At 48.0% G+C, this 57,573-nt stretch overlaps 5 protein-coding genes and 1 non-coding gene across 13 annotated transcripts; 3 read left to right on the plus strand and 3 right to left on the minus strand.

Annotated features, from left to right (window-relative positions):
- The first annotated feature begins 14,111 nt into the window (after positions 1 to 14,111).
- On the plus strand, positions 14,112 to 17,141 carry LOC120690941 (putative clathrin assembly protein At2g25430). The gene is made up of 2 exons (XM_039973859.1): positions 14,112 to 14,527; positions 14,904 to 17,141. Exon 2 carries the CDS (start codon positions 14,991 to 14,993, stop codon positions 16,902 to 16,904), a length of 1,914 nt encoding a protein of 637 aa, XP_039829793.1. The 5' UTR covers positions 14,112 to 14,527; positions 14,904 to 14,990; the 3' UTR covers positions 16,905 to 17,141.
- A 1,825-nt stretch (positions 17,142 to 18,966) lies between these two features.
- On the minus strand, positions 18,967 to 21,426 carry LOC120690942 (vegetative cell wall protein gp1-like). Of its 3 annotated transcripts, none has more exons than XR_005682051.1 (3): positions 20,260 to 21,426; positions 19,576 to 19,678; positions 18,967 to 19,493 (listed from the first exon to the last, which is right to left on the minus strand). XR_005682051.1 is itself a non-coding variant. In XM_039973860.1 (3 exons), the coding sequence occupies exons 1-3, from the start codon at positions 21,274 to 21,276 to the stop codon at positions 19,442 to 19,444; spliced, it is 1,179 nt and encodes a 392-aa protein (XP_039829794.1). In that variant the 5' UTR covers positions 21,277 to 21,413; the 3' UTR covers positions 18,967 to 19,441. The 3 variants fall into 3 exon arrangements, 2 of the variants coding, with proteins under 2 accessions (XP_039829794.1, XP_039829795.1); XM_039973860.1 differs by having other exon boundaries at positions 20,253 to 21,413; XM_039973861.1 differs by having other exon boundaries at positions 20,307 to 21,393.
- A 67-nt stretch (positions 21,427 to 21,493) lies between these two features.
- On the minus strand, positions 21,494 to 26,843 carry LOC120690943 (palmitoyltransferase ZDHHC12-A-like). 6 transcript variants are annotated; one of them, XM_039973863.1, is made up of 11 exons: positions 26,416 to 26,841; positions 26,184 to 26,318; positions 24,756 to 24,822; positions 24,504 to 24,600; positions 24,315 to 24,408; positions 24,135 to 24,218; positions 23,897 to 23,937; positions 23,301 to 23,366; positions 22,125 to 22,184; positions 21,975 to 22,026; positions 21,494 to 21,886 (listed from the first exon to the last, which is right to left on the minus strand). In XM_039973863.1, the coding sequence occupies exons 1-11, from the start codon at positions 26,588 to 26,590 to the stop codon at positions 21,810 to 21,812; spliced, it is 948 nt and encodes a 315-aa protein (XP_039829797.1). In that variant the 5' UTR covers positions 26,591 to 26,841; the 3' UTR covers positions 21,494 to 21,809. The 6 variants fall into 6 exon arrangements, 5 of the variants coding, with proteins under 5 accessions (XP_039829797.1, XP_039829796.1, XP_039829800.1 ...); XM_039973862.1 differs by having other exon boundaries at positions 24,315 to 24,411; positions 26,416 to 26,840; XR_005682052.1 differs by having other exon boundaries at positions 21,975 to 22,184; positions 26,416 to 26,837.
- A 2,922-nt stretch (positions 26,844 to 29,765) lies between these two features.
- Positions 29,766 to 29,904, plus strand: LOC120693656. Its single transcript, XR_005683113.1, has one exon. It is a non-coding gene; the product is annotated as a small nucleolar RNA Z247 (small nucleolar RNA).
- A 6,408-nt stretch (positions 29,905 to 36,312) lies between these two features.
- On the plus strand, positions 36,313 to 39,483 carry LOC120692577 (E3 ubiquitin-protein ligase XB3-like). The gene is made up of 8 exons (XM_039975929.1): positions 36,313 to 36,575; positions 36,713 to 36,772; positions 36,867 to 36,938; positions 37,047 to 37,168; positions 37,261 to 37,401; positions 37,527 to 37,634; positions 37,790 to 38,054; positions 38,669 to 39,483. The coding sequence occupies exons 1-8, from the start codon at positions 36,393 to 36,395 to the stop codon at positions 39,059 to 39,061; spliced, it is 1,344 nt and encodes a 447-aa protein (XP_039831863.1). The 5' UTR covers positions 36,313 to 36,392; the 3' UTR covers positions 39,062 to 39,483.
- Positions 39,484 to 48,874: 9,391 nt separating this feature from the next.
- LOC120692576 (probable protein phosphatase 2C 31) lies at positions 48,875 to 51,747 on the minus strand. The gene is made up of 4 exons (XM_039975928.1): positions 50,327 to 51,747; positions 49,947 to 50,060; positions 49,334 to 49,598; positions 48,875 to 49,252 (listed from the first exon to the last, which is right to left on the minus strand). Exons 1-4 carry the CDS (start codon positions 51,695 to 51,697, stop codon positions 49,137 to 49,139), a joined length of 1,866 nt encoding a protein of 621 aa, XP_039831862.1. The 5' UTR covers positions 51,698 to 51,747; the 3' UTR covers positions 48,875 to 49,136.
- Between the last annotated feature and the right edge of the window lie 5,826 nt (positions 51,748 to 57,573).

Consider the following 57,573-nt stretch of genomic DNA (forward strand, 5'->3'; position numbering starts at 1 on the left):
TTGATTAACAGGTAATCTGGGATACGATCTATGGTCAAGGTATCACTGATAGCAACATATATATTGTCGCATATGAACACAAAAAAAGAAATGTTTGGAAATTACGTCATGAGTATCAGATAATAGTGGACTTAGATTATCACAGTTGAAATTTATATATTGTACTACTGTATAAATTTCATACGTGATGATAGTGATTTCTCATTAAAATCTACTGACAAACAATACGAATAAAGGCATTGTTTTGCTTCTTCTTTTTGACTACATGCATAGAAGACATATCTAACCTATATAAAAGCTTACAATATCAACATTTTTGGTATTTCAAGTCATATCAACTTGTAGAGGGAGCTTTCATGTGATCGAAAGGACAGCCGGCATGAAAGTATATCTGGTAGCAAGTGCTATGTTTCTTTACCAAAAGTAGAGTGAACACTTGGGCCAAACAAGGCATTATTTACTCCAGATGTTTCACTAGATCAATGATGAAAACCGAGCTGTATTTATGAAAAAGTACTTCGGCTAGGTTTTCTGTAATCTAGCATCCTTTCTCCGGCAAAGACACTCACGGATTTTTTGCCTGTTCCGTATCCTGCCGGCGTTCCTAAAGATTCGTCATTCTATACTTTGCTGCATCCGCAATCATGCAAACCTTTTGCCGGCGCCCCTTGTAATCGCCGAGATATGCTCCTTCCTTGCAGGCAGGCACGCTCCCCTGTCGCCGAGCTGTATCCGCCGGCTCACAGGCAGGCACGCAGCTTATCGCGCACCCAGGCTCACTCTGCCAGGCTCGGCTCGGCCTCCCACTTGCGGCTGGCCGCGGCGCTCCCAGCCGCGGGCCGTGGGCCCAATCCCGCACATGGACTGACGTGTTCCCCGAGGGATCCCGGGCCCACTTGCCAACCACCAGGCGCGTAGGCGGAGGCTCGTCCGGGGGCGGATCCCGGCCGTCCAGCCCAGATCCCACGGGCCAGAGGAGAAAGCCGAGGCCTCGCGAGGATCCGCCGCGGGCGCGCGACGCCTGTGCGGCTGTGCTGGTCCGCCCGCGCGGCGGCGGCGGGACCAGGGTTCGAGGGGCGGGGTGGGGCCGTGGGCCCCACGGGCGCATGTGACCGTGGGGGTGGCGGAGACCGCAGAAAGCGCGAGTCATCGGCGCGGACGGACTCGCCGCTCGCGTCCAGCGTGCGCGGGTCCCGTGCGGCGCCGGCCCCACGCCTGGAAGGGCGCCGCCGCCGCCACCACCCACCGGGTCGGTCGACGAGTGTCGTGTCTCGGTGTCCGCGGTGCGCGCCGGGCCGGCCGTAGCCGTACCCTGTGGCGGCGTGGCCGCAGGCGGCAGAGGTGACGTCGGCTGGTCCAGTTGCCGAGCCAGAGGGCAAGCACACGGCAGGAGCGGCGATCTCGATGCGTCCTTGGACGATGGTCGATGGAAGCAGGGTACTCCACCACAGGTCCACAGCACCACTTTCTCAAGAATAGTTCTCTCTTCGTTTCCTTGCGACGAAGAATAGTTTGTTTCTTTGTCAGGGCTCAGGAGCACTGTGCTTGTTTCCACTGTTTGAGCAGCCGTTGAGCCTTTTCAGCATGGGCCTCGTCAGCAGCACACGAGCATGAGAATCACATTGGATCGGCCCGGTCCTCACGCACAGCTGAGAAGAGAGAAGTGAACCCAATTTGCTCGAGATAACAAAACCAAGTCCAAGTATCCTAATCACAAGCTGTTACCGACCATAACGTGAGTGTCGGGCTATGTTTTTTTTTTTTTTGACAACGGGCTATGGTACTTTTGTTTGGTGAAGCGAGCTTTTCCGGCCGGGGTAGCCGGGTACCGTTGCCGTGGCGGCATGTACTGGCATGAGTTTGGCAGGCCGGTGGGTGTGCGAAAGCCGAGGACGAGCCAGGGGCCCAGGAGGCATTCCTAGCGCCCGTCTGGCCGTCCACGAACTCAGAGCCCAGTTTTGCACGGTCGGAGCGGCCCGTGAGCTGAAGCGCTGGACTGCGGTCCAGTTGGAATTTGGAACAATGCGGAGTGGGCCGTCTCTTTGACCTCAGCAGCTGTAATTTCTTTTTAAAAAAATTGCGGGAGCTCCGCTTTGTCGTTTAATCAGGGAGAAAAGAGCAAGGTTCAAAGTGCTTGCAATGACGATATCACATCAATAAAGAAGTTCTCGATATCTAGAAAAGCGAAACTAATCATCAAAAGAAGATAACTCCGATCTTCCGCGGGCTATATTCATGCACTGTATCTCGAATTCGATCTCCTGAATCTCCTCCACTGATGTTGTTTTTTTTGCTAAAAAAAACCTGCTTGTTTCTCGTCTTCCGGATATTTCATGCGCTATAGATCATCAAAGTCGCCTTGAGTTGTCGAGCCTTCTTTGATAGGTGCGTTGATTTCTTCTCCCACTAATCCATCACTTCGATTCCTTGAGCCGCTTCTTGATGATAAATTGTGTCCAATTTTCCATTCTGTCCCAAACTTGCTGAGCAGAAGTGCAATGTAGGTGTGGTGCTGACTCTGGTTCTTAATTACGGAGTGTGCAAATTAGGTTGCATGGCCATTGCCTAGCCAGTAGCTTATGTGCTGTCAGGATCTTGCATTGGAGAAGCCAAGCAAAGAACTTGTCCTTCCTTCAGTTTATGCTCGCCAAATGTTCTCCCCACGAAAGTGCTATAAGACCCATGCAACTGTAATTTGTTACACTTCAGTTCCTCTCAAAATAGTCGCAAAAAAAAGTTCCTCTCAAAATAACTGAATAACAATAAAATACGGAGTAGATGATAGACCGAAGGAGTAGAGTATATATTTAATAATTTATTTTAATCCTCTGCACGAGACTTGTATGATTTTCGGTCATCATTGTGACGACAACAAAAGATCCGACTAAGTTGCCAAAACATGAACCTGAACTAGAATATGAATCATTGGACATACAGTAATTTTTATTTCTGGAACAGGGGGTGACACTGCGCGTCATCCGTACTGCACCAGCAGCTTCTAATCCAAAAGTTTACTGCCACTGGATGCAATCTGCACGGTTCATGGAAGCCCTTCGACGGGGAGGCGAGCGGCAGGCCCCGATTTTTTAACCCAACTCGAGCAACAGCAATGGAGGAAAGTGGCTAGCTGACGTATGCAGGTCATATGGCGCACCTGGTCGCAGTAGGTTGCCGACTTGCAGCAGCACGGCGTGGAAGCTTTTAATACTGTTAAAATAATAGTATTACTGAAAGATGTTAATGCTTAACCCGGTGTCATGCAGCACATGTAGGCATCATTGGTCTGTTAGCCTCCGCGCTGTCGCTCCCACCTGCTCTGCTCCGTCAATGCGCCTCGCGTCGTCCATAGTTTTTTTTTTTGAAAGGGCGTCGTCCATAGTTGGATCCAGCCAACCATCGCGCCCGGCCTTCTCTTCTCCTCCACGGCTTTAGAAATTGGTAGCCACAGGCTACGGTGGGAGGCTGTTTTTCTATGCCGAAATGCAGGGTGGGCACACGTCACGCCGGTACACCGTGCTTTGATTATGCACTTGCTAACACGCACACCGTGTGTCTACATGAGGCCAAACATTCTGTAAACAATGCAAAAGCTTTGGATTGGAACGGATAGGCTGACAGTGCAGAAAACGGTTAGGTTGGGTGGCCGTACTTTTTGCATTTTTGGTCTTTTTCTTCTAAAGATTTTCACATTCGATCTTTAGGGAAAAGCATAAAAAATGCAAAGTATGGGTTAGGCCATGCCGCCGCGGCCGCCGTGTCTAGCCTATAATTGAGGAGGATCGCTTTCCCGACATCGTATAGAGAGCATTTTCCACACTCGATGTGGACACTGGACAATGACATTTTTTTTACTGCTAGTGAGGGTGGAGACCAATTGACTAGCGAGCAGGCTCAGCTGCCACTTCCAGAGGCGGGCCAAGTATTTGCATGGGTATTCAACTAAATATCCTAAAATTTGTATATAACATATATATGTATCAAAAATAGAAAACAACATATGTATTTCGATCTCATATTGCCTTTTGGGCTCAAATAGTTTACTTCTCACTCTTATTTTGGTATTTAATTATATGCTATAAATCTATACTTTATGCTGTCAAAAAAAAATTCACCCGCTGAAATTTTTGAATACCAAGACTCCAAATCCTGACCATTTCTGTAGTACAAAGTGTATGCTTCTCGTGGAGGTGGAATAGATCGCGTCAGGGTCAGCTCGGCAAGGTTAGTAAAATAGTAGTAATTGGATTTGTTGTGCAGAAAATGGAACTCCCCAGTCCCCAGTACGTGTAGATAATTGGCGTGTCGCGATCGGGTCATGCATGCTTCGTCCATACCAATTAAATCCTGTCTTGCACGTGTCGAGTGGATGAGCTTGCATATATTGCTTTTTGTTACAAGAGAAAACTGCAGATAATGCTGCTTTTTTAAAGTGAGGGTAGTACAGTACCCTCGTGAGTCGTAAGCCCACAAAAGGATAATATTGCATACTCACGGAATGAATCTCTTACATGCTGTCACGGCTCACGGCCAAGGATAACGGTATGGATAAAACTCATCTGTAGATTTTTGCTGTTTCGGTAAAACCAGTTAATATGGTTTCGCTTCAACTTCAAGTGGAAGAACTATCAGCTCTTACAAAACTCTCGTGGATTCTTTTTAAGTGGCACGAAATGGGCCTGCACTCCTCTACACTTTTGAGGGAATTACAATCAATAATATAGGAGCACGCACTTGTAAAGAAAAAGGAGAACCACTTTTTTTAAGAATATATGGCTTCCTACTTTGCGAAGCCACCTGAGGTATCTTTTCTGCGATGATAAAGCAACTAAGAGCGTACCAATGTGGCCATTTTGCTTACTGGCTAAGAGATGCCATCCCTCTCGGCCACGAACACGATTGATTCATGGTCCAAGGACCCCCCACACTCCGGACTCCACTACTCCATCGCTTCCCCTCGGCCACGCACTAGCTTCAGGGGCCGATCAAGAACACGATGCCTCGCGCCCTCGCCTCGCCTTTTTCGTCGAGCGTCCTTGTCCGTCCCTACGCCAAGGCGCAGCCCTTTATTCATGGCCGTGTTTGGTTTGATTGTGAAAAAAATTTGGTGAAACTTTTCGCAACTTTGACCACTAATTAGAGGTATTAAATAAAGTATAACTACAAAACCACTTCGCAACCATAGTAATGTAGCATTTACTGTATCTAATGAGGCCTTTAACCGTACGATTAGAGAATGATTAGAGTATAATTATTGTAGTATTACTGTATCTAATCATTGACTAATTAGTCTCATTAGATTCAGCTTGCAAATTTATATCTATCTGTGAAAAGGTTTTGCAAATAAACTTCGTTTAATACGCCATGCATGAAAAATTTCTTGGTGAAAAAATGATGGTTTCTAATCAAACACGGCCATACCCTCATCATCAGAAAGCTCGGAACAATCGAGAGAACTCTGGCATGGAATGGACACCGGCTCTCGCGGAACGCGGATCGGACAGACTCCAATGGTCTGGTCTGGTTGTGTCGACGACGAGTGGACAGTGCAGTCGTGGTGGTACGCCCCCGGCCAGAACAGCCTGTGCGCCATGAAAACGCCAACCGGGCCGGGGAGGGACGACCGCGTCGGACAGAAAATATTTGGTTTGCCGCCGACCGCCGACGGATAGATTTCTGAATCGAGCCCTCGGCGGCCGGCGCGCACGGCACGGCGCAAGGCGGCTTCAGCCTGTTCGGATGGACTGAAAATTAGGCGGCTGGGTTGTTGTGCCCGGTGGGCGGCGGTCCAAGTCCAGCCGTTTGATGGATAAGTCGTGCCTCGGACTGCTACCACACTCCCAAATCCTCTGCCGTTCGGTTGCGAGGCACGGCTCCGACTAGGCAGTAGGCTAAAGTCTATCTGACCTCCTCCAACTTTCATGGTAGTCCGAATTTCCTCCCTAAACCAGAAAACCAGTTTTTTTACTCCCGAAACTATGCAAACCGTTTACTTTACATCCTTTCGTGGTTTTGGCAGCGGTTTTAGCTGACGTGGACCATCCGACGTGGAACTTGTCCGCGTGGGATCCTACGTGGACAAGAGAGGCGCGTGTTAAATAATCGATTGAAGCAATACCCTAGCCCCCCCTCCCCGACAGAACACGCCGCCGCCGCCGCCCGCTCTCTGTCGGCCCCTCCCTCCTCCTTCTTCTTCCCCCCACGATCTCAAACCCTAGCCTCTCGCTGCCCACTACAATGCGACGGTCCCTTTGCCGGAAGTGAAGGCAAGTACGAAGTTGCGGAGCTCGTTTTGCAGGTTAGTGATTTGGATCCCGAGAACTAGTTTATTGTCGTCCTTTTTGCCTTGGATCTGATGCATTGAAGTGTTGCTTTATGCCTAAATTACTTGATTCCAATTAGTTGAATAGATGGTGTTGATGTGTTAATTGTAGAAGCATTTGTGTGTTTTGGTAGAAATGGACATGCTGGAAATGCTTACAGTTAGATTCCATTTCAACGGGGAGTTTGTGAATGATGGCAAGATTTTACAATATGTTGGAGGAAGTGAGCAAATGTCATATATCGACCGAGACAAAGTGTCCCTGCCAGAAGTCATTGGTCACCTAAAAGACCATTGTGCAGTTGAAGAAGGCACATTGCTTCATTGGTTATTCCCTGGCCGAGAATTGAAGAGTGGTCTTCGTGCTTTGGTTGATGATAAGGTGTGCATTGAAATGGCAGGTGTCACATCTGAAGGAGAGGTTGCAGAGATATATGTTGAAAGTCCAACGTTTTTACAGGAGTCAGATAATGGAAGTGGTAGAACAAGTAATTATGAGGATGAGCTTGGGGATATGGATGTGGCAGATGAAGAAGATACAGAGGCCGAAGAACCAAGAAGGCAAATAGTGGTAAGGAAGTCATGCAGTAGGGAGGAGATTCAGAAACAACTTTTGGCACTTGAGGTGTTTTACACCAGCCCAAGCAAGAAAGGAAAGGAAAAAAAAGAGGATGTGAGAGGAAAGAAAAAGGCTGCATGTCCTGATTCTAGCACTGATAGTGATTACCTGCCTGGAGATACATGCTCATCAGAAGATGATGAAGAGGCTGCCGAGATATTGAAAATTTTTAAAGAATTCAAGAAGAAACAAAAATCTGGGCAGAGTGCTACATTGGATGATGTGGTACTGGAAGGGGCAGCACATGCTTTTCCAGTTGGCTTTGAAGGATATGATGAAGGAAATGAAACCCCATATGCAGGTAGCAGTGATAATGAAGACTCTTTAGAAGAGATTGGACCTAATGGAGAGCTATGTAGGAAGGAAGATGGCTGCATTAGATACAAGAAGAATGGGAAGCCACAGTTTCAGCTAGGTATGAAGTTTAGAAGTAAGAAACAGTTCAAAAAGGCAATTATTAGATATGGACTAGCTGAGAGAAAGGTAATAAATTTTATTAAGGATGACCCTAAGAGGGTTAGGGCAAAGTGTGACTGGAGGCATTGTCCATGGGTGTGTCTTTTGTCCAACAATTCTAGGAGTGAGAGCTGGCAGATTGTGACATTTGAAGACTATCACACTTGCCCCCTAGAAGAGATAATAGGCTTGTGACAGGGAGAATGATAGCAGAAAAATATGAGAAGTTCATTATTATTAATCCAAGTTGGAACTTTGTAAGTATGAAGGAGACTGTACAAGAAGAAATGTTTGCTGATGTTAGCATCTCAAAACTTAAGAGAGCTAAGGCTTTGGTCATGAAGAAGGCACTGGACTCTATGAAAGGTCAGTACAACAGGTTGTATGACTACCAAGCCGAGCTCCTTAGGAGTAACCCAGGTAGTACAATAATAGTGGTTAAGGATCCAGAGTTTGAAGAGCCCATCTTTCAAAGGATGTACATATGCCTAGATGCATTGAAGAAAGGCTTCATTGCTGGATGCAGAAAGGTTGTAGGCTTAGATGGTTGTTTTTTCAAAGGAGCAATAACAGGAGAGCTGCTATGTGCTATAGGGAGAGATGCAAACAACCAAATGTACCCTATTGCATGGGCTGTGGTTGAAAGGGAGAACAATGATTCATGGGATTGGTTTTGTGACCTATTATTTAAAGACATACAAGTTGGTGATGGTTCTGGATGGGTGTTTATATCAGATCAACAAAAGGTATTTCATTGGCTTCTTCTATTTACTGTTCTCATGAGTTAATTTATGAGCTTGTTGTGACACTATCTGTCTGATGGTGTAGGGCGTACTCAATGCTGTGCGGAGATGGGCTCCTATTGCTGAGCATAGAAACTGTGCTAGACACATCTATGCCAATTGGAAAAAGCACTTCAGTGTCAAGGAGTGGCAGAAATTGTTCTGGAGGTGTGCCAAGGCTCCATGTCTGCTGCTGTTTAACAAAGCTCGAGCAAGGTTGGCCAGAGATACAATAGATGGTGCTCAAGCTATAATGAATACACATCCAGAGCATTGGAGCAGGGCTTGGTTCAGGTTAGGATCAATGTGTGACTCTGTTGATAATAATTTATGTGAGGCATTCAACAAGTGGATAGTTGAAGCCAGACTGTTTCCTATCATTACAATGTTAGAAATTATAAGAAGAAAGGTGATGGTTAGGATTCATGAACAAAAGAAAAAGGCAGAGAGGTGGATGACAAAGATATGTCCTGCGATACTGAAGAAATGTAATACATATATCACATTGTCAGGAAGGTGTCATGCAATTTGCAATGGTGAATCCAAGTTTGAAGTGATCTATTATGACAATAGGTTCACAGTTGATCTGGATAGGAAGCAATGCTCATGTAGGTATTGGCAGTTATCTGGCCTACCCTGTCACCATGCTATTTCCTGCATTTTTTTCAAGACCAGCAGTTTAGAAGATTATATTGCAAGTTGTTACTCTACTGAGGCTTTCAACAGGACATATGACTATTGTCTCAATCCATTAGAAGGAATGAATGGATGGCCAGCATCTGATAGGCTCCCCCTTAAGGCTCCTGGTTATGTTAGGATGCCAGGAAGGCCAAAGAAGGAGAGGAGAAGGGATTCCACAGAAGGTCCAAAGGGCACAAAGATGTCTAAGATGGGCACGGTCATTAGGTGTTCAAAATGCAAGCAGACTGGTCACAACCGATCAACATGTAAGAAGAGATCTGCTGCACCCTCTCAAAGTCGTACTGATCAAGTTCTTGCCCAAGGCAGTGCATCTCACTCAGAAGCTGGTGCTGAAGCAGCTGCCTCTCACTCAGTTGGTGCTGCTCAAGCACCTGCAACTCAGTTAGGGATCCCAGGTGGTGTTAGTCCACAAGCCATTGTACCTATGCCAAGCACACAGGGAAGCTACACATCTACAAGTACAACAAGAATCCCACCAAAAACAGGAACTAAGAAAAGAAAGGCTCCATCAGATCCATCTACAAGTGCTAAGGTGAATCCATCTCTATTCAACTAATTAGTATATTCATCTGCTTTTCATAACTAACAAACTGTAACTATGTTCATAGGCCATCAAAACAAGAGCTAGTGCTACAGTGGCTACTGGACCTGGTGGCTCAGCTACAATTAATCTGGTGGCCAATGTTCCAAGACCTCAAGCAAGTTCAAGTGCCACCATAAATATCTCCACAGGGACAGCTTCTGCCAGGGTCTCTGCAAGTGCACCAACAAGCCAAGCCAAGCCTAGGAAGCCTAAGGCACCACCAGTTCTTTTCCTCCCTCCATGGGATTCTGCCAAGCTTTGAATGTGTGTTCATGTAATATTGTTGTGGAACCTTTATATCAGTGTCAGATGTAGTATGGAACACTTTCTATCAGCAACTATCAACCTTAGATGTAATATTGAACATGTTGTCTTCCAATGTTGGCTTCGAATTGATCCTGTGATGATCATAATCTCTGAAATGTGTCTATGATTACTGATAGCATATTGTCAAGATCCATATTGGTTCCTGAATATGACTTGATTACTTCATTCCAACTAACAGATTATGAAAAACAACTTAGAAAACTAACAGATTCCATTACAACGATACAGTAGACCAGATAGCAACTAATAGATTCCATTACAACCATTAAAACTAACAGATTCCATTAGAATCCTACACTGCTAATTACATTCATCATCCTACTTCATGAAAAAAACAATGCAATTAGAAGCCCCACACACACAACTGAAAGAAAAAATCTCTCCCTCTCAAACCTCTTCATCCTAATCACCGCGGCTTCTGCGTTTGCTTGCATCTTTGCCACCCTAATCTTTAGTGCTTCACCTTTCTTCTTCTCTTGCTCCAGCTTCATACCACCATCGCCAAGAGCGTCCTTCAAATTCTTGTTCTCACGCTTCAAATTCCACACAGCATCACGCAAATCCACTAGAAGCCCGCGCACAAAGACATCGCATGGGGCTTCATACCACCCAAAGAACTGACAACCCCCTTCCTGTGATTCGGCCACGAATCGATTCAATCCAAGAACAAAGAATAAGGAACAAGGTAGTGGGGAATTCTAGGTATTGGAGATGCTCAACTTTACTTACCCCTCGGCGAGAACAACTCATGTACCGACGCCCGGGGTTATCATCTGACCACAAGATCCATAGCCCCGCCTTCCTTCCACATTGGCACATCACATCTGGCCAGTACTCAAATGGCCCATTCCTGTAAGGTATCGGCGACTTCCGCTGCCCCGGCTCACCCCACCATGCGGAACGTGTCATGCTAGAGCTTGAGGACGACATCAATAGCGGCAGCGAGAGGCTAGGGTTTGAGATCGGGGGGGGGGGGGGAAGAAGAAGGAGGAGGGAGGGCCGACAGAGAGCGGGCGGCGGCGGCGGCGTGTTCTGTCGGGGAGGGGGGCGGCTAGGGTATTGCTTCAATCGATTATTTAACGCGCGCCTCTCTTGTCCACGTAGGATCCCATGCGGACAAGTTCCACGTCGGATGGTCCACGTCAGCTAAAACCGCTGCCAAAACCACGAAAGGATGTAAAGTAAACGGTTTGCATAGTTTCGGGAGTCAAAAAAACTGGTTTTCTGGTTTAGGGAGGAAATTCGGACTACCATGAGAGTTGGAGGAGGTCGGATAGACTTTAGCCGACAGAAAATATTTGGTTTGCCGCCGACCGCCGACGGATAGATTTCTGAATCGAGCCCTCGGCGGCCGGCGCGCACGGCACGGCGCAAGGCGGCTTCAGCCTGTTCGGATGGACTGAAAATTAGGCGGCTGGGTTGTTGTGCCCGGCGGGCGGCGGTCCAAGTCCAGCCGTTTGATGGATAAGCCGTGCCTCGGACTGCTACCACACTCCCAAATCCTCTGCCGTTCGGTTGCGAGGCACGGCTCCGACTAGGCAGTAGGGTAAGTGGCACAGCGAAGCCGTACGTCCTGGTTGCAAGCGCTGCAGAGCACTTGTGACACGTCGCACCTCGCAGGCTAGCCAAAGCATGAAGGTGGGAGTGAGTTTTATGAACCACAAGCACCTCCAATTTACGAATTTGTTTTGAGTTGGCGCTTTTCAAGGGCTGTTTTCATCGCGAAATTACAATTTTTACAAATGGCATTCCACGTCGATGGAAAATGACCGGTCCGACCCCACCTGTAAGCGACCCGTAACAATGTCTTCGTCACATGGTAGCATGCATGGTTCCGGACAGACTAAAAGAAGGCATCGTTGTTAAACTAGCAGATCCTGCGATGTTTTCCGTGGAGGTGAGGTAGGCACAATGATTGGACCCTGTTGCAGTCCGGCTTAATTTAACTCCATTTCGAGGAGGAGATTAGCTTGACAGGATTTGCTTTCGTGGCTTCTCTCTAAATAATAATTTAAAAACCTTTCATAAAAGAGGAAGACTTCATATACGACAGAGAGTACTAAATTAAGGTAGTGTTTGGATCCAAGTGCTTATGGATGAACATGCTAAATTTTGGCACTAGAGTACCCAAACAGGTATGCTAATAAGGAGGACTAAAATTTAGCTAAGATTAAAAAAAAATTAGCCCATGTATGAGTACTAACAGGTGTAAAAGTTTAACTTTCAACTTAAACGCTCCAAACATACCCTAAAGTTGCACCCTCACTGCTCACCCCTTCAAATTTGAAGTTGTGATCATGTACTCTAGGCCCTAATAGTAAATTTATAATTCTAAATTTATAAGAGTCACCGACCGATACAAAAAAGCGGCGCACCCTCGGCCTACCCACCATGTAGAAAATACTAATAAAGTTCACTAGATCGCCCATTTGCACACCATCGTACAGGGCGCAAAAATCGATTGCCGTGGCAAATCTTTCCGATGGGTCGCATGATCACACAAGGGCGTGCAGGCCAAACTGCCCTAGCAGAACTTTCAAACCCCCCCCCCCCCCCCCCCCCCCATCTCGTCCCTGCAGTTTGTTTTCCAAGTTTCCAATTCTGAGCCACGGACACGGAACGAAAGCGAGTGGGGTGGACTTCCCTGGCGTGCCGGAAAGTGCAAGCACAGCCAATCCAATCCAGCCACAGAGCCGGCAGCCCGACGTCAATGGCCCGGCGACCCGCCGGCGTCACGCTGTCCGGAGCGGCGCGAGAACCCACTCCCTCCTGGAGTCCTGGGTCCTGGCATGGAACACGCATCCTTGGCGGCGCATCGCTGGCCAGGCGCTGTCGCCCCGCAGCGGGCCGAGTCAACCCACCATCACTCCACCCGCGCGGTACCGCCCAAAGTTGCCCCCGTCGTCGGCGCGAGAAAAAATGGCACGGGGTACGGTGCCGGGCCACGGGGGTAGGCGCCAGCCGCCGTCGGTGCGCGGTCGAAGAGGGAGAAAATTGTCTATTCGACACTAGAAAAAAAATAAGATTTGCTCATTTGACATCAAAAATTCAGAACTTCTTTATATGTCCCCAATTGAAAATATTATTGCCTATTTGACATTCCGCTGGCTTCTGTTATATTCCACCGTTAGACTCGTGGACCCTGCATCGTGAAATGACCAATATGCCCTTCTACCCACACGTGAAGACACAGAGGAGGCCGCGGCCAAGCCCCCGGCTGCCTTGTTCCAAAAAAAAAGTTCCCTTGCTGCCTCTCTACCAGGCGACCGGTCGGCACTGGCCCTGCCCGCCTGACCCTGCCCCGCACATCCTCACCGTGGCCGGCAATGAGGCCCGCATGGCCAGTAGCCGACGGCACCGCTGCTCCCGTCGCGGCTGCCCATGAGACTCGCGCGGCAGGGCACGCTCCCCCTCCCCGCCGCGGCTGGCCAGGTGGGCAAGGTGGGGACGCGCTTGCCATGGACTGCGGCCGCGCGTTTGCCACGCCCGCGTCAGGCTCTCCTGCGTGCCGTGCCTAGCGCCCTTGCACCTACACCACGCTCGCATCACCGCCCCCGCGTGTGCCTTACCGCCGTCAAAGCGGCTCCGCGCCAGCACGCCAGCAAGCCGCCGCCGCCGTTCGCAGAGCAGAGGAACTCCGTGTCGCCCCTGTTTTTGGGCTGTCACGCCGCCGGCCAAAAATCCGTCGAGTTCCCTCCATCCCGTGTCGATTGCTCGTGCGTGGTGCTTCTCTACTACACCGCCGGCCTTCCCCGCCCATATTCCCAGCCCGCCGAGCGCCGTAGAAGGCTGCCACCGATGACCTAGCTCCGCCGGGCACCGCCGACCGCCATGGCTCACGGTGAGAACCCCTCCCGGCTCCTTCCTCCGCCCTTTTGATCGTGTAAACGAAGTCTCCAGGTCTTGCCAGTGCTCATACTTGCTTCGCTGCTGCGCGGTCGTCACCAGGAACACCGCCGCGGCGTCGCGCCCGCGCCATCGCGTCACCGTCCTCCCGTTCCGCCCGCGCTTGCGCACACATGAGGAACGCAGAGCCGCGGTGAAGCTCCCTGCGCTAGCTCCACCGGCGGGTACCGCCGGTGAAGGCCGCCGCACCCTCCTGTTGCCCCCCGCCCACTGTCTTCACGTGTGGGCAGAAGGGTATATCGGTCATTTCGCAATGCGGGGCCCACGTATCTAACGGTGGAATCTAATAGAAGTGAGTGTCAAATAGGCAATAAAATTTTCATTTGAGGATATATAGACAAGTTCTGAATTTTCGATGTCAAATGAGCAAACCTCATCTTTTCTAGTGTTAAATAGGCAATTTTCTAAGGAAGAGGAGAGGAAGCCACGGGCGCGCGAAGCGTGCTCCCCGGCCGCGCGCCGGAAAAAAAAACATATAAAAATCTGGAAACAGCAAGGCACCAAAGCGCCCCACCACCGCGCACCATTTCCTTTCCATCCCCCTCCGGCCGCCCCCCCTCTTTGCCTGAGTCGCTCGGCCCCCCCTCTGCCTCCATCGTCGTCTCGCCTCATCGCCGTGGACCGCGTCCCCTTCCGCCTCTGCAGCGGCCGTGAGCGCGGTCAACTCTCCCGCCGGCGGAGCGAGAGCGGGACCGGAGCAGGGAGAGGCGGGAGGGGGTCCCCGGATCTGAGCTGAGCTGCGCTCCCCGTGCGCCCGCCGCTGGTCACCGCCCGCTCAGATCTCGAGCCCCCGCGGATCTGCTGCTGCTGCTGCTGCGCCTCGTGTAAGTAAGGTAAGCCGCTTGCTCCAATCGTGCCTGCTAGATCCGTGCGTGCTTATCGCGAGCAGGGGATAAGCTCGTCTGTTCGGTTGCTAGCTTCGCGGCCGCTTTTGCTGGACCGCTGCTCTAGGTGATGATGAGCGTCGACTAGCATCTACTAGCCTCGCTATATTTGGTAGATTCGGAAAATTGGAAACGAAATCTACTCCCGGCTCACCGGATCTCGAACACCGCCGATTCCTTGATTCGTTTCCAAATGGAACCCCCCTGCGAAATCGCAGGGATCTGCGCGTGATAAAGCGCTTTGCCGATTGATTGCTCGGTTCCTCTGAGCGAAAACAGGGGTGACAAGGTTTCTATAAACTCATATCGTGCTTGTTCTGTTCAGATCTAGACCGAACAAGAGGGGGCTTCCAGCTCCGGTTGGTGGCGGTTGGTCGGTGACGAGGAGGCGGCGGCAGGGGAGGCTGCGAGGATGTCGTCGAGCACGATCCGGAAGGCGCTGGGGGCGGTCAAAGACCAGACCAGCATCAGCCTCGCCAAGGTCACCAGCAACATCGCCCCGGAGCTCGACGTGCTCATCGTCAAGGCCACCAGCCACGACGACGAGCCCGCCGAGGAGCGCCACATCCGCGAGATCCTCCACCTCACCTCCGGATCTCGCGCCCACGTCGCCGCTGCCGTGGCCGCCTGCTCGCGCAGGCTCTCCCGCACCAGCGACTACGTGGTGGCGCTCAAGTCGCTCATGCTCGTGCACCGCCTCCTGGCCGAGGGCGACCCATCCTTCCACCGCGAGCTCCTCCACGCTACCAGGCGCGGCACCCGCCTGCTGAACCTCTCTGATTTCCGTGACGAGGCGCACTCTGGGTCGTGGGATCACTCTGCCTTTGTGCGCACCTACGCGCTCTACCTCGACCAGCGCCTCGAGTTCTTCCTCCATGAGCGGAAGCAGGGATCAAATTCTGGCAGCAGTGCTAATGGTCCGTCGCCCCGTGACCGTTGGGGCTCGCCTGACCCCTATGGCCGCCGCTCACCCTCCTACTCATCACCCCCTGGGTATGGCGGATATGATGATTACCGTGAGAGGAATGGTGGCAACAATGATGATAAGAGGCCGCCAACCCCGGTGAGGGACATGAAGCCAGAGCGGGTACTTGCCCGCATGCACCACCTTCAACAGCTGCTTGACAGGTTCCTTGCTTGCCGCCCCACTGGTGGCGCAAAGCACAGCAGGATGGTGCTGGTTGCATTGTACCAGATTGTGAGAGAGAGCTTCCAGCTCTATGCAGATATCTGTGAGGTGCTGGCAGTGCTGCTGGACAGGTTCTTTGACATGGAATATGCTGAGTGTGTGAAGGCTTTTGAGGCCTATGCTAGTGCTGCGAAGCAGATTGATGAGCTCTGTGCATTCTATGCATGGTGCAAAGAAACTGGAGTTGCGAGGTCATCAGAGTACCCAGAGGTGCAGCGTGTCACTGATAAGCTGCTGGAGACACTGGAAGAATTTATGAGGGACCGGGCGAAGCGGCCCAAGAGCCCACCGCGGGAGCCTGAGCCTGAGCCTGTAAAGGAAGAGCCTGAGCCGAATATGAATGACATCAAGGCGCTTCCAGCACCTGAGGATTTTAAGGAGCCTGAACCTGAAAAGGTTGAGGAAGAGGTGAAGCCAGAGCCACCCCCGCAGCCACAGGGTGACTTGGTGGATCTCAGAGAAGATACTGTAAGTGCGGATGAACAAGGTAACAGGCTTGCTCTGGCTCTCTTCCAGGGGCCACCTGCTGCTGGCGGAAGCAACGGTTCATGGGAGGCTTTCCCTTCGAATGGTGGCAACGAGGTGACTTCAGCATGGCAGAATCCTGCAGCTGAGCCTGGGAAGGCTGATTGGGAACTCGCCCTTGTAGAGACAGCAAGCAACTTGTCGAAGCAGAAGCCTGCAATGTCTGGTGGTATGGACCCACTGCTGCTGAATGGTATGTATGACCAGGGTGCTGTGCGCCAGCACGTCAGTGCACAGGTGACCACCGGGAGTGCCAGCAGTGTCGCCCTGCCTGCTCCTGGACAGAAAACTCAGGTCCTGGCTCTACCTGCACCGGATGGTTCGATGCAGACTGTTGGTGGTGATCCCTTTGCGGCATCCCTCACCATCCCACCGCCATCCTATGTGCAGATGGCGGACTTAGAAAAGAAGCAGCAGTTCTTGACACAGGAGCAGATGATGTGGCAGCAGTACCAGAGGGATGGCATGCAAGGGCAATCGAGCCTGAACAAGCTCGACCGGGCATACAACAACGGTTTTGCCCCGAACCCATCCATGCCCATGCCGCACAACACAAACCCCATGCCAATGACTTATACCGGGAACCCTGGGTATTACTACCCCACTTACTGAGGAAGCCTATTCTTTGTTCATCCTTACAGTTGCTGTGAATTTTTGTTCTGTATTGTGATCTTACTCCCAGCCCTGGGGTGGTTGTGTCCAGCATCAGCTGTTGTTCCCTGTCTCTGGATCAAACCTTTTGGTCTCCTATATGTAATGTAATTTTATTTGTTTGGAACCAAATGCAGCATCCGAGGGTGGCTATAGTTGATTACATAATCTCAGTTGATCTTTTTCTGTTTTTGCAAATCTCCTGCGTCTTGTCACTTTCATTCACTTGATCTTGCTTTGCGGTGTTGTTGATGTTCCTGACAGTGGTACTGAATGTCACATCTCTGATCTACCTTCTCTGATGATGAATGCTGTGTTACTCAGATCTGGATCTCCACGTTTGTTCTCAGATCTGGATCTCCACGTTTGTTGCAAAAGCTTGCTGGTTGGTTGGCATTAAGGGTGTCATGGTTGGTTGCTTACAGTCCGAATAGTTCGCAAAATGGATTTTGTGAGACCTACTTTTTGAGGTTGTTGCTATTTGAAGCTATGGAGCAAAATGGATTTTGTGAGACCTACTTTTTGAGGTTGTTGCTATTTGAAGCTATGGAGTCTGTCCTGTGGACTTATTGGACAGCAATGGCGACAATTGGTCGTGATAACATTTTTTTTTCAGCCAGGGTGAAAAATTAGGAAAACACAAAATGGCGAAACTGCGGTGAATGGAAAGTCAACCACGTTGCACCTTCAGGTCTCCTCCCTTGCACTCAGTAGTTTGCCAACAACGACCAGTGCTTGCTAAAATATCCAATCGCTATGGCCCAATTTTGTGGCCCGCCATTGACTCTTTCCCTAGGAGCCTCGCTTTGCCGGTGGTCTTCTTTTCCTGTCCCTTTCCTTCCCTTTTGTTTGTGGGGTGTTTCCAGTGTCTGACTGGCTGTGCAGCAGCATGATATCTCACTGTCACATGGACATACACCTGGGCCCTTTGAAGTGTGACAAAGAAACGGGTAAAAAGAAGCTGGAGATGATTCATTCGCGTAGCAGGTTGCAGTAAACTGAGAGGGTGTTTTTGGCAGATCGGGGCGTCGAGGAGTGCGCGCTTTCCGGGCACGGCACTCTCCGCCTGACGGCGACCCCCGGCCGGATAACAACCACGTCGCCGTCGCCTGAGGTTGGAGGCTTGGAGGTGATATCAACGGCTCGTCAAGCCCATCCTTCCTTTTCTGTATGCCAATTGATGGCCGTTCAAATCAAACATTATTGTTTTCATTAAAAGCAGGTTATCTTCCTCAAAAAAAAAAGTTGATGGCCGTTCGTGGGCTTGGGCGAGGCACATAGCAGCAACAAGCTGGGCCTTTTAAGCATTTAGAAAGCCTACAGATTAGCAGGCTGCCAGTTATTTGAAGTCGAACCTCAGACCGGTATTATTTGAAGCGGCCTGATTGAATAAAATGCGTTTGGGGCGCAGCGCACGACAGACATTTTTTTTCTTTTTCCGAGGAACTGCAGGTCAGTTTTATTTGAAACCAGTGACCAGTCTTATTTGCGCTGACAGGATTTCACGAGCACTTGATTAGTACTATCCCAAATTGCAATTCATTTTAACTTTTCTAGATACATATATTTTGCTATTCACCTATAATTGGGGCCGGAAGTATATTTGACAGCTTTTTGGAAAATGTATGAGAAGCCAGAGTTTTGCCTTTTGCCTAGAAATTGTGTAGAAAACAGAATTTTGCGACAGTACAGATATCACTTTATTACAGGGCTAGTTAGAACTTTTTAGAACAGATATCACGACAAAACTAGACCCTCTTAAATTTATTCGTGCATTCTTGCGAAATCTCAACTCCTTGGGTAACTACTACTAGTTAGGTGCCCGTGCTAACGCCACAGGTAAATTTTAGAGTACACAAAACAACACATGATCTCTAGTCCAAACTGACAAATATATGTTTCACACAGAAGGAGAATGTTATTATGTTGATTAGACAAACACATCCATAGAGTAAAATTCATTGAGCGGTGAGGAGTAAAATAGACAGAAAGGTAGAAGTTATGGTGGAAAGAGTCACGTAAATTCAGTTGACATACATCAGAATTATGTTTGAGATATAAGACGAGCAAGATCATTTCTTCTTTCCACAGATTTGTCTCATCACACTTACAAAACAAATCCAAACGATGGAGCATATGCCAAAGCTTCCTAGCTGCTTCACTACAAAAAACATGTGAAACCTTTAAAAAAATTGTGCCTGAAAACTTCGAGATGTTATGCACTAAACAGATTAATTGAAAGTATTGTTATAAGCTCATGCTCTCCAATAGAAATATCGATCCTGTAGTTACTTTATTCATGCACTCAAGCAGTGGATTGGCAGAATGGCTTTGATTCTGAACTGCCAATGTGGAGGATGTCATGGTTGGAGTGAGGACGCCTGTAGGGTAAGTGCGGTTTGACTCTGCCTTTTTTTCGCGCACGATACTCATGTTGTTTCCTATTAATCTCTTCTCTTTGTTCATCAGACATCTCAGATCGCCGTTTGCGTTGTTGCTTATTCCTTTCTTGCCTCCTCGGCGCAGCAGCATCCACGGCACCGGCTTGATCTGCATATGAATTTAAACTCATATAAATGAACTGACATCAGTTTACTTAGAAATATTGGCCGTTTAAACGCCTGTAAATTACCTGAGGTTGAGGTGTTGGTGATATCGGTAAGTGTCACGCTGGTTGTCTCGGCATGTCCTTAGTACAAGAGATGCCAATAACCCTGAGTGGTGGCGTGATGACACTGAAAGAAGATAAATTATGAGGAAATGATAATTTTTCCAAAACAAATGAAAGTCTGAATTATATATGTAGAGGAAGATAGCCAATGTAGAATCCATCCCCTAAATTCAGTAACATGCTTTATACATGGATCATCGGTAGTTCAGAATGACACAAAAGGTCAGTAACATGGTTTTTGCAGTTAACCAAAACTGAAAGTAAGAACCTGCCATCTTTGGTTCTTTCATAAATTGATTAGTAGTCGCACTAACTAATTTTGAATTGTTTTAGATACAAATAGCAGAGACCATTGCATTATGGAAGTTCAGAAGGAAAGAATACATCAATTTACTTGAAGCAAAGAGAAACAATACATCAATCTACTTGAAGCAAAAGGAAACAATGCAAGGCAACCAATTAGGCTTAATATCTCTTTTTTCATCTCATACAAGGCATTTAGGCAAGAGGTATCCATAAACAGCGATCTGAGTTGATGTCTATTTTCATCGATTAAATAAACATGCAAACACAATTAGCAAAGCAAGTAGTAATAGGACGGCAAGCACAACTATAACAAGAGTATTAACAGAACGAACACGTTACACGTTGGAGGGCACCGGCATGCCGACGTCCAGACGATGGTTTCTCACCCGACTTGCGTAGTGTCTCTGGCCGGCGAGCGCTGCACGACGGCAGCAGAGGATGTCGGCCGGACGGCGAGCAGCGGATCGTGGCGCCGGTGCCATCGACGAACCTGTCGGAGGCAGGGAGGTGGGCGCGCAAGCCGGCCGTGGAGTGTCTCGACCCTGGTGGTGCTTGTGTCGGATCTGCGCTGCGTACGCAAGGGACTTGATCATGCAGCTGCCGCAATCGGCCGCGAGGGGGCAGGGTGCCTCGACGGCGTCTTGGAGTGGCTTGAGGGTCTTGAGCTTGGCGGCAGCAGCGGCCGGTGGGGGAACGGCGTGGAGCCACGGCGGCCGGCGTGGGCAGCCACGGCACGCGCGCGGGGCAGCGGCAGTCGGCTCGAGCAGCGGCACGCCGGCGCGCGTGCGTCCTTCCTCCTGCCAGATCCCGCGACGGCGGCGGCGAGGTGCAGCTCTCCTCCATCTCCTGCACCACTGTGGCGAGGGCGTCCCTGGTCAGCGAGAGCGACGCGTGCGGCGACGGCCTGGTGGGGGAGGACGACGCGTCCTGACTGGCGGAGAAGGAGGACGCGCGCGGCGGCGGGCGAGCGGGGAGGAGAACGCGTGCGACGGGGCGGATCCGCGAGGGACGGAGCGGCTCGGGCGGGTCCTCCTCCAGCCCGAGCGCCACCGCTCGCTGTCGCCGGCTGCCGGCAAGGAGGAGCGCCAGATCTGGGGGACCGGTGGCCGGGTTCGCAGGGGCGCGGTGAGGGGCGGCCGGATCCCAGCCCGGCCCGCGAACGGCGGCGAGGGGAAGCGGCGGCCGGACCTGGAGGCTAGAGGGGGAGGCGGGCGCCGGACCCGGAAGCGGTGTCGGAGGCCGTCGCGCCGGATTACGCGTCTGCGGCCGCGGCGGATTTTTTTTTGGTGGGAGCCAAAAGAGGGAGGGGGGCGCGGACGCGCGGGCTGACGTGGTGCGTTGAAGCCGCGGATCCATATAAGATCAGCCGTCCGATTGAGTTGAAGCTGCTGAAGAGAATGTCTCACCCGTAGATTTTTATGAGGTTGCTTTCCTGGGTACATTTTATTGGGTACAGATCAAGTTTGTTATCTCAGCGGGGGACTTTTTTTGGGGTGGCTTTAGAGTAATTTGTTTCGTGCTTTATTGGGTAGATACTACTACAGTAATTCTGGGAGCAACAAGATCATAATCAGAGTTGAAGGAGCGCGATGTGAACTCCAATATTTATAGGAACTTTCTACAGCTACAACTACAAGGTGTGTACTTGCCTACGATTTCACGCCCAGAGAAAGCAACTTCTCAAAAAAAAAAAAGAGAGAAGCTAACTGCACCTTAAATTAAGACAGCAGAGTCCAAATGAAGCTCACAACAATGAATCTCAATAGATGCTATTGTAGCAACTAGGAACCCAGGCCTCCAGAATTCTGGGTGGTGTTCTTAGTCGTGATGCACTTCTGATTCCCCATGGTTCAGTTCCATCAGGTCAGGTCTTCAAAATTGGCTTCGTATCATTTTGGCTTCAGAAATTCTCTAATGTTACATAGCATGCCTTTGTCATACGGGTTTACAAATTTGACTTCCAAATCTGCATTTGAGGAGGGGACAGACGTGTACCATGTTAAAAGCCACTAGGGAAATCAGGTGCTCAGCCATAATGAGGATATGGAAATAACCTGATTGAGGCTGTTCCCTCATCTGGAATTCAGGATATTTCTTCCAGTTTATCTGGAAAACCTCACCTTTTAGCTACAAGAAACAGCTAACGAGAAGACGACCTGCAATTGATGAAGAAAGAGTCCAAAGCATGGGAAATTTGAAATTACCCACTCATCTGTCTTGATGTTGAAGCAGATGCAATATATGTGCCACATCAAGAACACAATCTGGCCAACAAAGGAGAGGATGTATGTTAGAATGTATATTAGAAATAAACATAATAGTAAGCAATCACAAGTTATGTAATCAAACATGAAAGTTGCAGTTTAAATTAGATGTTTGGCCGCAATACAAATGTGGACAGTCATAGTATAGGAGGTGCCGTCTTGTCTCCAAATGTTAAAGAATAACAGACCAACTGACACATCAAGAAAAGATAGGCATGCATTCCCAATTCTGTCACAGAAATGCAGAACAATGACTGCTGCAAATTTTTAGATGCCTCGCCAATAAGGCGGGGGGGGGGGGGGGGGGGGGGGGGGCTGAATGAAGAGTGGACCAGACTCTTCTTTGTTTCAGCTGCTCCCACGCACGCCACAATTATAACAGCTTCTCAACACAACTGATTTATTTACAGATGAATACTATAATGCCAGTTTTTAAGGGCACCACTTCACATATCTATTTCGATTTCCTATTTTGAAATAGCAGCGTCGGGCAGCTAAGTTGGTATGGAAGAACTGCTGCGCCGCGGGAAATCCTCAATAATAGGTCAAAATGATTAAGAGACTCGAGTCGTATTTCTTGTAGCACCTTTTGGTGCATCTTTGTCAGGATTGTGGGGGCTGAAAATGCTTTCTTAATTGATGCTTGCAGTAAACAACCAGTTAATACATACATGTTGTGAATCAATAAAAACACAGATTAGACACTTGTAATCTTTATCAAAGTAGTCAAGAAAGTTGGAGTTTGCAATACAGTCAATACATGAAAAAACATTAACATATAAAACCACCAGTAGCAGCCATGCTGTAAAATTTGACTAAGTATTTTTCAAACACTACTTTTTACTCTCTTTTTTATAACTTACTATGATCCACAGGACCATCAGCATGCGAGGCCAGTCGTAATCCATAATATATCATGTCTTTTAAGCTCTCCAAGTGATGAAATACCAATTTCAATCAATCTTATCACATACACAACTGATGTCAGACCCAAAATTCTGATAAGCTAGACAATTTGTTATGGAACAATGCTTCCGCCATGTGGCCACATTCATGCTTGCAAGTGTGTAGATAGCAGCAAAAGGTGTAGTTACACCCTAAAGGTTAGGAGCAAACCTGCCAGAGCACCTGGAGGATAGAGAAGAGCATCGTACTGATTACCATGTTTAGAGATACAGGATTCTGTACAGTAAGGGAGTACACTAAGTAAGCATCTTGAGGTCATTCTTACTGAAAATCAGAAAATCAGAAATCCAGAAATGGTTTGGTGGACAAAAAAAAATTATAAAGCAAAGGCTATATGGTTTCTCTGAAACATGCAAGATGAACTCACAGAACCTGTAAGACAGCAACGGTATACACAGCCACACAGGCCCAGAACATGGCTAACATGATGGCTGTCCATAATAGCATGATCAACATAATTTGATTTATCATCCTTAAACGTGCTACTTAAAAGGTTAAAACATACAGAGGCACCCATAGGGCATATGTAGTATTAGATTGAAAAGCTACTAGGATAGATCATCCAAGGAAATAATTCTAGCAGGAAAATGACTAATGAGCATGGTTGTACACATTTACATAAGAAGTGTACGACTAGTTTGTTAAGGTGAGCTGAACATGTTCAAAACCAGTACCAGTGCAAGAAAAAAACAGCAAAGAAGTTGCTTTGGTAATTCATGCACACACAAAAAAATGGAAATAGCTACCTCCGATCTTAGAGTTCCAGAATTGATGCATCTGGTAATATCTGCACAACACGTAGAATAAGTTGTGAACATGGAAATGTAGGTCTGAAATTATTTGGCTACCTAAAATTTTAAAATAAATATAAGCATAGTAGCCCAATAATTTTAGTTAGAAAGATAAGAAATCACCACAGAAGCTAATGCATGAATTAGGAAAAACCCAAAAGTCTTTCATAGATCAAGGAGACAAACAGCATACATTTTGTTGAGCACATTGTATATGTCGATTCAGCAACAACAAATCCTGTCAAAAGGGCCATAAACAGCCGATGATTCTTCTGTCCTGCAAAATACATACTAAGGATTACAATTCGTATCGACAACAACCAAGCCACAAGAAAGGCAACAGTATTCACAAGAGGAACATGGAATATAATACCTATGCAAGTACCAAATGCAGGGCAATGATGGTCATAGCCCCTAACATTTGCTTTGCACCAGTTACACTGCCTGACACGAGAGAGCATTGGGAGCTTCTACGTCAAAAGTAGAAAATGTGTCAACAACTTCATATACTTCAAGCCAATAACTTACAACAACTTCATATAAAACTAGACTTCTGCAACACCTCACTCGGGTAAATAGCCTCCACAAAATCCTTGCAGCCATCTTCCTCTAAATATGAAGAATCACAAGCAACAATACCAGGATCACCAGACAAAATTCTGCAATAAAAGGAGTTCAAACTAAGTTCTGCATCTGAACGGTGATGCTATGCAAAGGCCACTAACTGCAAAACTTAGAGTTGCATAACACTACTGCAAATTCACTAATCCTAGCTCAAATTTGCAAAGTTCATTGGGAATTGTTCCTGAGTAACCTGTAAAGTCCCCACAGAAGCAGTGCACATTCTGCATTTATTAACATGTCCAGCAGAGAAGAAGTGTCTGCAAAAATATTTGACTGATTACAAATCTACAATACCAAAAGTAGATAATATACACTCATTCGTATGTCCTGCTCCCAAATGGTGACATAAAACAAATCGAATTTATAAATACATGAGTGGTAACAGCTACCACAACCATTTCCAATACTAGACCAATTTATGGCACCTCAACCGTAATACCCCAACAATATGCAACAAATAGACTAATTATGAATCTACTATAGCAGAAGCACATATATATACACTCATCCATATGTCCTGCTCCAAAATGGCGACAAAGAAAATAACAACGCATACACGAGTAGTATCTCAGCTATCACAGATCATATCCTATGTCCTACTAGACCAATTTATGGCACCTCATCCACAATGACTCAATAATATGCAACATCCGGTCCAAAATAGATGACTTCTAAAAGTACATGAAGTTAACTTAATAAACCTGCGATTAAGTACTCCATTGGCACGTGAGAATGAAATCAAGACTAAGGACTAAAAATTCTTCTATACTAAGAATTTTTTTTACATATACTTGGAAATAATGTATGGTCAAAGGTGCAGAGAAGACCTTGCCCATGCACTAAACAAGTAAATTGGAATACGCATATCATACAACAATGGCATGTATCTGACTACTAGCATTGCTATCCACTGTGAAAGGGGTGAGCACAAACAAACCGTGCTTGATCCATTAAGCATTTTTTATTTGCAGAGAACAAGGAGTAAGCACAAATTGAGTAAGTGTGGTATACTGGTATGCCAATGCTTGAACCCTTTAACCGTTGTTGCCCAAATTTGAAGCACTTCAGGGGGGTCATAGTTGAAATTACCCTTAGTCTATGTTTTCAAAGTTGTACTTGTGCCACTCTCAAAGGACAAAGCACAAAAGTTTCTCCTACCAATCCAACCTAATTAGCCGGACATAGCCAAGCAGAAGCAACAGATAAATTTAATCCGTTCAGCCATTTTGGTTCACTTTGGATTCCAAATCTGGGAAGCGGTACAGGTAAACAGGTCAGCTTGAGGCATAAAGTTAATTTTCTCCCAATTTTTCTTATTTATATGGTTATGTACATCACAATGTTAAAGGCTGAAATCCCACTGAGAGAATGTGTTGATTGTGTTTGTTCTGTTTAAACTAAAAGATTCGGTTACATGGGACCCTAGCAAACTAACCAACCCTTTTTTAGGAAAGCAAACTAACCAACAACTCACCTATAAATCAGGAAACGTCCTCAGCTTCACTCAACTGAATGCAGCACGACAAAAATAGCAAATGTTCACAGAAATCGACAGCATCCAAGTGACATCCTACCAATGCACCGGCATTAGCAATTAGGCGATGCTCCACGAGCTCACCTCTCCGGATGACGAAGACGTAGACGCCCCACAGGAGGAGAATGTTGAAGAGCACGAAGAGCGGCGCGGACGCCGCCACCCCGATGAACCTCCGCCACAGCCGACCCAGCAAGATAGCCGGGATGAACACCAGGCCTACGCAGAACACGGCCAAAGCAACATCAGAAAAATCGCGCTGACAAAAACTGGGGGAGCTGACGGCAGGAAAGGGAGGGTGCGAGCGAGCACGGACCCGCGATGGGGAGCATGGCGAGGAGCGAGAGGGAGGGGAAGAGCCGCGGCACCATGGCCACGGCGAGCTGCGAGAAGAGCACGAGGCCGCATGACGCGAGCGCGGACCACAGCACCTCCCACGGCGACGACGCTGACCTCCGCAGCCGGTGGAGCCCCGTCGCGAGCCTGCTCATCGCCGCAAGCTACCTACTCCGCCGCCGCCGCCGCCCCGTCGGCTCCCCGACCATCAAGGCGGCTGCGAGAGGCGGAGATCCAGCCGGGGGCTCCCGCGGGACGGCGGCCGATCTCGGCGGGGTCCGCGAGATGGGAGCGGGAGCGGGGGAAGGAATCGGAGGGGACGCGAGGCGAATCTCAGTGGACGCGGGGGGGAGGGGGCGCGCCGCGGCGTTTCGTCGAACGTGTGCGGGGTGCGCGGAAGTAAAAGCGGCAACAGTAGAAGAAGGCGGAATGGTCTCCGCTTCGAGGAAAAGATAAACTCAGTTTGAATGCGGTAATTTATTTATTTTTTATTCGGAAAATGTTGAAAAAGTTACCATTTTCCCTTCTCTCTCTTTTTTTTTCTGCCAGCTGGGGTGGCTAGCACCGGCCAACTCGATACTGTCGCTACTGTTCGGATATTTTCGCTGCGGTAGAATATTCTTGTTATTTTTTTGCTGCTCGGCGCTCGGGTCTACCCCGTTGCTACTGTTTCCGGGCGCTGCTGGGGTCACGAGCAGACCTGTTACCCACTATAAAATTTATATTGTTGGACCTAAGTTGGCCCAACAAATAGATTCATAGTGAAATTTGTTCTAGAATAAATTTATTTTGTTTCAGAATAATTTTTTAATTATTCTAGCAATACAAAACAATTGTTCGGAAACAAAAAAATTTTGTTCCAGAATAAAAAATAGTTATTATACTTTGTGCGATAGTTTGACTGCTAGTAGCCCGAGCAACTCCTAACATTTACCACTGTTTTCTGCTGCTGGATCCGTGGCGGGCCGGCCTGGATGGGCCGCCTGGCTGTAGCCGCGCATGCGGTCGTGGCCTCGTGGGTGAACTGTAGCAAGGGCCTTTAGGGTGGACATGTCACATGTGGGGTGGGGTTGACAAAGAGCACCTCGTGTGCTAGTTTGGGGATAGAATACCATCATAGGTCATCAACTCATCACCACCCGGCGATCGATGTGCGTTTCTTCACCGTTAACGTTGTTGGCTACTGTCATAGTGTGCTCGCCCCTGCGATATTGCCACTTGTTTCATTACTGTCAACGCTTTTAGCGTCGCTAAGAACTACTACTATTTGGCTTAACCGTGAAAAGTTTTAATCACTGCAAATCCCGCCCGAGGCAAATTGTATTCTTTTTCACTTCAACGGGTGACATAACGGACCACATCGCCAAATTAAATACTTTACATTAAAAGAAAATACAAAGAAAATCGCAAACTATTGTCAAGAGAGGAAAGAAAGAAACTAATTAATTTGAAGCATCCTGAAACACACTATCAAGCAACTAGGGGTGGTAATGGACCATGGTCATAGTGTTCCCTTCACAATCTAATTTGACCATTATACATTTTTACCTCAAAATTATATAAGATCAGAGTCCAACCCTTTTAGGATCTGGCCCTTGAATTATCTAAGTTAAATTTCAAAGCTCTTTACTACCTCTACAAGCAACAACACTTCATTTCCAACAAGCGATGACATGTAGTACGGGTTCGTGGACTACCTCTTCTCCCACGGAAACTAGTTTCTGGGTCGTTGATGAGGTTCTTAGTTTAGTCAAGTAGGCGAGAGCATTTCCATCGCGAAGGCGACACGAAAGTCCATACCATATTGCATCTACTGTCGATAACTGGGCAGGCTAGGCAGGTGCTCATCGGCGGCGTGACCGCCATCGGCCGCACGGGGAGTCGAAACACTGCGAGCGGCGGACGAACGCCGAGGTCGCTGAGGAGACCAGCGAGCAGAGACGGAGGGGGAGGGAACACCGTGGGCGCGCGGGGCCAACGAGGCAACGAGACCACACGACCAGCAAGCAGATGGAGAGGAAGGCAGCGCGCGGCCGGCACGCACCTCCCGTCCGACGGGGTGCCGGGGTCCGCCGTGCCGGCGGCTGGCGTGTCGTCGCCCCCCACCCCCCACCCCATGCGAGAGACACGTCGTCCGTCCTTTGGCTAGCGTGACGTGGCGGCCAGAGGCAAGGGCCAAGGCGATGATGCCTCGCGAGCCGAAGCGTGAGCACCAAGCCCCCCACGGCAGGTCGGCAGTCCAGTTGCCCACCGACACAGCTTCCGTCGTCTCGCGGCCGGTTCCATGGCGCTCCATGCGTCTGGTGAACCGCGGCGGGTACGGAACCGGCGGCCGGGTTGTTGAGGTTTCAATAGATCCGCCAGATTTCGCTGGGCGGGCGGCACTGTGCCCAACCCGATCGTGCAGGCAATCGTACAACCACAGGAGATTTGGGCTCGGGAATTGAGAACTACGTACTCCTACAGGCAGATGGAATTTGCCACTGCGCTGCCCAAAGCCACTCCTGAACTGAAGCCAGATGCCACCGCCCGAACAAGTGAAGTTTCTGCTGTTCCAGGAATGATGGCTGGACCTGGACTGCTGGAGACTGGAGTGTACTAGAGATAATGTAACAAATAGAATCTGATCACGTGTTACAACAACCTAGAGCTAGTTAGTTGTAGTTGTTATCCTGTAAATCATGTACCTGTAGATGACAGCCAGGTTGTTGTAACCAGATCTTGTAAACTACGGTGGAGGTGATTTCCACCCTATATAAACATGCAAAGCGGCCCGAGAGGGTTCAACGCTTCCACAAATTCTTATATGGTACCAAGAGCCAACCTCTACAAACACATCTAGATTAGATGGCGAGTTCAAGTGCTTCCTCCTCCGTCGGACCTGTACTCGGTCTTCCAATCTCTGAGAAGCTAGGCAAGAATAATCTTGCGCTATGGAAGATGCAAGTTCTTCCGGCCATCAGGGGAGCCCAACTTGAGGGGTTTCTCGATGGCACAGAAATTTGTCCACCCAAGGAGATCGACGTCAAGAGTGGTGACAAGACCATCAAGAGTCTGAACCCTGACTACTCCAAGTGGATCGCGATGGATCAGCAGGTTCTGAGCTACCTGCTGACAACAATCTCGCGAGACGTGCTGACGCAAATCGGCACAGTCAAAACTACAGCAGAGCTGTGGTCTAATGTGGAAGAGATCTACTCGTCCACAACACGAGCGCGTGCGATTAACACAAGAATCGCACTCGCCACCACCAAGAAGGGGAACATGTCCGTCGCGGAGTACGTCGGCAAGATGAAGCAGCTAGCCGACGAGATGGCGGCGGCAGGGAAACCCCTCGGTGATGATGAGCTCGTCAGCAACATCCTGGTCGGCCTCGACATGGAGTACAATCCTCTCGTGTCTGCTCTAATCGCACGAGTGGAGCCGATCACGTTCAGCGAACTGCAGGCTCAACTCTTGAGCTTTGAAAGTCGCCTGGATCTCTGGCAAGGTGGTTCACAGTCCTCGGTGAATGCTGCGTCCAGAGGACGTGGTGGATCCAACCGGGGAGGACGCGGCCGCGGCAACATCGGCTTCAGCAACAACTCACGTGGCCGAGGCAGTGGCGATCAAGGACGCAGCAATGGTGGCAATAACACCCAAAACAAGGGTAAGAAACAACGGTACAATGGCAGATGTCAAGTGTGCTTCAAGGAAGGACACAGCGCTGTCAACTGCTGGCATCGCTTCGACCCCGACTATGTACCAGATGAGAGGAACGCCAACGCTGCTGTGCACGCCTACGGGGTTGATACGAATTGGTACACTGACTCGGGGGCCACTGATCATGTCACCAATGACCTTGAGAAGATGAGCGTCCACGACAAGTACAATGGGAACGAGCAGATCCGAACGGCCAGTGGAGCAGGTATGAGCATTAATCACGTTGGTCATGCAATTGTTCATACTCCTGATCGCAATATTCATCTAAACAATATTCTTCATGTTCCTCAAGCCCAAAAGAATCTAGTTTCCGTACATCGCCTTGTTTCTGATAATCATGCTTTCCTTGAATTTCATCCCATTTTTTTCCTAATCAAGGACCAGGCCACGAGGAGAGTAATTTTGGAAGGTAAATGCAAGGGAGGTCTCTATCCCCTTCCTGCACCGACCAAGGAAGTTCTGAGCACCGTCAAGCCTTCTGAGTCCAGATGGCATAGCAGATTGGGGCATCCAGCCTTTCCCATAGTTCACAGAGTTATTAGTGAGAACAAGCTTCCATGTTTCAAAGATGTCAATAAAGAGTCTGTGTGTGATGCTTGCCAGCAAGCCAAAAGTCACCAGCTTCCCTATCCTCAGTCAAATAGCGAGTCTAAGTTTCCTTTAGAATTAATTTTCTCAGATGTTTGGGGTCCAGCTCCTGATTCGGTTGGGAGAAAGAAGTATTATGTTAGCTTCATCGATGATTTCAGTAAATTTGTTTGGATCTATCTCATTAAGCATAAATCTGAAGTGTTTTCTATATTCCATGAATTTCAGACTCTTGTTGAACGACGTTTTAATCGAAAGATCATAGCGATACAATCTGATTGGGGTGGAGAGTATGAAAAACTTCACTCATTCTTTCGCAAAGTTGGGATCACCCATCTTGTGTCTTGCCCTCACGCACACCAGCAAAACGGGGCAGCCGAGCGCAAACACCGCCATATAGTTGAAGTAGGATTATCTCTCCTATCAACAGCTTCTATGCCTTTGAAATTCTGGGATGAGGCATTCCTCGCTGCTACCTATCTCATCAATCGCACACCAAACAAAGTCATTAACTACTCCACACCCCTTGCTCGTCTGTTCCAGGAAAAACCAGACTACTCCATGATGAGAGTCTTTGGGTGCGCCTGCTGGCCCAACATGCGGCCATACAATGCACGCAAGCGCTTTCCGATCCACCTGCTGGCCCAACATGCGTCCATACAATGCACGCAAGCTAGCTTTCCGATCCAAACGATGTGCATTCCTTGGCTATAGCAATATGAACAAAGGCTACAAGTGTCTTGACATTGCTACAGGCCGTGTTTATATCTCAAGGGATGTAGTGTTTGATGAAACAGTTTTTCCCTTCTCCGAGCTCCATGATAATGCTGGTGCTCGACTTCGTGAGGAGATTAATCTCCTTTCGTCCCATCTCACTCTTCCTTCCCTCCCTTCCAGGAGTTCAACATTGCATTGCACTGATGAGATTAATTGCTCGTCCAGTTTACCTAATGATAATTTGCCTAACACTAATGTTTTGGAAGAGATGTCGCATGCTGTTGGCCAGGAGGAGACAGGCACGGGAACTGGAGCAGAGCCACCTTCGCCTACCGGCAGCTGTGATAGCGAATCCGCCTCAGAACGCTCGCCGTCGGCACCTGGAGCTTCTCCGTCCGGTGCGCTCGCACCTGGAGCTTCTTCGTCCGGTGCACTCGCACCTACGGGGCCTGCTTGTGATACCTCTTCTCCGAGTCAAGGTCTGGCCACGACAGGGGACGTGGACACGTGCTCCCAGCCCACTGGAGCAGCTACGACTTCACCAGCACTTGCCGAATCACCCTTGCCTGTTGCGCCGGCTGCATCAGTTGAGCCCCAGCGGCCGCGCACACGAGCTCAAGGTGGCATCCGCAAACCAAAATTGTACACCAATGGTACAATTAGGTATGGTCTTTCTATTTCAGCTGAAGAACCTGCTACTGTTGCTGATGCCCTGGGTGATCCCAAATGGAAACAAGCCATGGATTGTGAGTATGAAGCATTGATGGAGAATCACACATGGCACCTTGTTCCGTGGCAGTCTGGAAGAAACATTATTGACTGCAAGTGGGTATTCAAAATTAAGAGAAAACCTGATGGTTCCATTGACAGGTATAAAGCCCGGTTAGTAGCCAAAGGTTTCAAACAACGGTACGGTATTGACTACGAAGATACATTCAGTCCCGTAGTCAAAGCTGCAACAATACGACTTGTGCTTGCTCTTGCAGTATCAAATGGATGGAGTCTTCGCCAACTAGATGTGCAGAATGTGTTTCTTCATGGTTTCCTTGAAGAAGAAGTGTTCATGAGGCAACCACCTGGGTATGAAAACTCGTCTCATCCATCCTATGTCTGCAAGTTAGACAAAGCTTTATATGGCCTCAAGCAGGCTCCTCGTGCTTGGTATGCTCGGCTCAGTATGAAGCTTCATGATCTTGGTTTTCAACCGTCTAAGGCAGATGTGTCCCTTTTCTTCTTCAACAAAGGAGGAGTAGTGATATTTCTGCTCATATATGTTGATGATATCATTGTGGTCAGCTCATCACCCGATGCAACCTCAGCATTACTCAGGGAGCTCAAGACTGAATTTGCATTGAAAGATCTCGGTGATCTTCACTATTTCCTTGGAATTGAAGTGAAAAGGAGTGGTGAAGGCATTTTGTTGACACAAGAAAAGTACACAAATGATTTGCTAAGCCGAGCCAAGATGAGCAACTGCAAACCAATGAATACGCCTATGTCTTCTACAGAAAAGCCGTCGGCCTTTGCAGGAGATCAACTCGGTCCACTAGATGCAACTCAATACAGAAGCATTGTAGGGGCATTGCAGTATTTAACCTTGACAAGACCGGATATATCTTTTGCTGTTAACAAGGTCTGCCAATATTTGCACGCCCCAACCACAGTTCATTGGAGTGCTGTCAAACGAATTCTGAGATACTTGAAGTATACTTCCAGTGTGGGACTCAACATACATAGGTCTCTATCTACACTTGTAAGTGCATTTTCAGATGCTGATTGGGTGATGATAGGAGGTCCACTGGAGGTTTTGCTGTTTACTTGGGGTCCAATCTAATATCTTGGAGTGCTCGAAAACAGTCTACTGTATCTAGATCGAGTACAGAGGCAAAGTATAAGTCGATGGCTAATGCAACTGCAGAAATTATGTGGGGTCCAAGGTTTGCTGAAGGAACTAGGTATTCAAGCTCCTAAAGCAGCTCGTCTATGGTGTGATAATCTATGTGCAACTTATCTTTCAGCCAATCCCGTTTTTCATGCAAGAACCAAGCATATCGAGGTGGACTTTCATTTTGTCCGAGAACGAGTAGCTCAAGATCTTCTTCAGATTAGGCTTGTGTCTACACTTGATCAAGTAGCAGATGGATTTACTAAATCCCTTCCGGTTCGACAGTTGGAAAATTTCAGGCGCAATCTCAACTTATGAAAGTTATGATTGAGGAGGAGTATTAGAGATAATGTAACAAATAGAATCTGATCAAGTGTTACAACAACCTAGAGCTAGTTAGTTGTAGTTGTTATCCTGTAAATCATGTACATGTAGATGACAGACATGTTGTTGTAACCAGATCTTGTAAACTACGGTGGAGGTGATTTCCACCCTATATAAACATGCAAAGCGGTCCGAGAGGGTTCAACGCTTCCACAAATTCTTATAGAGTGGAGTGGGAGTACCTCAGTATAAAATGAAAAGAGCTTGTGCACTCATCAGCTGCTCAGCTGTTCCATTGCTACCCGTGGACTGTACAAGCACAACACGTCTGCAATGCAGCAATAATAAGAAGCCGCTCTACTTGGCAACAGCCAACAGACCGTCCCACGCAGCACGCCCACCTGTCGGACCAAAACCGGTAGCCCCAGCCCCCAATCACACACCACCCGGAGGCGTCGACGCTCTCCAAGTCTCCATCTTGATCGGAACAGTGCCGCCACCGTGCGGTGCGCCGGGGTCCAGACGACAGGAGGAACGAACCGTGCTTGAGCTTATCCCGGCACGCACGATGCACGGCACAGCGCACAAGCAGTTCTCTCGCGGCGAGGAGGACCACAACCACCACGTACGCGTACCCCGTCGGTACGTGACAATTCGGTAAAAAAATCTTTTCGCGCTCCATCAATGCCCCCGGCCCATCCCGGCCGTGCACCCGTGCCGGTACCGCGCCGGACGGAGCAGCTCGTCCCCGGCGCCGATGACGGATCGAGCCGGACCCGCGCCGCGCTCACCACGCACTCGATGCGGGAAAAGGCCGGACGCGACGACGTCGATCGATCGACCGGAAAGCTCGGGCGCCGACGAGCCATGGCGTGCGGAGACGGCAAAAAGGAAAAAAAAAACAAAAAACGGGGGCTCGGTGTGGAGGATCGCTGTCGCGCCGGTTGGGACGTTGGCATATGTGCGACGCCACGGCACATCTGACTGAAAGCGCCCGCGCACCGGCGCCGGAGGAACGATGCGCGGCGCTCAGATCCGGCGATGCCAGCCACGGAGGACGCGACCGCGCGCTCGCGCTCCGCCTGCAACGCCGCATCTACTACTACCACTACCCCTGCGTGTCGTGGCGAGGGCCTCGCCGCCGCCGCCGGGTCACGGCCTCGTGCCGCGGCCAGGAAGCCGCGACGACAGGGCGTGGGCAGGGGGGCGTGGGCGAGTAACTCCCGTGCAGGGTGGACCAGGCGGCTCTGCGGCCGTGACCGGCAGGCAGCTCGATGACGCACCGCCCAAGTCGCAACGCAACTGAGGTGTGTTGTGATGAGGCCATGACCATGAGGGGGGGGGGGGGATCGGAGACGACGATGATATGTGTTGGAAATAATTAGTGTGTGATTAATTAGTTAATCACGCGATTATCACGTGGTTTAGTTGGTTAATCCCGTCATTAGCGTCCACTAATGACAGGGCGCGTCCGCGGTCCGTACATGAAAGAGCCGTTCGGAAGGGGTGTGTCCTTCCGAACAGGCGCGTCCGCGCCCCTTGAGCACATATAAAAGTGTAATCACTGTTCAGTTATCATTAACAAGAGAATCATTACATCCAAACCCGATTTCCTTTAACAATATGGATCAGCTTGGGAAAGGGGTGGCGCGGGGGATCGGGATTCGGAAACAACACGTGGATCAGTCCGTGTAGGCATCGGACGCCCAGGCAAGCGTATCTGCAGCATGGATTACGGAGCAAGAACGGGCTGGTGATGAGCTTACGGAACACGAAGGTACGTACTGAAGGGTAGCTATGAGCCGAGCGTATCCAAAGCGTAAATACATACCCGCACCATCCTTACTCGAGTACGGCACGGTACGGCGATGAACGACCAATTCCGAGTTCGTACCCGAAAGCAACTGCTACACAGTTTCTCATCAGACAGGTAAAACCGTACAATTGTTTACCATATGTCCATATGTCATACGATGATATTTTTCGCATCCATGACAGTGACGGGTGTTTAGTTGGTGAAAAGATTTGGATTTTGTTACTGTAGTACATTTTATTATTATTTAGTAATTAATGTCTAATTATAAACTAATTAGACTTACAAAATTCGTCTCGTATGAATTAGTTAAACTGTGTAATTAGTTTTTTCTACTGCATTTAAAGCTTCATAAATGTGTTCGAAGATTCAATGTGACATTTATTGTGCAAATTTTTTTAGAACTAAACACCAAGTAGTATTTCGTAAAAATGTTTTCCGTGCAAATATCTTTTGCTTGATAAAGAACAAGGGTGTGTTTAGTTTCCACAAAATTTTCAAATTTTCCATCACATCCATCACATCTCCTATCACATCGAAACATTAAATATATCAAATAATCTATGCATGGAGTACTAAATGTAGTTAAATAAAAAAAATAATTACATAGTTTTGATGTACGTTGCGAGACGAATCTTTTGAGCCTAGTTAGGTCATGGTAAGACAATATTTAACACAAACAAAAAGTGCTACAGTGCGTTACAGTGACTGATGTGATTTTTTCTCTCTCTTTTCCCTCATCTAAACCCAGCCCAAGAAGTTTATCCTGTAGAGGATTTTTTTACTTTATTTTATCTTACTTTTTGCTCGGCCTATTTTAAAAGGAGCTCTCCACGCCCCCGTGCTCTCCCAGGACAGTCCCGTCAGTCGGACCCCGCCTCCGCCCCTCACCTCCCGCTCGCCGGAGGCCCGGCCGCGGCCGGCGGCGATGGGGCACGGCGCCAGCTGCGGCCGCCCCAGCGAGGAGGTGGACTTCTTCGGCGCCGCGCAGTCGGGCGACCTCGCCCGCCTCGCCGCCGTCCTGCGCTCCCGCCCCACCCTGCTCAGCCGGACCACGCTCTTCGACCGCCTCTCCGCGCTCCACATCGCCGCCGCCCACGGCCACCTCCAGGTACGAGCTGCGGGGGGCGGCGAACCACCAGCGCCACCTTTGCTTACCTCTCGATTTTCCTCGGTCTCGCCGCTCTCCCGGTTTCTTGCCGCCGCGAGCGACTAACTGCGGCCATGGCGATTCCTTTCTTCCTTCAGGTGGTCTCGCTGGCATTGGACCTTTGCGTGCACCCGGATGTCGTCAACCGCCACAAGCAGGTTCGCATCCCACGCCGCCACCTCACACGTACTTCCCCTCTCCTCTGTTGTTGCAACTTCCATCCTGACACCTCAGGCCTTCAATTTGTCGCAGACGGCGCTGATGCTCGCGGCGATGCACGGGAAGACAGACTGCGTTCGCCGGTTGCTCGACGCCGGCGCCAATGTGAGCCTCACGAACACAGTACCGTATTGGCGGTTGCAACCTGCAGTTGCTGGCCATGGATTGGAATCGGACTACTGAATGGTGTTCTCTTCCCTTTCGGGTGCGCAGATCGTGATGTTCGATTCGTCGCACGGGCGGACGTGCCTGCACTACGCGGCGTACTACGGGCACGCGGACTGCCTCCGGGCCATCCTCTCGGCGGCCAAGTCCGCGCCGGTGTCGGAATCCTGGTTGGCCTTCGTCGCCCCGTAGACACCGCCGTCTCACCGCCGGCCTCCCTTGGAGCTCCCTCGCTAATCTGTTCTCAGCCGTGGAGATGCAGGGGGTTCGCGCGCTTCGTGAACGTGCGGGACGACGCCGGGGCGACGCCGCTGCACCTCGCGGCGAGGCAGGGCTGGCGGCGCTGCGTCCACGTCCTGCTCGAGAACGGCGCCATCGTGTCAGCCTCCAGTGGCGCCTTCGGGTCGGGATTCCTCCTCCTCCTCTCATGTCAAACGACGACGCATTTTTATGTGAAAAAAAGAGAAAAAAATCGCGCCTTTTGAGGAAACTTTGTCATGTATTTGACCTGAGCGCGCGCTCCTGCAGATTCCCCGGGAGCACGCCGCTGCATTTGGCCGCGCGCGGCGGCAACCTGGACTGCGTCCGGCAGCTCCTCTCCTGGGGCGCCGACCGCCTCCAGCGAGACTCCGTCGGGTGAGCGAGCGATTGGTTCATGCCGTCTGAAATGCCGATGCAATGTTGCCTTCAGAGTTCAGTAGTACCAAATCTGAAGCAACTGCGTTCGTCAGTCCATTCAGCGCCGTACTGATGATGCGGTGGGTTGATTTTTTTTTTTTTTGCCTCCGCAGGAGAATTCCGTACGAGGTCGCCGTGAAGCGAGGGCACGTCGCGTGCGCGGCGCTGCTGAACCCGTCGTCCGCAGAGCCCCTGGTGTGGCCGTCAGCTCTCAAGTTCATCAGCGAGCTCGAGCCCAACGCCAAGTCCCTGCTCGAAGCGGCTCTGATGGAGGCCAACAGGGAGAGGGAGAGGAGGATCCTCAAGGGGACCAAGAATGCGTCGCCGTCGCCGTCGCATTCCGACGACGGTGCTCATGACGCCGCCGCCATAGCTGAGGTAAACTCCATTGCAAGTTGCATACAAATATCTCCTTTTGGTGCTGTTCCTCCTCATGGCATCCTATCCTGGAATGACCCAAGTACCTTCCTTACGGTTTGCCGGTATGATCACGAATTGCCGAACTTAGTCAAACCCCAAGTGTCACATACTCACATGCACGGTTTAGAGTTTCAACGCGGAGTCACTCGCTCCAAAACGTACTAGCACTGTAAACAAGCACCCGTCTTGATCCGAGAGGGACAAGTGACATCTTGAGGAGTGTTAAAGATCAGTATATTAGGGGCCCTTAACCAGCGGGTGTCAGCGTGATGGCTACTGCTACTGGCTTTCGGGCACTATTTTAACACCGTGCTTATCGGTAATGCCAAGCGCGGCACATGTCTGTCAAACAGCGGGCAGCAATGTGCGCATCCACTTGCTCGATCGATTGGCCCCTTTGCTCATCTGAGCAACCGCGCCAATCCATATGAGCTCGGCATTATTCAAACCACCTGTGTCGAGATCAATGCACGATGACACATGCAGCACGATCTGGCCGGCGGTTCCCTTCCCCATGGCGCGGATCTTGTTCAGGCTGATAGCCAAGCGCGGCGTGGCCTTTGTTTGTGCAGGCAAGCGACGCGGAGGTGTGCAGCATCTGCTTCGAGCAGGTGTGCAGCATCGAGGTCCGGGAGTGCGGGCACCAGATGTGCGCGGCGTGCACGCTGGCGCTGTGCTGCCACGCCAAGCCCAACCCGGCGACGCAGTCCCAGCCGCTGCCGACCTGCCCGTTCTGCCGCGGCGGCATCGCGCGGCTCGTGGTGGCGACGCGGACGCGGGCCGCCGACGAGGAGGAAGAGGGGAGCAGGCTGGAGTCGCCTAGGCACCGGCGGGCGCGCCGGTCCATGAACCTAAGCGGCGACGCGGGCAGCACCAGCAGCCTCATGGGCAGCATCGCCTCGTCCATCGGCAAGATGGGCCGCCGGCGAACGGACAGCAGCGAGCAGGTCGACGACAAGCCGTAGCAAAGCATTCTTCGCTCCCCGGCGTCCATCCATTCAGAAGAAACCAGTGCATATACGATCATTATCGTCGTCGTCATCCTCGCCGGCGCCGCCGTCTCGATCAAGGAACGAACAAGCCGCTGTTTTTGTAGATTATTTTTGGCAAATGAGTTATTCACCTGTGTAGATTCATTTCTCAAGCGATCCAGTGCTGTAGATCCGATCATCCAAATAAGCAGCCAGTCCGTCCGTCCTTGCCTGGCACTGGCAGCCCCCATGCGGTCTTGCCTCCTCCGTTGGAGTTCTTGAAACGCTGCTGTACATGTCCGGTTCGCAGAGATCTGGCCCGGTCTGATAATGGGAACCCGGGTACAAATCCATGTGACCGATTCATATGATCGCCCGAATGGGGCTGCGCCGCTCAGGGGCAGCCAGTTGCTGCACTTTAGAATTTGTCCCAGTCTCGTCAAGATCTTGGCTCCGGCTCTGAATTCTGATCCGGGGAGTGGGGTGGTGGCGATTGGCCTTTGGATCCCCTGAACAATGGTGGTGGATGGGAACTGGGGACAGGGATCACCGCAAGTTTCCTCTTGGATCGGACCAACTAGTACATCATTTTTATAGTAATCTTGATAAATGATTTTGAGGGAGATTGGATTGGGCCAACTACTACTGAAAGCTGAATGAGGCACTGTTTAGTTTTCAAAAAAAATTTACAGTACCCGTCACATCAAATCTTTGGACACATGAAACATTAAATACAGTTGAAAAAATAACTAATTGCATAGACTAACTGATTAGTACGAGATAGATTTTTTAAGCTTAATTAGTTCATACCGTAGCACATTTTGTTGTTACTTAACAAATAATGTCTAATTATGAACTAATTAGGTTTAAAAGATTCATCTCGTGCTAATTAGTTAGACTGTGTAATTAATTATTTTTCTCAACTATATTTAATATTTCATGCATGTCTCCAAAAAATTCTGATGCGGCAACTGCTGCCACTGGTTGACGTCATGACTTGTCTAGCCCCAGCCAGCTGCTGTTAATACACGCTTTATTATACTGGTTGCTGACCGCCTGTTGACTTGTTGGACCAACTCTGCAGTTCCAGGACCAGCCTTGAAAGTTTGTTTAGGCCTTGTTTAGTTTTATAAAAAATTCTAAAGTATCCATCACATCAAATATTCGGACACATAGATACTCCCTCCATCCCAAAAAAACCAGTCATCCTAGGATTCAAAAGTTGTCCCAAAAAATAAGTCATCCTACCCTGTTTGGAAAGTGTATGTGCATATAAGAATCAATTAGTGCTAAATATGGATGCTAAATAGGGGCAAACATGGTCATTTTACATTCTTGCTAATCTGTCCTAAAATTCCTAGGATGACTAGTATTTTGGGACGGAGGGAGTAGAGCATTAAATGCAGTTGAAAAAATAATTAATTACACAGTCTAACTGATTAGTACGAAATAAATTTTTTAAATCTAATTAGTCCATATTTGAACATTATTTGTCAAGTAATAACGAAATGTGCTATGGTACTAAAAACACAAACTTTTTTCCCAACTAAACACACCTTAGGCAAAAATACTTTCAGTTAGAAAATATAGGTTTGGCTCCCTCAAGAACTGGAGAAGTAAAACTATGAATCATGTTCCCTCCTTAGCATTGTAAACAAAAACATGAGGCTCATATTCAGACAGCTCGCTGGGTATTTTCTAGCATGTCAGGCCTGTTTTAGTTCGCGAATTTTTTTGAATTTTGGTACTATATTATTTTCGTTGTTATTTGTCAATTAATATCTAATTATAAATTAATTAGATTTAAAAGATTTGTCTCGTCGTTTACAGTCAAACTGTATAATTAGTTTTTTTTCAATTGTATTTAATGCTTTATACATATATTTAAAAATTTTATGTGATGGATAATACAGAAATTTTTTTGAGAACTAAAGAGAGCCGTATGAGCATCTGCCCAGCAGTGCAAACCTGTGTTGCAGCTCAACAAGAGCATCCGGGAGAAAGAAGGGTAATTTTGCTCCTGGACACTCTACAATGTTGATTTTTGCCACCGGACACTACTCAATGTTGGTTTTGCTGCTGGACACTCTTGAAGTGTGCATCTTTGCTACTGGACACCTTAGTCATTATAATATTCATTTTATGGTTTAGAGGATAGAGAAAATGAGTAATCTGACCAAACTACCCTTGCAATGGTAGGTTGCTCACATGCGAGTGATAATTTTGCTCCTGGACACTACACAATGTTGGCTTTAGCCACAGGACACTAGTCAATATTTTCTTTGCTGCTGAACACTTAGTATGCATCTTTGCTACAAGAAATAATAAAATAATGATTCAACATGCCTAAAATGTTCACGTCATATTTCACAAGACAAACCACCATTATATGTTCAAAGCCATTACAGAGGTCAATATCGATACATTTAGGAGGCATTGCAAGGCTCAATATCCATACATGCTAGTAGTCATAATAAGGTTCAAAAGCCATACATGAGAAGGCATACAAGTTCAGCCATACATGCTAGTAGCTGTAATAAGTTTCAAAAGCCATACAAGTTGAGCCATAATCAAAAGCAAAATTAAACAGCACATGCACTTCAATTTTTTATGCCCAACTGCAGTGCCTTCTTCGCCCTAGTTAGAGGAGATCCAGGGCTAGTTGTCAAGCTCATTTCTTGATGGTTTGTGGCTAGTAGAAGTGCCTTCCTCGCCCTTGTAAGAGGACTACCAGGGTTAGTAGAAGGAAGAACCTCTTCAACAGGTTCAAGATCATGAACAATGACTTGTAATGGTAGTCTCCTTATATCCCAGTACTGAGAAAATGCCTCAAGAAGTACAGCATCAGAAGTAATATGCACATATTCATTGCAAGCTTTGTCCAAGAATGATACATGCAACTCCTGCTGCTCACCATGCTTAACCATTGCATCTAGCTCAGCCAAGAAATCAACCCAATTTGTCATGTCCTTGTCTACAATAATTCTATTATTGCTAGTGACATGATACTCTTCACCAAGCTGCTCCACATATGCAGGAATCTGAATTACAACTCGACAAGCCGAGCTACAATCCATCCTACACATATGTGAATGCAAAGTAAACAAACAATTAAATTGTAACCCATAAGCAAGCGTTCATCCATAAACCTAAATTACCTAAATCATAGAATGAAAATAACTGGTCGATTGAACACATACCCTGCAGGAACCCATGAAAGGTTGGATTTTTTGGTAAATCCATGATGATTTGCTCAGTTCATTCCTATTGGTGCAGATCGGGGCCAGTCGGGCAGGGTACCTTTTGCCTGTAGCAGGCGGCGACGGTCGGGGGCCCAGGCGGCGGCGGCCCCTGTGCCACCGACGAGGCGGTGGGATGGGTGGCGGTGGGGGGCCGCCGCCAGACGGCTGGAGGCCGCGCATCGCCCCTGCTCCTCAAGCGGCAAAATAGAGGCGGCCGGGTCGTGCAGATCGAGCGACGGATGGCCGGGTGGGGCGGCGCCTGGGAGGTGGCGGTGTCCACGGGGCTGAGGTCGCGCGGGTGGGCGGCACCCTCGGGGCTAGGGTCGGGCGGGTGGGTGGCGCCGCTCGGGTGGGGTGGCGGCGGCCAGTGGGGGTGGGGGGCCAGCGCACGGGTGGCCGGGGTGGGGCGCCTGGGTTCAACAGGTTAGGGTTAGGAGCAGGGGTAATTTGGTCATTTTCAAAATTTTCTCTCTCCTTCCATCTAAAAATGAATATTATATTGACTGCAGTGTCCAGTGGCAAAGATTCACAACTAAAAGGTGTCTAGCAGCAAAGCCAAGATTGAGTAGTGTCCGGTGGCAAAAATCAACATTGTAGAGTGTCCAGGAGCAAAATTACCCGAGAAAGAAACACAGTGGGGGTAAACCCGTGGGAGTTACTAGCGGGGGTATACATGAGCTGAGAGGGAACGGTACGACCTTTCCCAGAAAGCGAGGAGGGACGACATGACATCACTTGGGCAGGAAGGGCAGCACTTCCCGGAAATGTGACGATGTCAGCCCTGTTTAGTTTGCTACAATATTCGTCACATCAAATTTTCGAACACATACAACATATATACATAAAGTACTAAATGTAGTTAAAAAATAACTAATTACACAGTCTAACTGATTAGCACGAAATGAATCTTTTAAATTTAATTAATCAATGATTGAATATTATTTATCAAATAACAACGAAATGTGTTACAGTATCCAAATCCAAACTTTTTCACTAATTAAACACACCCTGGTCTGGCCTGCCTGCCTTCCTGCCTGGCCATGGCCAGGGCGTAAAGACGCCGCACGTCGTCTGTTGAACCCCGATCCTTGATGAAACCAAAACGAAACCGAACCCATGCCAAGAGCTCCGTCCATGGCGGGGCAAGGATGGCGAACGCCTGAACCGCACGAAGACAATGCGGATCGTGTGTGTGAAATCCAACCCTGTATGCATGGCGCGCAAGATGGTGCTGCACCTGTTGTCTCCAAGAGCAGGGGAACGAACGGATGCGTCGACACAGAGCTGGGAGTTGTAGCTCATCAGTAGACCGAACAGCCGCTGAATATTCCGTGTTTTGTCAGGTCTTCGGGCACACTGCGTGATTTCCATCTGACTCTTTACCAAGATGCGGCTGTAAATTTTTTGAAATAGAATATTTTCATATTTAAAGTATTAAATATTTACAGAACTCGTTTGTAAACTATGAAATAAATTTATTAAGACTAATTAATTCATCATTAGCACATATTTACTATAGTAATTCAGTGTCTAATTATGGTCTAATTAGACTCATTAGATTCGTCTCCTAATTTACAAGTAAACTATGCAGTTAGTTTTTTATTTCATCTAGATTTAATATTCTATACATGTAAGATTTCTCTTCGATGTGATAGTTTTGGAATTTTGAAGTTTGCAGATGTATGAAGTATTAAATCTAGACATTAGTAGGCAGAGCAGAAGAGATGGAGGCAGTAGTAGGCAGAAATGCGCCTCTCGATCGACACCCATGATATGCAACGAACAAGCGGCTTGATACACATTCGACATGCAGAGAAAGCCGGTGCTGCGCTACGCACCAAGAATTGCTACTCCCTCCGTTCCAAAATGTAAGTCATTCCAACATTTTTGGAAAATCAAAGTATCTTAAATTTGACCAAATTTTTATATAAAAATACCAACATTTATGATATCAAATAAGTATCATTAGATTCCTTATTAAATATTTTTTTAATAATATATCCATTTGGTGTCATAAAATCTTTGTAATCTTTTTTATAATTTTGGTCAAACTTAAAATAATATGACTTTTCAAGATTTATGGAATGACTTATATTTTGGAGCAGGGGAGTATCTAGTATAAGATCACCGTACCGGTTCTCTTTCTCCCTGTCAGCATGGCACATATACAGGTTCCATGAAAGTTAGACACAGGACAATAAGCTAAAATTCTTGGGAAAGCTTGTCCAAGTTGTTCAACTAAACGTGATAAGACCAGGGATCACAATGATTCGCAGCGCCCGTACCTGCCATGGGATGACGGCTCTCCCTGCTGCGCAGTTGTTACTACTTGCTACCACCACCGTGGTAGGGAATTAGAAGGCTGGAGGTAATTGAGGAGCAGATGCCAAGATTCGCGTGTCACTTGGGTTGGAAATCCTTGTAGTGTAGGAAGAACGAATATTCCAAGGGGCATGCAGGCAGCATGACTGCAACCTGCAGGAGGCAATAATATGGCCGTGTACGGTGTACCAGTACCACGACACTCTCTGGTAACGTGACGGTCAGAGGAGCCAGGAGGTCAGGAGGATGGAACTGGAAGAGACGTGTGACGTCGTAAAATGGCGGAGTGAATTCAGATGGTGGGACCAGAGCCACCACTGGGGCCGGCCTCTGCATCTTCCTTTCTCTCGTGTCGCGTAACTGTCTGGGGCAAGCGCAGTGCGTGTGGGCCTATCGGACCGTGCGCGCACCAGGCGTGTTTCTACCCGGATGGGCTTGATTCATTGGTGCAATCTCAGCCCACCTACATCCTGATGGCGGCCCAGTAATCCGTCCAGGCCTACTTTCTTGGCCCACCCGTTGACAGCCGCCTGCGAGCCCAAGGAGGAATTGACTCACGGCAGTTTTCAGAACCCTTTTTCTGTGAATTCTTTTGCCGACAAAATTTGGCTCTTGCCAAAAAAAAAAATTTGACCGGCAAGAGAGGGCACCACAACCACCATCATCAATGCAATTCTTGGGCTTCATTCAGGGAGCAAATCCATGGCCCATTCAGAATCAATGCATTATTTGTTTTGTCTCATTGACGAACAACCTTGAAATGGAAATTTCTTCTAAACTATGAGTCTAATTTGTAATCCGCTTGCACCAGAATTAAATCAACATTTCAAGATTCGCATTAAGTATCAACATTTCAATATTCGTATTAAGTATTATAAAGACGTTATCGATACATGTGCACACTCAGTTGAAAGGGAATTTTGGCACGGTTAACTTTGTAGCAACCAAATATCAAGGTTTTGGCCAAGTTTTGGTCATGCCCTGACTTTCGGCCATGCCAAAATTTGTAAATCTGGTATCATCCGATCCACAGGACCACAGTCCACAGGAGGCACCAGTCGGTCCTGATAAAATACATGTTGGACGTGGTGCTTTTAGTTGCGCAGTCTGCAACAAGACTCGGTGAGCCCAGGCAGGACGCAGGAACCTCGCCTAGGAACATCCCGCCACCAGTGAGGACGGACACCGTGAATCCTCGGTGTCCAAGCAGACTAGCTCTGTACCAAATAAAAAACTGCACATCTCATGTAAAGAAAGTGTACCACGAACTTAGATTATAAAAAAAACAAAACCTTACTTGGAACATAAGACTTCCAAATAAAAAACTGCACATCTCATGTAAAGAAAGTGTACCACGACCTTAGATAAACCAGTGACGTTGACTGCAAAAGTGGAAGGCAAAAAAAAAATTCATATTGCTGGAAGGCCAATGATACCGTTAGCACAACACACGCAGACATGGGTCACGTCTCGATGCAGCGCCGGGGCAAGTTCACTTACCTTTAATTTTTATGGCCCACTTGCGCCAAATGATGTGGGCGATTACGTCGTAGGCTTTCAGCTAGGCGTGTGCGAGGGTTGACCTACAAACCAGGCATAAAACTATTCCGAAGGCATCGAGCTCTCAACTTGGACCAACGAAATCAAACCGGATAAATCAACGCAGGTTCTTTTCATATCTCTTGGGTTTCCAGCCCCATTGACATCTTATATATTGTCGGTTTTCCAGGTATTTAGTTGGGAACTAGGTGTATGACCCGCGCATTTGCGCGGTTAGTGTTGAAATTTTAAAATTTTATATTTTTACTATTTTTTTTAAAAAAAACTATACTATTTTTTAACCATATGTCACCTTTTTTGTTATCGTAAACTATATCTTAGTATTGAAAAAGCACAATTCAAATCTGACCTACCATAGTAACAATTTGCTTTGTTTAGCTTTAATAATATTATGCATATAATTATTTTTATTTTTTCTTATTTCGACTGAATCAGTTTTGTTGGCTTTAGTTTTTTTATTAAGAGTATATGTTGTAACTTATACATAGTGAAATGATATTTTAGATTTAATTTTCCATAATGGCAATAGTGGGTAATTTTTATTTTGGTGTAAGGGTATTTTAGACTAATATTTATCGTAATAGCAATAGTGGGTAATTTTTATTTTTCTTTTTTTTCTCCGATTATGCATATAATTATTTCTATTTTTTTCTTATTTCAATTGAATCAGTTTTGTTGGCTTTAGTTTTTTTATTAAGAGTATATGTTGTAACTTATACATAGTGAAATGATATTTTAGATTTAATTTTCCATAATGGCAACAGTGGGTAATTTTTATTTTGGTGTAAGGGTATTTTAGACTAATATTTATCGTAATAGCAATAGTGGGTAATTTTTATTTTTCTTTTTTTCTCCGATTATGCATATAATTATTTCTATTTTTTCTTATTTCAATTGAATCAGTTTTGTTGGCTTTAGTTTTTTTTATTAAGAGTATATGTTGTAACTTATACATAGTGAAATGATATTTTAGATTTAATTTTCTATAATGGCAATAGTGGGTAATTTTATTTTGGTGTAAGGGTATTTTGGACTGATATTTATCGTAATGGCAATTGTGGGTCATTTTTCTTTTTATTTTTTTCTCCGATTAACGTGGGAATTTCTAGGCATTGAGAGCGAACGTGGAGGCTCCGTCTGTTAGCCAAATAATGGCAATGGTGGGTAATTTTTATTTTATTTTTTCTCCGATTAACATGAGAATTTCTAGGCCTTGAGAGCGAACGTAGATGCTCCGTTTGTTAGCCAAATAATAAGATAATAGATCTGTCCACCAGATGTCCCTTGATCACCACTTTGTTACTTGTGCTCTTGTTTGTTCTTCATTACAGTTATAAAAAAATAAGTACCCTCTTCGATTTTAAAATGTAAGGCGCCATTTGGTCTTTAGTTTCTGTTATACTACTAGTCGTATCATCCATCGCAATGAAACCGTGATCACTGAAAATAATATTCGAAAGAAAAAATGAATCAAACTGTATACAAAATTTGCACAAGAAAGTTAAGACAATTTTCAGGCTAAAAATATATCAGTTTAAACAATGCAACTCGCTTTGACATTCCAGAAGGAATGGAAAATGTTCCAGTGACGCACTAGCAAAACTTGGGGAAAAGTTACCTTCTCCAGTACACGGGACTACTAGTCTACTTGGATTTATTCGCCAGACACACCAGTTGGTATTTTAAGTTTTTTTTTGAACGATTGGTATTTTAAGTTTGTGAAACGTGATCTTTCCAGTGATAGTGATACACTGTAAGTATGATCGTGGTAGCATTTTGACACAGTCGAACTGAACAACGATGAATCATTGGGGATATTTTAATCTATCATTTGCGAAAGCCACGGACTGATCTTATGTTTCTTGCACCGAAGAAACTTTAGATGGGCGTTGGCTGCATCAGACAACGATGTTCAGTCGCATTGTATTTTCCTTTCTCCGGAAGAAATGAAAAAACTAAGCTAACCATAATAGTCACTCTGTTCTGCTGGCTGCTTCACCAGCCAGCCAACAGTATTTTTCTCACACCAAACCAGCACCAGCCTCCAGCCACCAACCAATCAGCAGTAATTTTTTCTCACAATAAACCAGCCGCAGCCACCAGCCACCAGCCGCAGCCGGCAGAACGCAGCCAAATGAATTAATGATCCATCATCCTCTGTTTGCGTGGCCTGATGTCAGCGATCTGAATGCAGGACAGTGTTGCTCCAGGTGTGCTGGAACGTGCCGGTTCAGTGTTTCTACTGTTACTAGCTAGCATCAGAGTAGACCTGGGCATGGGCTGTCCGACCCGACGGACCCGACCCAACCCGCCCGAAAATAGCCCGACCCGACCCGACCCGAAGAGTTTGATGGGCGGGCTCGGGTCAAAATTTTTGACCCGGTATGACTGACGGGCCGGGCACGGGCTAAAAATTTTGACCCGAAACTCGAAAACCCCGAAGGAACCCGACATTTTACATAGGCCCGGCCCGACCCGACCCGACCCGACTGGCTGTCGGGTCGGGTGCGGGCTCAATTTTACGGCCCGGCCACCGGGTCGGGTCGGGCACGGGCCGCTAGAAAAAACACCGGGCTTTTTTTGGCCCGACCCGAACCCGACCCGGCCCGGAGGATGCCCAGGTCTACATTAGAGTGATGGACAGAGCATTTCTTATTTAATATACTACTATTTCCCTTTCTTTTTCTTTCGATCGCAATGATGCGAAAACCCTAATTACATACTACTAGATACTAGTACATTTTTTTCTTTTTGGCGATTACGTAAGCCTAGCTACTAGAGTTCCTCCTGCCTAACTATGTACAACAGTTTCGGCAAGAGCGAACATGGTTCTAGTAAGTATATGGAGAAAACAGTAGCCGAACAGGCCGGGGTAGCAGCACGGTCGACCATGGCCAGGCCACACCCATCGATCTCTTCTTAGATCTCCCAACTCCAGATCCTAGCTAGACGGACGACCTCCAGATCCTCCCCTCGAAGGAGATCACGATGATGGACACGTCGTCATGGTAGTGCCTCCTCGCGCCGTGCGGGATGTCCAGCAGCTCGTGCGACGCCATGCCTGCAACGAAAAAAGGATGAACCATGTCAAGATTCAAGAAGCCGGTTCGAATTTGGTCGTGCTGCGCTGTGTGTTGCTCACCGGCCTTCCTCGCGGCGCGGATCACGAGCTCGCCGACGAGGTGCTGCGCGGGGTCGCCGTCGGGCTCCGCGGCGGTGAAGGCCTCCACCTGGTCCACCACCTCCTTGTTGGTGAAGTACTGGTAGAGGCCGTCGGATGACAGCACCAGGAACTTGTCCTGCGCGCTGATGCGGTGGTGGCACAGCGCCGGTGTGCAGCTGACGTATGGGTCCGTGCCCACGTAATTGACCTTGAAGGCTTCCAGAAGCCTGCTGTTCCACTTGGGCTGCCACAGAGAAATGGCCTCAGAAACATCAGTTCTTTTTTTTCAGGAAAAAAAATAGAACCATCAGGTTTGCAGATTGGATTTGAGAGAAATCTGATGGTTTATTAAGACGACACTGCTGTGCGGCGCGCCTGAATTTTTTCCCCCCGGTAATTTTCGCCGACAAGCGTGGAATTAGAAGCTACTCCTCCACTGAGCTACTGTTGACAGCCACTACTCTGCCATGATTGGGGGGGGGGGGGGGGCTAGGATAGGAACAGAATCATCCGGGAACACCCACATGATTGGTTACTCGCAGTTCTAGTCCTAGACGCATGCACACTGAAAACAAAGCAGAACCGGAGTCACCTGCTTCAGGTAGCCGACTCCAAACGCTCTTGTGACGTTGATCTTCCCCTTCACACGGCCATTGACGATGGCGTTCCGATCATCTAGATGCTGGCCCTTGATCCTCCTCACCTCCTGCATCGCCCAAAATTCCGACAAGAACGGCTTGGTGAACCCACAGAATTCAATTGACACACAGGTTTGGTCACTGTCTTATCGTGCCTGCTCCTTTCAGTGCAGTTTTCCAGTTGTCAAAAGTAGTTTTTTTTTAAAAAAAATGAGATGACAAAAACAAACGACGATGAATTCTTGTTGCAACGAAATCAGTCGCAATTCGAAATCAGTCACAATTCGACATCTGAATAATAAGAGAACAGAGCAGGGGAAGAAAGAAGGCGTACCTCCTCGATCGCCGTGCTGTGCTCGGGGGTGAGCTGCACGGCCTGCAGGCCTTCCCTGTCGTGCGCCTCCAGCTCGCGCATGATCTCGGCCTTGAACTGCTGCAGGTCCTTCGACGCCTTGCCGAGGACGTCCTTGAGGTCGGGCTCCGGCCGCCGCGCCAGCACCGCCCGGCTGTCCCCGACGTTCATCACGTACACGTCCGTGCCCTTCATCAGCATCACCAGCACGCACGACCCCATCAGGCCCAGCTCCGGGCTCTCCTCTGCGCGCTCCTCCGCCGCCGCGAAGAAGGCGTCCTCCGTCTTCTTCAGTGCCCGCGCCAGGGCCCTCAGGACGTCGCGGTGCATTGCCGCGGCGTTGCTGCCTGGCACGGGCCCTTCGGTCCGCCTACGCTTAGCCTCCGCGCCTTCGCCGTTCGCCTGCGCGAAACAGGGGCGCTCGGCATTGCCCGGAGCGGGCTCTTGGTGACAGCACCTGCCGTCGTCGCCGACCTGGATGTCGTCCCAGAGCACGCCTTTGAGCTCGCCGTGCACGGCGACGTACAGGTTGGCGAAGAGATAATCGGTGGCGTCGGGGCCGTTGAAGCCGTCGTATATCCCAACGAACACCCAGCCGTGCTCCTCGGACACCGCGACATGGAACCGGTCCTCGCCGGCCATGCCCTGAGCCCACTCCACATTGCCGTTCGGCGGCGAGCGGTAGTCCCCATCGCTGAAGGAGACCTTTATCGGATCAGCAGGTTCCTGTGGCCAGCGGCTATAGCGCGGCGACCCGAACCGGAGCTTCGAGGCGGTCTTCGCCAAGAACCGCAGCAGCGATCCCTCGTCACGGCGGCGGGAGCGGTCGGCGCGGCGCTCGGCGATGAGCTTTGAAACGCTTGATTGTTGCCTCACGGACGACGAGATGGACAGGGAGCGGTCAAGCGGGCCTGACATGAATGGACGCCCCGATGGTGGGCCGGAGATGGTGGACGCCGAGCCGGATGTCTCGGAGAAACGGCCGGACGTGAACTGGACCGGCCCGGACATGGACAGCCTAGGCGGCGCTGGCTGGAGCGGCGCGGCGGCGAAGGACCGCGAGCTCTCGAAGGTGCACGCGGTCGTCGGCGGCCACGTCATCTCGTTGAACAGTTGGAACGACGGCATCGACGCGGACGTCGCCAGATTGGCGCTGATGGCGGCGCCGGACAGAAAGAAGAACGACGGCTCCGACGACATCGCGGCTGACGTCGGGGGCTGGTCGAAGCCGGCCCCCGATGGCACGTAGGTGAAGGAGTGGCCTTGGCTGTCGTCGGGGAGCGGGTCCGACGCAACGGCGGCCGCGTAGGGGTCGCCGGAGAAGCATGGGTTCTTGGTGATGCCATTGCCCATTTTGTTTTCTTGGGCTTTGGATTTTGTGGATCGGCGGAGTGGAGGGGATGGATGAGTTGACCTTTTGGGAAAGGGAGGGTAGGGGAAAGGGTGGTTTTTTTTATGGGAGTTGACTATAGTTGGAGTCGAGTGATGCAACAAGGGGCAGGCCCACTTTTGAGTGAACGGAGGCGCTCTTGCTTGGGGTACCCTACCGTATGCATATCATTTTGATATCACACCATGATTTCTCTAGTAATGGTTTCCATCTCTCATGGAAGAGGTGGTTTCTGAGTTATCAAAGGCTTCAAGATCGATTGAAGACGCTTCGGTTTCACGAAGTTTGCCGATTCTTGTAGAAGTATTTCTAAGGAACTACTAGCTCTGGGATGGATTGAAGAGGCCTCAGCACCGCTTTATATAGGCGGCCCGAGGGGTAGGGACAAGGGGCTGGTGGGAGGGAAGGTAGATGTAAGTAACATACAATTCACGAAGTCAATATAGTGGTATATAGAGAAATCTTTAACATTAAATGTATCAAGAGTTATATCTTGAAGATATGATAACGTGCTATGCACTTATATCTCTACGCAGGCCTGCAAGCACACCGATGTAACTCTTAGGAACATAGCACGCGACAAAATAAGTTGGAAATTGAGTGTTTACCCTGTATTATTAATATTTAATACGTTTTATGCTTTAGCCCGTGTAGAATCTCACGGTCAGTTGCATTACATCGCCTGACTCCCTTGGATTTTGTAGGCAAATGAGGCACCATCTTGCGCTCCAATATTAACAAGATCAAAGTAGTTTCCTTTTAAGCATCTTTCGCTATCGCACATTGTTAAAATGGCTATCATGGAGGAGGGATCTTGCGCTCTAGTATTATCAAGTAACTGCATTTTTGTGGTGAGTAACAGAGAGTTCATGGTATCAGTATAGCAGTGTCTAAAGTCATATATACATTTAAATTTATCAAGAGATGCAATGTTATTATTCTTGAAGATATGATGACGATCGACGCACTCATGTCTAGGTGCAGGCACATCGATGTGAGTCTTACTATCTTAGCACGCGACAAAGTAGGTTGGAAGACATGTCACAAATTGAGCGATGGACGGTTACCGTGGAAGGTTATGCATATACAATGTTATTATTCTTAAAGATATGATGACGACTGAGGCACTCATATCTAGGTGTAAGCATATTGACTCTTACTAACTTAGTACGCGACAAAGTAGGTTGGAAGACAGGTCACAATTGAGCGGTGGATGATTACCTTAAAAGGTTATTACTTAATAGGTCACTTGGAGACATGCCATTTAATCTACTTAATATGTTTTACATTTCGCATAGATGTAATGATTAGCAATGCGCAATGCATTGTCCAATTCAGGTATTTTTGCTCTATAGTATTATCAAGTACATGCATTCTATGGTAGGCAATGAACAATTCACACAATCAGTATACTGGTACCTGAATGTATTTAAATTTATCAAGCTATTGAAATGTCACTATATATCGAAGATGTGATGATGATCGATGCCTTATTGTCTAAATATGTCAATTTAACTCTTAGGAACTTAGTCTGAAAGGATGTAAAAGACAAGGTGGTGACTGATTACCCTAGATGGTTAACAGGAACCATGCCATCAGATTATTGTGCTATATATTTTTAGTATACTACACAAAAATAATTATATGCGACACATTATTAGCATGTCTATAATTTGGTAGGTTGAAAGAAATCTATTCCAAGGTCATTCCTGATATGTGGAGCGATCCTTCTTGTGTTAAGAGCATCACTCCTCGTGTCTAAACAAGGCACTGCTTGCAGTCTAGTATTAACAATATCAAAGAAAATGTGTTCTTATGATCAGCCATTATCCCATATTGTTAAAATGGCTAATACAAAGGGGTGAATGATCTTGCTCTCTATTATTATCAAGTAACCATATTCATGGTAACATAACTGACACATTAGTATAACAGTGTCCAAAGAAATCTATACATTTAAATTTATGGAGCGATACAATGTTACTACATCTTGAAGATTTGACGATTAATGCTGCAGTTATGTATAGGTATACGAACGTATAATATAATGTACCAGCATCCATAAGACATGTAAAATTAATATTGAGATATAGATTTTCCGTATCTTGGAGATATAGACATCCAATAGGTAGATTAATTTAATATCAAGATATGCATATTTTTTTTATATCTTGGAGATATTGTGACATGCGACAAACTTATGTAAAACCGTATAGGAGAAGGCACACTGAATTAACTCTGCAAATTTAGTTTGCAATAATTTGGGTAGGAATGACAAGTCATAGGTTCGCCTGTGAGGAGGAGAAATGCCATCTGGCCTACATAATTTAACACGTGCCACAATAGTATATTTGAATATAATAAAGATATATATTTTTCATGTACATCATTCTGCACGCGATCTCGTTAGCAGTTGCAGCGATGTCAATGAGACAGCGCAATGGTTATGGTGTTCTTAACTTTTTATAGGCTAATGCATCATTACCACTATGTCTTTAAGATGTGAAGTATCTCTCCTCGTGGTCTTGGTGAATTGGGTGTGTGTACCATGTGTCCAACGTTAGCAGGAGGCTACAGTTGTAGATTGGAGATCGGAAATATGAAAGTCAGCCAGGGTTCCTCTTGTGGATCCATATATTGGTACCCATAGCAAATTAACGCGGCTAATGGCCCTGATTTGAATTTCCATCGGTGGCATGACCAACCAAACCAACTTGCGGCTGCATAAACGGAGGACTATCTAGAACTACTCCCCTAATTCAAAACAATATAGGCCCATCATCATCGGCCAGCCTGAAACGTGCGATGAGTGATCCCAAAGCTTAGAGCACACTTAGATAAACGCATTAGGTAAAACCTTTGGAGGCGCCCCTCTTTATTATTGGATAAGGGCAGCTCACGTTGCCCGACCGTAACACGACTATTTTCTTCATTCTAAATTATTAGTTATTTTGTGTTTTCTAAATATAATTTTTGCTATGTATTTGAATATATTATATCTAAGTGTATAGTAATAACACTAATAATTTAGAATGAAAAAAAGTATAAATGTTTGCCAGGGTGGATTGTCCGGCCGATCTACTGCTAACGTGGAGGCCCAAGGGTATGCCAAGGATATAGCCAAACACGCGCCGTCTCACCGCGCTCGCGACGCACGTGCGATGATCGTGCAGAGATAGAGACAGTCAGACAGAGATGCGATCCTGGTTGTTGACGATGGCCCTGTTCGCTGTGCTGGTGCTGGAGGCTGCTGCTGGAGTGGTGTGAGAGAAAAACATTGTTGGCTGACTGATGACTGGAGGCTGCTGCTGGAGTGGTGTGAGAGGAAAACACTGCTGGCTGGCTGTAAGCTGCTGGAGCATGGTCATATGGCTGCGGCGTAGAGATCGATGCGGTGCTGATCGCGTCGAGGAGATAGAGATGTGATCCTGGACGGGCTGACACGGCCATGGCCTGCGGGGCGACTAGAGCGGCGCGGTCAGGAGGGTCGTCGAGACGGCTGGGGCGCGGGCGGATGGACCGGAGGAGAAGAGGACAACTCGGGGGGTGTCCGGCGCGGCGCGGGACGGAGGTCAAACGACCAGCGAGGCCGCGGTGACGCGCTAGAATCCGTGCGCTCGCGCAGGCCAGCCAGGGGACGACGTGCCGACGAAATTGCCAGCGGCTACAAGTGACGCCGCCAACGTCGTTGGGTCTCGCGCAGTCCGTGTCCGTCCCGCTCGAGGGAGACTTGGTGCGGGGGACTGCGCCGAACGAGCCGCCGCCCACGCAGGCAACGCACGCACGCAGAGCGGCCAGCGGCGGCCGCCCACGCCGTTGCCAGATGGCCCGGCGGGCAGCGCCCCAACCCCGAGTGGCACCACCCCCCGCGTGACGCCGCGGTCCGCGCAGGCAGCCCGTGCCGCGGGGCACCTGGCGGCGCGCCGCGCAGGCGTGGTCTCCACTTTGTGCCGTTGGACTCTAGCTATTTAGATGCTACGCGCACCAAAACCCCAGCCTTGTTTAGATGCAAAAATCAAAATTTCAAAATTATCATACCAAAAGAGAATCTTATATGCATGAAGTATTAAATTTAGATGAAATAAAAAACAAATTGCATAGTTTGCTTTTAAATTGCGAGACGGGTCTAATGATCATAATTAGTCTATGATTAGACACTAAATTGCTACAATAATTACTATAGTAAATATGTGTTAATAATAGATTAATTAGTCTTGATAAATTCATCCCGTAGTTTACAGACGAGCTCTGTAATTAGTTTTGTGATTAATCTATGTTTAATATTTCAAATGTGCAAAGATTTCATTTCAAAAACTTTCCGGAGGCAACTAAATAAGGCCGTGGTTGGGAGACACCCCTCGCTCTGACAATCAAGCTAGCCAATCCAAGCTTTCTATAAATTCTCCATGCATGCATGTTTTTCCAAAAACTTCATTCTCTTTATTTGTTAGGTTGCTTTGCATTTCATTGCAGTAGTTGGCAACAAATGATTTTTTTTTTCAGTTTTAATCAGTGCTTGCCAAATGACATAACAACGAAAGGCTCGGTCATAAATTTTTTTTGTTCATTACAGAAATATTAATACATTATGAATGTGGCATTGAGGAGTTCACGGTCCATAGAGAAGTTAAACGTGAACAGAGTAATATTTATCTCTAGGGGACTACTGGAATTCTGAAGGAGAACATTACAAAAGAGCTGATACACGCCTAACATAATATTCATTGTGAGCCTATGCAAGCAAAACATTCAGACATTAATAGTAGGAATTTACATTGGACTATACAAAAATTTGGAGCTGAACTATCATTTACACTTATATGGTTACATGCAAAGTGTCGGAAGCATGAGCAGCAACCAGCAGGTATGAATTTTGGACTAACAACTAAACCTATTGAAACTAATAAGACAACAATATGTAACATGAGGATACATGGGCAGGTATAATTTTCAGGCAGGACTACCTCAATTCATGTAGCCTTGCTGTGTAGCTAGGCAGCCATTGTTTTTTTAATATGATCCTATTTTCTCTAGTAGAAGGTAGAAAAGTTAGCTGGCAACATGAAATTTAGAAGAAGGTTTTGATACATAAATAAACAAAGAATTTAATCATGTATATCATATTAGATCACTGGTTGCTTTGATCATTAACTTGGATCAAATAATACCAGAAGACATATCTGCACTGAATATTCAAGATGTGATATAATTGGAACAAGGTGTTTGATTCCATAGAGCAAGGGCATATCAACGAGTGCAGAGCAGGGTCTATCAGGCTGAGCGAAACTAAATTGGATGAAATACACCAAGAATAAAAAAGTAGCTTTTTTGGTAGCTTGAGATGTCCTCTGTAACAGCATGGATAACTCAATCGAGGTTTGCAAATGAAAGTAATAATAAAACATGTGATGCCATTATCAAATGTATAAAGACATGGGGAATCTGATCAAAGAAATTGTAAACACTCAAGATATACAGGGAAGCTGGAAGGTGCACTTATTATTATTGGGCCTACTAGCCAAAGGGCCTCTAGCTGAATTGGTTAGGAGAACCCAGCGGCACTCCTCAGGTCCTGGGTTCGACTCCCCGTGGGAGCGAATTTCAGTTTGAGGTTAAAAAAATCCCCTCGCTGTGTCTCCCTTCGAGGATGTCCCGGCCTGTGGTAACGGTGCGGCCCAGCCTGGGGGCTGTGGCAGTGGTCGCCGGCCCAGGTTACGGTGTAGGCCTTGGGTGAGGCCGGGGTTCGGGGGTTTTCTCGGCCTGGCGTCGAGAGTTCTTCTCTGTATGACAATACCGTTGGGGCGGTCTTTCCCCAGCCGGCCGAGTTTTTTTATTATTG

The sequence above is a fragment of the Panicum virgatum genome, chromosome 9N (assembly GCF_016808335.1).
Source record: "Panicum virgatum strain AP13 chromosome 9N, P.virgatum_v5, whole genome shotgun sequence".
Lineage (NCBI taxonomy): Eukaryota > Viridiplantae > Streptophyta > Magnoliopsida > Poales > Poaceae > Panicum > Panicum virgatum.

Coding starts and splice junctions, on each gene's coding strand:
- LOC120690941 (XM_039973859.1), top strand. CDS start 14,991: ATGTCGTCGAGCACGATCCGGAAGGCGCTGGGGGCGGTCAAAGACCAG.
- LOC120690942 (XM_039973860.1), bottom strand. CDS start 21,276: ATGGATCCGCGGCTTCAACGCACCACGTCAGCCCGCGCGTCCGCGCCC. Junction 19,679..20,252: donor TGCCCTCCAACGTGTAACGT/GTTCGTTCTGTT, acceptor ATCTTCTTTCAG/TGTCATCACGCCACCACTCA. Junction 19,494..19,575: donor CACCAACACCTCAACCTCAG/GTAATTTACAGG, acceptor ATTCATATGCAG/ATCAAGCCGGTGCCGTGGAT.
- LOC120690943 (XM_039973862.1), bottom strand. CDS start 26,590: ATGAGCAGGCTCGCGACGGGGCTCCACCGGCTGCGGAGGTCAGCGTCG. Junction 24,219..24,314: donor TGCATTTGGTACTTGCATAG/GTATTATATTCC, acceptor TGTATTTTGCAG/GACAGAAGAATCATCGGCTG. Junction 23,938..24,134: donor TACAATGTGCTCAACAAAAT/GTATGCTGTTTG, acceptor CGTGTTGTGCAG/ATATTACCAGATGCATCAAT.
- LOC120692577 (XM_039975929.1), top strand. CDS start 36,393: ATGGGGCACGGCGCCAGCTGCGGCCGCCCCAGCGAGGAGGTGGACTTC. Junction 36,773..36,866: donor TCGTCAACCGCCACAAGCAG/GTTCGCATCCCA, acceptor AATTTGTCGCAG/ACGGCGCTGATGCTCGCGGC. Junction 37,402..37,526: donor GCCTCCAGTGGCGCCTTCGG/GTCGGGATTCCT, acceptor GCGCTCCTGCAG/ATTCCCCGGGAGCACGCCGC.
- LOC120692576 (XM_039975928.1), bottom strand. CDS start 51,697: ATGGGCAATGGCATCACCAAGAACCCATGCTTCTCCGGCGACCCCTAC. Junction 50,061..50,326: donor ACAGCACGGCGATCGAGGAG/GTACGCCTTCTT, acceptor TGGGCGATGCAG/GAGGTGAGGAGGATCAAGGG. Junction 49,253..49,333: donor CCGCGCCGCGAGGAAGGCCG/GTGAGCAACACA, acceptor TTTTCGTTGCAG/GCATGGCGTCGCACGAGCTG.